We start from the raw sequence: 72,089 nt of genomic DNA, 5'->3' as shown, positions 1-72,089 counted from the left end.
TGGTTATTGACCGGAGACGTGTCTCGGTCATGTCTACATAGTTCTCGAACCCGTAGGGTCCGCACACTTAACGTTACGATGACAGTTTTATTGAGTTTTGATGTATCGAAGGAGTTTGGAGTCCCGGATGAGATCGGGGATATGACGAGGAGTCTCGAAATGGTCGAGACGTAAAGATCGATATATTGGATGACTATATTCAGACTTCGGAAAGGTTCCGAGTGATTCGGGTATTTTTCGGAGTACCGGAGAGTTACGGGAATACGTATTGGGCCTTATTGGGCCATACGGGAAAGAAGAAAAAGGGCCTCAAGGGTGGCCGCACCCCTCCCCTTGATCAGGTCCGAATTGGACTAGGGAAGGGGGGCGCACCCTTCCTTCTTTCTCCTTCCCCCTTCCCTTCTCCTACTCCCACAAGGAAAGGAGGAGTCCTACTCCCGGTGGGAGTAGGGCTCCCCCCTATGGCGCGCCTCTCCCCTTGGCCGGCTGCCTTCCCCTTGCTCCTTTATATACGGGGGCAAGGGGGCACCCCAGAGACACAACAATTGATCCTTGAGATCTCTTAGCCGTGTGCGGTGCCCCTCTCCACCATATTACACCTCGATAATACCGTTGCGGAGCTTAGGCGAAGCCCTGCGTCGGTGGAACATCATCATCGTCACCACGCCGTCGTGCTGACGAAACTCTCCCTCAACACTCGGCTGGATCGGAGTTCGAGGGACGTCATCGAGCTGAACGTGTGTAGACCTCGAAGGTGCCGTATGTTCGGTACTTGATCGGTCGGATCGTGAAGACGTACGACTACATCAACCGCGTTGTGATAACGCTTCCGCTATCGGTCTATGAGGGTACGTGGACAACACTCTCCCCTCTCGTTGCTATGCATCACCATGATCTTGCGTGTGCGTAGGAATTTTTTTGAAATTACTACGTTCCCCAACAGTGGCATCAGAGCCTGGTTTTATGCGTTGATGCTATGCACGAGTAGAACACAAGTGAGTTGTGGGCGATATAAGTCATACTGCTTACCAGCATGTCATACTTTGGTTCGGCGGTATTGTGAGATGAAGCGGCCCGGACTGACATTACGCGTACGCTTACGCGAGACTGGTTTCACCGTTGCGAGCACTCGTTGCTTAAAGGTGACTGGCGGGTGTCTGTCTCTCTCACTTTAGTTGAACCGAGTGTGGCTACGCCCGGTCCTTGCGAAGGTTAAAACAGCACCAACTTGACAAACTATCGTTATGGTTTTGATGCGTAGGTAAGAACGGTTCTTGCTAAAGCCCGTAGCAGCCACGTAAAACTTGCAACAACAAAGTAGAGGATGTCTAACTTGTTTTTGCAGGGCATGTTGTGATGTGATATGGTCAAGACATGATGTGGTATAATTTGTTGTATGAGATGATCATGTTTTGTAACCGAGTTATCGGCAACTGGCAGGAGCCATATGGTTGTCGTTTTATTGTATGCAATGCAATCGCCATGTAATGCTTTACTTTATCACTAAGCGGTAGCGATAGTCATAGAAGCATAAGATTGACGAGACGACAACGATGCTACGATGGAGATCAAGGTGTCGCGCCGGTGACGATGGTGATCATGACGGTGCTTCGGAGATGGAGATCACAAGCACGGTGCTTCGGAGATGGAGATCACAAGCACAAAGATGATGATGGCCATATCATATCACTTATATTGATTGCATGTGATGTTAATCCTTGATGCATCTTATCTTGCTTTGTTTGACGGTAGCATTATAAGATGATCCTTCACTAAATTATCAAAGTATAAGTGTTCTCCCTGAGTATGCACCGTTGCGAAAGTTCTTCGTGCTGAGACACCACGTGATGATCGGGTGTGATAGGCTCTACGTTCAAATACAACGGGTGCAAAACAGTTGCACACGCGGAATACTCAGGTTAAACTTGATGAGCGTAGCATATAACAGATATGGCCTCGGAACACGGAGACCGAAAGGTCGAGCGTGAATCATATAGTAGATATGATCAACATAGTGATGCTCACCATTGAAACTACTCCATCTCACGTGATGCTCGGACATGGTTTAGTTGATATGGATCACGTGATCACTTAGAGGATTAGAGGGATGTCTATCTAAGTGGGAGTTCTTAAGTAATATGATTAATTGAACTTGAATTTATCATGAACTTAGTACCTGATAGTATTTTGCTTGTCTATGTTAATTGTAGATAGATGGCCCGTGCTGTTGTTCCGTTGAATTTTAATGCGTTTCTTGAGAAAGCAAAGTTGAAAGATGATGGTAGCAATTACATGGACTGGGTCTGTAACTTGAGGATTATCCTCATTGCTGCACAGAAGAATTACGTCCTGGAAGCACCGCTGGGTGCCAGGCCTGCTGCAGGAGCAACACCAGATGTTATGAACGTCTGGCAGAGCAAAGCTGATGACTACTCGATAGTTCAGTGTGCCATGCTTTACGGCTTAGAACCGGGTCTTCAACGACGTTTTGAACGTCATGGAGCATATGAGATGTTCCAGGAGTTGAAGTTAATATTTCAAGCAAATGCCCGAATTGAGAGATATGAAGTCTCCAATAAGTTCTTCAGCTGCAAGATGGAAGAGAATAGTTCTGTCAGTGAGCATATACTCAAAATGTCTGGGTATAACAATCACTTGATTCAACTGGGAGTTAATCTTCCGGATGATAGAGTTATTGACAGAATTCTTCAATCACTGCCACCAAGCTACAAGAGCTTCGTGATGAACTATAATATGCAAGGAATGAGTAAGACAATTCCCGAGCTCTTCGCAATGCTAAAGGCTGCGGAGGTAGAAATCAAAAAGGAGCATCAAGTGTTGATGGTCAATAAGACCACCAGTTTCAAGAAAAAGGGTAAAGGGAAGAAGAAAGGGAACTTCAAGAAGAACAGCAAACAAGTTGCTGCTCAGGAGAAGAAACCCAAGTCTGGACCTAAGCCTGAAACTGAGTGCTTCTACTGCAAGCAAACTGGTCACTGGAAGCGGAACTGCCCAAAGTATTTGGCGGATAAGAAGGATGGCAAGGTGAACAAAGGTATATGTGATATACATGTTATTGATGTGTACCTTACTAATGCTCGCAGTAGCACCTGGGTATTTGATACTGGTTCTGTTGCTAATATTTGCAACTTGAAACAGGGGCTACGGATTAAGCGAAGATTGGCTAAGGACGAGGTGACGATGCGCGTGGCAAATGGTTCCAAAGTCGATGTGATCGCGGTCGGCACGCTACCTCTACATCTACCTTCGGGATTAGTTTTAGACCTAAATAATTGTTATTTGGTGCCAGCGTTGAGCATGAACATTATATCTGGATCTTGTTTGATGCGAGACGGTTATTCATTTAAATCAGAGAATAATGGTTGTTCTATTTATATGAGTAATATCTTTTATGGTCATGCACCCTTGAAGAGTGGTCTATTTTTGTTGAATCTCGATAGTAGTGATACACATATTCATAATATTGAAACCAAAAGATGCAGAGTTGATAATGATAGTGCAACTTATTTGTGGCACTTCCGTTTAGGTCATATCGGTGTAAAGCGCATGAAGAAACTCCATAATGATGGACTTTTGGAACCACTTGATTATGAATCACTTGGTACTTGCGAACCGTGCCTCATGGGCAAGATGACTAAAACACCGTTCTCCGGAACTATGGAGAGAGCAACAGATTTGTTGGAAATCATACATATAGATGTATGTGGTCCGATGAATGTTGAGGCTCGTGGCGGATATCGTTATTTTCTCACCTTCACAGATGATTTAAGCAGATATGTGTATATCTACTTAATGAAACATAAGTCTGAAACATTTGAAAAGTTCAAAGAATTTCAGAGTGAAGTTGAAAATCATCGTAACAAGAAAATAAAGTTTCTACGATCAGATCGTGGAGGAGAGTATTTGAGTTACGAGTTTGGTCTACATTTGAAACAATGCGGAATAGTTTCGCAACTCACGCCACCCGGAACACCACAGCATAATGGTGTGTCCGAACGTCGTAATCGCACTTTACTAGATATGGTGCGATCTATGATGTCTCTTACTGATTTACCGCTATCGTTTTGGGGTTATGCTTTAGAGACGGCTGCATTCACGTTAAATAGGGCACCATCAAAATCCGCTGAGACGAGGCCTTATGAACTGTGGTTTGGCAAGAAACCAAAGTTGTCGTTTCTTAAAGTTTGGGGCTGCGATGCTTATGTGAAGAAACTTCAACCTGATAAGCTCGAACCCAAATCAGAGAAATGTGTCTTCATAGGATACCCAAAGGAGACTGTTGGGTATACCTTCTATCACAGATCCGAAGGCAAAACTTTTGTTGCTAAATTCGGAAATTTTCTAGAGAAGGAGTTTCTATCGAAAGAAGTGAGTGGGAGGAAAGTAGAACTTGATGAGGTAACTATACCTGCTCCCTTATTGGAAAGTAGTTCATCACAAAAACCAGTTTCTGAGACACCTACACCAATTAGTGAGGAAGTTAATGACGATGATCATGAAACTTCAGATCAAGTTATTACTGAACCTCGTAGATCAACCAGAGTAAGATCTGCACCAGAGTGGTACGGTAATCCTGTTCTGGAAGTTATGTTACTAGACCATGACGAACCTACGAACTATGAAGAAGCGATGGTGAGCCCAGATTCCTCAAAATGGCTTGAGGCCATGAAATCTGAGATGGGATCCATGTATGAGAACAAAGTATGGACTTTGGTTGACTTGCCCAATGATCGGCAAACCATTGAAAATAAATGGATTTTCAAGAAGAAGACTGACGCTGATGGTAATGTTACTGTCTATAAAGCTCGACTTGTTGCAAAAGGTTTTCGACAAGTTCAAGGGATTGACTACGATGAGACCTTCTCACCCGTTGCGATGCTTAAGTCTGTCCGAATCATGTTAGCAATTGCCGCATTTTATGATTATGAAATTTGGCAAATGGATATCAAAACTGCATTCCTGAATGGATTTCTGGAAGAAGAGTTGTATATGATGCAACCAGAAGGTTTTGTCGATCCAAAGGGAGCTAACAAAGTGTGCAAGCTCCAGCGATCCATTTATGGACTGGTGCAAGCCTCTCGGAGTTGGAATAAACGCTTTGATAGTGTGATCAAAGCATTTGGTTTTATACAGACTTTTGGAGAAGCCTGTATTTACAAGAAAGTGAGTGGGAGCTCTGTAGCATTTCTGATATTATATGTGGATGACATATTACTGATTGGAAATGATATATAATTTCTGGATAGCATAAACGGATACTTGAATAAGAGTTTTTCAATGAAAGACCTCGGTGAAGCTGCGTATATATTGGGCATCAAGATCTATAGAGATAGATCAAGACGCTTAATTGGACTTTCACAAAGCACATACCTTGACAAAGTTTTGAAGAAGTTCAAAATGGATCAAGCAAAGAAAGGATTCTTGCCTGTATTGCAAGGTGTGAAGTTGAGTAAGACTCAATGCCCGACCACTGCAGAAGATAGAGAGAAGATGAAAGATGTCCCCCATGCTTCAGCCATAGGCTCTATCATGTATGCAATGTTGTGTACCAGACCTGATGTATGCCTTGCTATAAGTCTAGCAGGAAGGTACCAAAGTAATCCAGGAGTGGATCACTGGACAGCGGTCAAGAACATCCTGAAATACCTGAAAAGGACTAAGGATATGTTTCTCGTATATGGAGGTGACAAAGAGCTCATCGTAAATGGTTACGTTGATGCAAGCTTTGACACTGATCCGGACGATTCTAAATCGCAAACCGGATACGTATTTACATTGAACGGTGGAGCTGTCAGTTGGTGCAGTTCTAAACAAAGCGTCGTGGCGGGATCTACATGTGAAGCGGAGTACATAGCTGCTTTGGAAGCAGCAAATGAAGGAGTCTGGATGAAGGAGTTCATATCCGATCTAGGTGTCATACCTAGTGCATCGGGTCCTATGAAAATCTTTTGTGACAATACTGGTGCAATTTCCTTGGCAAAGGAATCCATATTTCACAAGAGAACCAAGCACATCAAAAGACACTTCAATTCCATCCGGGATTTAGTCCAGGTGGCAGACATAGAAATTTGCAAGATACATACGGATCTGAATGTTGCAGACCCGTTGACTAAGCCTCTTCCACGAGCAAAACATGATCAGCACCAAGGCTCCATGGGTGTAAGAATCATTACTGTGTAATCTAGATTATTGACTCTAGTGCAAGTGGGAGACTGAAGGAAATATGCCCTAGAGGCAATAATAAAGTATTATTTATTTCCTTGTATCATCATAAATGTTTATTATTCATGCTAGAATTGTATTAACCGGAAACATAATACATGTGTGAATATATAGACAAACAGAGTGTCACTAGTATGCCTCTACTTGACTAGCTCGTTAATCAAAGATGGTTATGTTTCCTAGCCATAGACATAAGTTGTCATTTGATTAACGAGATCACCTCATTAGGAGAATGACGTGATTGACTTGACCCATTCCGTTAGCTTAGCACTCGATCGTTTAGTATGTTGCTATTGCTTTCTTCATAACTTATACATGTTCCTATGACAATGAGATTATGCAACTCCCGTTTACCGGAGGAACACTTTGTGTGCTACCAAACGTCACAACGTAAATGGGTGATTATAAAGGTGCTCTACAGGTGTCTCCAAAGGTACTTGTTGGGTTGGCGTATTTCGAGATTAGGATTTGTCACTCCAATTGTCGGAGAGGTATCTCTGGGCCCACTCGGTAATGCACATCACTATAAGCCTTGCAAGCATTGTGCCTAATGAGTTAGTTGCGGGATGATGTGTTACGGACCGAGTAAAGAGACTTGCCGGTAACGAGATTGAACTAGGTATCGAGATACCGATGATCAAATCTCGGGCAAGTAACATACCGGTGACAAAGGGAACAACGTATGTTGTTATGCGGTCTGACCGATAAAGATCTTCGTAGAATATGTGGGAGCCAATATGGGCATCCAGGTACCGCTATTGGTTATTGACCAGAGACGTGTCTCGGTCATGTCTACATAGTTCTCGAACCCGTAGGGTCCGCACGCTTAACGTTACGATGACAGTTTTATTGAGTTTTGATGTACCGAAGGAGTTCGGAGTCCCGGATGAGATTGGGGATATGACGAGGAGTCTCGAAATGGTCGAGACGTAAAGATCGATATATTGGACGACTATATTCGGACTTCGGAAAGGTTCCGAGTGATTCGGGTATTTTTCGGAGTACCGGAGAGTTACGGGAATACGTATTGGGCCTTATTGGGCCATACGGGAAAGAAGAAAAAGGGCCTCAAGGGTGGCCGCACCCCTCCCCTTGATCAGGTCCGAATTGGACTAGGGAAGGGGGGCGCACCCTTCCTTCTTTCTCCTTCCCCCTTCCCTTCTCCTACTCCCACAAGGAAAGGAGGAGTCCTACTCCCGGTGGGAGTAGGACTCCCCCCTATGGCGCGCCTCTCCCCTTGGCCGGCTGCCTTCCCCTTGCTCCTTTATATACGGGGGCAAGGGGGCACCCCAGAGACACAACAATTGATCCTTGAGATCTCTTAGCCGTGTGCGGTGCCCCTCTCCACCATATTACACCTCGATAATACCGTTGCGGAGCTTAGGCGAAGCCCTGCGTCGGTGGAACATCATCATCGTCACCACGCCGTCGTGCTGACGAAACTCTCCCTCAACACTCGGCTGGATCGGAGTTCGAGGGACGTCATTGAGCTGAACGTGTGTAGAACTCGGAGGTGCCGTACGTTCGGTACTTGATCGGTCGGATCGTGAAGACGTACGACTACATCAACCGCGTTGTGATAACGCTTCCGCTATCGGTCTACGAGGGTACATGGACAACACTCTCCCCTCTCGTTGCTATGCGTCACCATGATCTTGCGTGTGCGTAGGAAATTTTTTGAAATTACTACGTTCCCCAACAGGTGGAGCCCTCCGTGGACTTGTGCAGCCGTTACCCTCCATGGGTTGAAGTCCCCATCAATGTGGACGTACGATAGAACCACCTATCAAAATCACGCCAAAAATCATCGTGTCTTCATTGTGTTTGATCTTCCCGTCTCTACCCTGTTACTTTCCGCACAATTGCATCTTGTATTATTTCCACTACTCTATCTCTATATATGCATGTGTAGGAAGTATTGGTTGTATCTTAACTAGTGCGAACATCTGCCTAAACTTAAAAAAACTCCATCTTTGGTTTGTTAAGTGTCTATTTACCCACTCTCTAGATCCTACAATTGGGCTTAAAGCATTTGTAGGTGGCTTTTCAAGCCCACCGTCAAATCCTAGGGCTCAACCTTGGACATGCCTCTATGCCCAGGACACAAGAATATCGAACCATGAACCCATTATCAGATCTCCAAAACGGGAAACAAGAACAATAATTAAAAGTGTGTGCCAACGGGAATCTCCCTAGTATGTTGAGCTGAACTGAAGTGAAGCTGCGAGCGATGATGGACTAATCCCATAATATTTCGGGCGCCTGAAAACGGTGGCTCATACGGTGATGAGTTCGATGTCCCATCGCCGCTCCCGCCCCGGTGCTGCCCGGACACTGGAGCTGGCCCCTCCGGGCCCGTGTGTAGCTCTGTGAGGTCTGCGCAGTCCGCGCCATCCCCTTCCCCCACTGGTCGCTGAAAGGGCAGCGATGGGTGCTAGTGCCCGCTCTGCCGGCCCGGACGCGCACAAAGGAATAGGAGGTGCTCGCCGCCCGCCGCGAGAGGCAGCGGGCAAGGGAGAAGGACACGACGGAGAAATCTGTGCGCTACCATCGCAGGTTGCTAGCGGAGCCCAACGAGGACGAGCGGCTCCTTGATAACCCGCAAGTATAGGGGATCGCAATAGTCTGAATGGTGTTTGCTACTTCTTGAGCTTGCGTTGATTTTTTTCCTTGAAGAGGAAAGGGTGATGCAGCAAAGTAAAGACAAGTATTTCTCCCAGTTAAGAACCAAGGTATATCAATCCAGTAGGAGGCACAAGCAAGTCCCCAATATATGCACCTGCACAAACTAACAAACGCTTGCACACAACGCGAGAAAGGGGTTGTCAATCCCTTCACGGTCACTTGCAAGAGTGAGGTTTAATAGAGATAGGTATAAAAGATAAGTAGAAAGCAAAATAAAGTAAACACAAATAAATTATAGCAAGGTATTTTTGGGTTTTCGATTTTATAGATCTGAAAATAATATGATGGAGAATAGACCCGAGGGCCATATATAGGTTCCACTAGAGTCTTCTCTCTCGAATAAAGCATACGGTGGGTAAACAAATTACTGTTGAGCAATTGATAGAAAAGCGCAAAGTTATGACGATATCTAAGGCAATGATCACAAATATAGGCATCACGTACATGGCAAGAGACCGAAACGATTCTGCATCTACTACTATTACTCCATACATCGACCGACTCCTGCCTGCATCTAGAGTATTAAGTTCATAAGAATAGAGTAACGCCTTAAGCAAGATGACATGATGTAGAGGGATAAACTCAAGCAATATGATATAAACCCCATCTTTTTATCCTTAAAGGCAATAATACAATACGTGCTTCGCTGCCCCTTCTGTCAGTGGGAGAGGACACCGCAAGATTGAACCCATCACAAAACACTTCTCCCATTGCAAGAAAAACTAATCTAGTAGGCCAAACCATATCGATAGATCAAAGAGAATTAATAAGCTATCTCAATCATGCATAAAAGAGTTCAGAGAAGACTCAAAAAATATTCATAGATAATCTAATCATAAATCCACAATTCATCGGATCTCAACAAACGCACCGCAAAAGAAGATTACATCGAATAGATCTCCAAGAACATTGTATTGAAGATCAAAGAGAGAGAAGAAGCCATCTAGCTACTAGCTATGGACCCTTAGGTCCGTGGTAAACTACTCATGCTTCATCGGAATGGCAGCAAGGTTGGTGTTGAGGCCCTCCGTGATTGAAGCCCCCTCCGGCGGAGTACCGGAAAAGGCCCCAAGATGGGATCTCACGGGAACAGAAGCTTGCAACGGGGAAAAAGTATTTTGGTGTGCCCTCTGGCATAGGGGAATATTTGAGGATTTATAGTGCTAGACACTACAAAAAAATACACTTCCGTGATGATACGTGTTAGTCACAGTAGGTCGCGTTTTTTGTCATGCATGTACATCCATGACAAATTTATGACAGAATCAAGATAGTCATACCTGTGCTGTCGTAAAAGTGTTCCATGACATTACCAAAATTATCATCACGGAAGTGTCCACTTCCATGACGATAAATCGCGTGTCACAGAAGTGCTTTCGTCAAGGGTGACCGACACGTGGCATCCACCGTAACGGAACGCCGTTAAGCTATCGGGTCGGGTTTTGGATCCGATAACCCGTTAACAGCCCCGACCAATGGGGATTTTCCACGTGTAAAATCATCATTGGCTAGGGGAAACACGTGTCGGCTCATCGTTGGGACAGATGTCATCCACTCACTGGACAGAAGGCGCCTATGATACGTCGACACGTGGCACGGCCCAATAGTGGCCCATTCCTGTGAAAAGGCCGGCCCGTTTGACTTGGTCAAAAGCTGGCGGGCCGGCCCATGGAAAGCCTGTTAACGGCCTGTTCGCATATAGCCCATTTACAGCCCGCTAACCCAAGGCCCGTTACGCCCTATCCGAATTAGGCCCAGTAGCGTCATCTGGGCCATCCAATATGATTCTAGCCCGTTTTCACTTGTGGCCCATGTATAGCCCATGACGTCTTTCGGCCCATATGAGGCCCTTTGTAACTCTTGGCCCATTAGCGGCCCATGCTGAAACTGGCCCGTAATGAACAGTGTATTACTTTACACCCATTAACGCCCGTGGCGAAACTGGCCCGTAATGAACAGTGTATCACTTTATACCCATTAATGGCCCGTTATTCTGTTGGGCCGTTTCCAGCCCAAGTTAACTTTCGGCCTTCTGAGGGCCCATTTATTTTTGGGCTCATTTGCAGCATTCGGTTACTTACGGCCCGTTACTGTCATTTTCTGCTTGTGGGCCAAATTCAGCCCGTCGTTACAGTCGGCCCGTTTGTGGACCGTTAGTCTGTTGGGCCATTTTCATAGCATCACCAAATACGGCCTATTTACGATGGCCCGTTATGGTCGTCCCATGAACGGACGATTCCAACTCTAGCCCGTTTACGGCCATAATGCGGTCTGTTTGGCCCATGCTTGGCCAATCGATCATACGACCCGTATAAGGCCCATTGATGATACGGCCCGCAGAAGGCCCATTGTTTCTACGGCCCATAGAAGGCCCATTGTTTCTATGGCCCGTAGAAGGCCCACTGTTTCTACGGCCAGTAGGAGGCCCAGTGTCACTACAGTAAATATTAGCCCATGGTTATTGTGGCCTAGTTTTAAAAAATAGGTTATTGCAGCCACTAGCTAACCGCGGAAAAAGAACTGCAATGACTACAAGCAAACAAATAAACAAGACAACAAGGAAACAAATAAGCAAGCAACTAACGCTAGGCTATCACGGCTATTACACATATTACATCCACCGGGCATCAAAGTTCGTCACCAGTGCAAATATGGGGAACAAAGCAGCATATCATATACACTGGTTGTCAAAGTTGGCGACCAGCGCAAATAAACGCCGCAGCAAAACAAATCGAGAACTGAAACCACTTCAGAAGATCTCAAGAAACAATATCCTGGGTACCCATAATGCTGGCAAGATGCTTAGCAAGCTTATTAACTTTCTCTTGTTTGGCGCTTAAATCCTCCAGCGCTTGCTGTTGTACTAGAAAATATGCATCTGAATTCTGCAGGGACTTCCTCAGTCCTTCAGCTTCCTATCGCAGCACATCTGATCAATGTCTTTCAACTTGAAGTTGAGACTCAAGAAGACGAACTGATTCAGGCAGCGAGTTCGAAGAGCTTGTGCCAGCAGTAGTGGCCAGTAACTCAAACACTACATCAAGACAGGACTTTTGGGTTCCCTCACTGTCGTCAAGATAGTTTTTATCAGCTTTCTTGGAGACCAACAGGGATGTCTCACTATCTTGAACCTTATCTGCATTACTTCCTTTACCATTGGATAACGGGGTACTGTTCTCCAATATTTTGTCCGCATTCTAAAAGAGAAACAAGCAGACACATCACATGTTTACCATGTTGTATATGAAACTCATTTTGGTAAATGAGTTCAGTAGTAAAGTGGACAGGATAACAACATGAAACAAACATATTTCTATGTACCATGGTCACTTTATGGTCTATATCATTCTAGTTTTTGTTGCCAAATCAAGATAGAGACACAGTTCAAATAATATTTGTTCAAGACAAAGCAGAATAGACAGAATATAAGTGTGGGTAACTATAGAGCAATAACAACACTTGTAATGTGCATGACATGAGAACATATCTGTTTATTCAATTGAAACTGAAATCAACATAGAGCAGGTTACAACAGCAAACCAGTTAAAGAAACAGGTTTAAAACATACCTGTTGCGCCATTGGAGTTTCAATTCCATCCTTCAAATTTGAAAATAGTTGGTATGAGTAAATACAGTAATTCAAGAGCAAAGGAGTATGAACCATAGCTACATAACCTGACCTGAGAAAAAATCTTCTTCTCCTGTAAGCGTTGAGTTGGGATTCGGAGTGGTGGTCCTCGTGCTTTGGGCACTGCAGTTCCCTTACTAACTGCTCGTGTTTGGGTGCTCTGTGGTGGAGACGGTGCTGTGTCAACTGGAACTGGGTTACTATCTGCCGGGGTTGGGGTTAGAAGGGGTGTAGCTGGTTCTCTGTCCAACTGGGTAGGGGTACAATCTGCGAGAGTCTGGGTTATGTGTGGTGGATCTAGTCCTTGGGCAAGTACAACCGTGGTTCTATCTGCATCAACTGGTAGCACTATCTTTTCTGAAGACCGTGTTGTTACTCCCTTAGATACTGCCATCACGCTCTCCAATTCAAATGGCTGATAAACAAGAAAAGTAATTGAAAGTATAGACATTGTATGATAGACAGGTGCAATGGATAGTGGGGAATAAAAGAGGGCATGAAATAATTCATATTTATGTTGTCTAACCAAACAGGATAGCATGACACAATTTCACATATATGATGGCTAACTAAACAGGATAACATGACACAATTTCACATTATGATGGCTAACTAAAAAAGATGGAAAGACATAGTTCAAAATATGAGACTATGTAAACAGGATGACATGACATAACTATATAATGTGTTTATTAAATAGGTTGGCATGCCATAATTCACATACATTCACGGATAGAATGCCATAATTCAAAATATGATGACTGTAAACACTAAACAGGATGAGATGATATAACTATATGATGTCTTTATTAAATGGGTTGTCATGCCATAATTCAGATAGATGATGTGTATGTACTATGTAAACATGATGGCATGATATAATTCAAATATATGATTTATATAGTAAGCAAGTAAGCATATGGCAATCCATATATGATGTAAAAACTAAGCAATGCAAGACAACATGCATGACATGGGTAATATAACCCTGCCAAGTTTGATCATAGACCTCAGGGGGGAAATAGGACTGGTCATCAGTCTCTAAATCCTCCTCTGAGGAGCTCTCTGTAACCAGCAAGATGTCTGCTTCAGCAGGTAGCATTGTCTGCTCTGAATACCTTGTTTTCACTCCAGATACTTCCATCACCGCTTCAAATGGCTGGTGCATAGGAAGAGTAGTTGAATATACAAACGTTGTCGACAAATGGAACACGTAATAAAAAAATGATAGCATGATATAATTCACATACATGATGATTGGCTAAACAGCATGGCATTGCATAATTCACATATATAATGCCTTTGCAACAAGATAGCATTGTATAATTCACATATATAATGTCTTGCAACAAGATGGCAATGCATAATTCACATATATGGTAATTAGACACTGAACAAGTGGCATTCACACAAAGCATGTCTAAACTAATCAAATGACATAGCAATGCGAGACACCATACGCACGATATGAGCAACATAACCCTGCCAAGTTAGAGCATACACCTCGGGGGGGGGGAATAGGACTGGTCATCTATCTCTGAATCCTCCTCTGAGGAGCTATCCGTAACCAGCGAGATATGCGCTTCGTCAGATAGCATAGTCTGCTCTGAAGACCTTGTTTTCACTCCAGAATTTGCCATCACCGTGTCAAATGGCTGATGCACACGAAGAGCAGTTGAATGTACTAACATTGTTGACAAATGTAATATGTAACGAAAAAAAAGGATGGCCTGATATAATTTACATATAAGATGACTGGTTAAGCAGGATGGCATTGCAAAATTCACATATATGATGCCTGGCTAAACAAGATGGCGTTGCATAATTCACATAAACGATGAATAAACTAAACAGTTGGCATTCGCACAAAGGATGTCTAAACTAAGCAGATGACATATTTGATGTATAAAGTAAGCAATGCAAGACACCATATGCATGATATAACCAACATCAGCATGCCAAGTTAGAGCGAAGACCTCAGGGGGTAAATAGGAGTTGTCTTCTCCTTCTGAATCCCCCTCAGAACAGATATCTTCCTCTCGATTACAATCCGAAATGTGTGGAGGGGGGCTGCCTTTGCGCCTACCATGGAGTGACGTCTGCATGAAATTTTATTGCCACGCAAGGCTCGTCTCTTTTGCTCTACATGTTCAGTTCCATTGTTTACAATAACTGTCATTCATAGGAATAAAACATAGTGAGATTATGTAAGGAGTGCATGCAGAAATCCAGAGTGATGGTAGCAACCTGTGGATAGACCCAAAACCAATAATAGCAGGCAGATAATGGCTTCAGTTAAAAAATACAGATAATGGCTTCTTTACTATTTGTTTCCCACCCAACATGAAACTCATAGTAGACACCGGAGATTAACCAGATAGTAGATAGATACTATTGATAGCGGCCCCGATATGTACCCCACAACCATTTAAAAACTCAAGTTTGACCATTAGTTTGGAGCTGACTCAGAGTCTAATCGGTGAACAGGACGATAAAGTAGCATGTAATATTAAGCGATGCATAACATAAGCAGACACGAAAGAGTGCGACCTCTCTTGCGGACCCGTGTAGTCCTCGAGGTCATCTGCTTGATTAATGATGGTAATGCAGTTTTCATGGCTGCCAGCGGCGGGGAAGAAGATCTGAGGCGGCGAAAGATAGTCTGGAGGCCGGATCCCTGCTGTGCTGGACCCTTCTGTCGTTGGAGCAGCTGAGCTTGGGTGGACGACGGCGCAACAGGAGCGGGACAAACCACGCAAGGTTTTCTTTGACAACTATCTGTAAGAGAAGTAATTCTGTAAGGGCTCGTTTGAATTGGAGGATTCCAACAATGCAGGGATAGGAAATAGACAGGAATAGGATAGGAACGCACGTGCAAAACAGAGAATTTAAAAACACAGGATTTCTGCCAATCTGGGTGTTTGATTCACAACAATTGGAAGATCACAGGATGCAAAGAAGCATGGTGAGATTAAGTCAAACCACAAGAAAATGTACAGTTATAATGCTATTATGCTACTATCTCTTAGTCTTGTGCTTCATGAATAGCAATTTGAAAAGGAGGACACGTGAAAATTAAAATTCCTACGTTTTTTCTTTCAAGGAGACACTAAAGGAACAAATCCGTGTGCTCAGTGGACAATATATATAACATGTAGAGTAAAAAAGAGATGCAACAAGTGTACAACCTCTTTGGCAAAGCCATGTCGATATCATCATGATTGGGTTGGCCGGTGAGGATGCTCCGGCTGACTTTGCTGTCGGAGGAGGGGAAGAAGATCTTAGGCGTCTGGAGATGGAGCCCGAGGTACTGCTCCGCTGTGATGGAGGGTTTCGTCGTTGGAGTAGCTCCGGTGAGTTGTACGACGTCGAGGCTGAAGCAGGACAAGAGAGACAAAGAACAACGTTAACCTGAGTGGAATTCTAATAGCATCTCCAATACATGACGTAAAATACATAACCACAAAGTGCTAGATGTAAAATACATCAGCCGCTCATCTCTGAACTTAACTGTCGAAACTGAACTTAACTGTCGAAACTGAACTTAACTGTTGAAACTGAACTTAACTGTCGAAACTGAATTTTGCTGTCGAAACTGAATTTTGCTGTCGAAACTAAACGCACTAGCAAGGTGAGGCTACACGTCGGTCGACTGACTTTTTCATCTCTAGCAGTCGATTTTGCAGCCGTTGGATACGAAATCAAGGGCCTGCGGTTCATCTTCAACCTCCACCCCCCCTGAGCCGCCAGCCACCACCGGCCAAACAGCAGCCCCCCGCCACCCGCGGCCGGCGGTACGCTGCCCCGCCCGCCCCGAAAACACTCCCCACCGCCAGTCCGCCGCCGCCCCGGCCATCCCTCTAGGCCCCCCCCCGTGCCGAGCTTTTTCTTCGGCGACCCCCACGCCACCGCCCCGCCAACGCCCCGCCACCGCCGGCGACCACCGCCCTCATCCTGAACCCTAAGATAGATAGTGTGGTACCTCTCCAGCGAGCCCCCCTCCCCGCTGCGGCTGGTTCTTCCGTCACCCCGGCGAGCACCCCCACCCCCTGGAAATCAACTGACCCAAAAGTCGATTCAGTCGACTAAAGTGTAGCTAAATCGGAGCAGCATCGCAAGCAAGAGCAAGAGCGAGAGCAGCGACGCGAGCAAGAGCAATAGCAAGAGCAGACCAGGCAGGGGACCGAGAGCAAGAGCAGAGCAGGAGCGCGAGCGAGAGCTAAAGCAGCAGCAGCTCCTACTGATGTGGACGTCGCCGCCGAGGGAGCGACGCCGTGGAGGAAGTGGCCGGCGACGCCGCCGTGGATGGAGCCGCGCCATGTCGGCTCGGGACCGAGCACCGGCAGCACCGTGAGATCGAATCAAGAAGAAAATGCGGCGATTAGTGTACAACCTCTTTGGTGGCGCCGATTAGGCCGCAGCTTCATCCGAGGAAACGGTGATGATGATGCTCTTCCAGTGGTGCAGGTGAAGACGGCGGTGTGGGAATGGAGGTGGCACGAAAGACGAGGGGAACGTCCGGGCAGCTCCTTGGAGGTGGAGGACGGGGTGGCTGAACTGGCGGGACAATGAGATCGTCGACGGATCCTCATCCGGTACGGTGGATGAGGGACGTCGAGGTGTTGCTGTGGACGACGTCGTTGGGGAAGAGGCTCCGGCTGGGTGGCAGACGGAGCAGGGTGTGGGGTTTTGTCGCGGGTTTTCGCGGCCTCGGTGTACGAATGGGTGGGCGGATGGGATGGCAGTGGGGAACCATGGCTTAGAGACGCGCTTGTCTGAAATGTGGGGTAAGTTATGAAAGTACCCCCACCGATTTGAGTCGGTTCTTTCGGTTCAGGGGTACCACGGGCATTTCGCGTGTCGGGATTTCACAGGAGGTGGGAGTTTTCGCGCGCGTTGTAATTTCGGAATAGCAAGGCGCGGGTTGAGATGGAGGGAGTTGTCAGAGCTCAACGAGACAAAGATATATCTTAAATATTTCGGGCTAACAAGGCGCGGGTTGAAATTTCCGGACAAGCCTAACATGTACTGTACCAAATCAATGCGCACTACAAATGTCATTCAGAACTTTGAATTCATGTTATGTTCAATTAAAATATTTCGCTACATGTATAATGCATGCAACCTACTACTCAAATGAACGTTTTAGTGCATTCCAAACGTATATACTACCGCTTCAATATGAACTAAATTTGAATTCGTTTCTCTATTTGAATAAGATCTACAGTAATGATTGTTGTGAAGTCAAAGCATTTGAATTCGTTTCTCTGTTTTAATAAGATCTACAATCATCATTATTGTCAAGTTAAACCATCGTTTGTGTATTATCTTCACAACAGACCACATGATTAGTCTCGAGTTACATATGAACTATGTGTACTATATGAACTCGAACTAGATTTTTTGAATCCACTTTATTTTGATTTCAAATCACATTACATTTCTAGCTCCAGCTAGATTTTCATAATCTACACCATGTCTCATATGTATAATGTGTTTATCACATTATGTATGGTGCCCTGCCCCCTACGCCTACAAGTATTTAGATGTGAGTTGCAAACACCACACGTTACCACAAATTCAAATAAAATGTGAGAATGTTCGATATATAGTATTGTTTAGATTGTTCGATATTTAGTTGTAAGCTGCAAACGCCACACATTATCACAAATTCAAATAAAATGTGAGATTGTTTGATGTATAGTATGGTTTAGATTGTTCGGCATTAGCTGTGAGTTGCAAACGCCATGCTTTATCACATTATGGTATAACATGTGCACAACATGTGTATCACCGCTATATTCATGCATGCAATGTTTAAAACACTATGATCTCCTATTCAAATATATGAATCCGCTTTCATATCAAATTATGATCTTTGTTAGTCTCTTACACCCACACAATCCTCTAACCTTTGTAGCTACCACTAACTTTCTCTCATGCATGCACACGCCCTCCTCGCCCCCCTCCCTCGGCATTCTATCCACTGGGCATATTCATTTTTTTCTTTAGGTCGTTCTCCCAGAGTCTCCACAACTCCTTTCCGACACACACCGATCGATAAACCTCTCCAGCGATGCCTGCCTACAACATACACACACACCTTCAATCTCCTCCTTTATGTGTCCTTGCCTCGTGTCTCTCATACGGTCAGACACACGTGTAAATTCTCGCCCCTCTTTTCATCGATCTCACAACCGCACACTCCTCCCCCTATCTAGCTAGTAGTTGGGCCTCTCGCACCACCTCCTAGCTCCATTCTCTCTGTCTATCCATCTTGCTGGGCCTTATTTGCCTCTAACAAATGGACGTACACCGACCGATCCCCCGCTATACATATAGCTAGCTAGGTCCTTATAACTCGTTTTTACCCACACGTCAATCGATCTACCTCATTAGTTGTGTCTCTCCCTTCCTCCGAGAAACAACAATTGATCTACCGATCTAGTTAGGTTTGCTTACCAAACACATGGTTCCCCTTCATCATCCATGGATGCGTCCCGACAGATCTATCACGCACAGGCACACACAGAAACACATCCCCACTCTTATTGATAACATTGCAGTTCCACCCTCAGTTTGTCTAGTAGGCCTCTCCCACCATCTTCGAGAAGCAACTCCATCACCCATCCAGCACTCTACCCCTCTCCCTCCCTCTCCCTCCCTCTCTCTCTCCTCTCTCTCTCTATCCCATCATATTTCCGTCCTTCAGTTATGTATGGATGTCGACCGATCTCCCTCAAGACATAGCTGGGTCTCTCCTTCTCAACACATATACCAGTCGTTCTACCTCTATAGTTAGGCCTCTGCCTACCCCTCCCCCCACTCCCTCCCCCCCACACACACCGATACATCGAGCGCTCTAGTCATGTCTCCCTGCCACACACAAACTTGACATGTGCCCTCTAACGTTCCGGTAGGCCAGTCGCCCTATATCTTTGACTTGCACACACACACAATTTCGATGGCTCTCTTCATCGATCTCGCACCCACCCACTTGATCCTCTCTTTAACTCTATCGATAGCTATGACCGCTCCCTCTCTTCTCGTGGATTGTCCGACCCTTTATGTATGATATGGATAGGCCTCCATTTCACACACATTGCATGCAAAAAAATTTTTGAGATGTCATCGACACATATTCCCACAAATAATTCACGAAATCAACCCCCCACCCACCCCCACCCCAAAACAAAAAACACTCACGAACGCGGTTTGTATCACTCACACACACCCATGTAGGTGGGGGACGTGCACGAAGAGAAGAGGTGCATGCACGACGCACGTACTCCCGTCTCTTTCCCAACCACACCCGCGCGGGTACACGGTGGAGCTCATTTCTGTATGAAAAAGGCAGCCCACGTGGTAATTTGGCACGTGTACTAGTTGTCCACTTGGTGGAGGGAGGATCGTCTACCACGGGTGAACAAACAAATTGCGACTTGACGTGTTATCTTAAAAAAAAGAGGCAAACCATGTGGGGCCTACCTTAGAGGCAAGGCTCTATACACTGGAGTACTTTTGATGTGTCCCGTCAACTCGCAGAACGAGGAGAAGCTTGCTTAGTACGCCGTCTCCCCCGCCCATGGGCGCGGTGGCTCGCAGGATGAGGTGAAGCTTGCTCCGCCTTACGCCCGCTCCCTCACCCATGCGCGCGGTGGCTCGCAGGACGAGGAGAAAAATTTACTACTCCCTCCGTTTACTCCTCGTCCCTACTACCTTGGTTATAGAGATTATACCATATTGTTTGGAATATATATGTCCTTTAGTAGATTTAAATATGAACTACTAGTACATACTCCAAACACTGATGTATATAGACGTATTTTAGAGTGTAGATTCACTCATTTTGCTCCGTATGTAGCACTCTCCCTCGCCCCTCGACCCTCGCCCACGTGGTGGACGTGCAGCAATTCATTCGGTCTCATATAGCCAGAACGATATATACTGCACTACCATTATTGCTCGACTTCCCGAAGAGGCGAAGAGCCAATCGCAAGGTTAATATTTTGGAGATGCCAAGCGCAAGGTTATAGGAGAACAAGTAGTAGGTGCCGCGTCATTTATAAATAGAGTTTTTTTTCTTCAGTGGCATGTACGCAATATGATAGGTTCATATGGAGAGAAAAGGAAACCGCTCCACTATATACATAGTCAGGAGGGGCCAGCCTACCACACGGTTGCTTGCTGGGGTTGCTCTCTTCACACTCTCTCACACAAAACGACTATGGCCACATCTCTAACATCCCGGCGGATCACGTTCGCTTGGGGAAGGGGTGGATGCTTAGTGTAGATGCGGTGGCCGTCGCCGACGGCGAAAACCCACTGTCGGCACGCCCCGATCAGGGGTCCCCGCCATTCTCTCTCACAAAGCCGGTGAGGTTGCCTTCGTCCCTTGCTCACTGCCGCGACGTGGGCAGTTGCCACCTCCCGCCGCCCTCCTCAAGGTTGAGCTACGTCCAGGTACAACTCCCTTTACAGCTGGCTTGCACCACTGCTCCAGCTGCCCACATCACTCCCTGTGGATATTTCTCTACTTCTTTGCCCCGCACATACCTCTACTGGCTTCTACGTACTGTATTTGTGATGAGTTTATGTCTCATCAACTAGTCCCAGTAATCTTATTCTAATCATGCTTCTTCAATTTCTTTGCCACAGGGATGCTCATCTCGATTTTAGTGAAACTGCACAAAATGATCCGATGGTCAAAAGGTTGCAAACTTCATTTATTAGGAAGCTCGAACGTTGCCAGCAAATTGAAGCCTGGTCAGGGTTCATGGTTCAAGGGCTAGGGACTGCATGGATCATTTTTTTCTTTAGCTGCCTCTGTTCCCAAATAAGTGTCAACTTTAGTAGTAGTACAACTTTGTACTAATGTTTGCACAAAGTTGAGACACTTATTTTGGAACGGAGGAAGTACATATTTGCTATGATCTGTCAATCATTGAGATGCAAAAGCATGCATGTTAGTCTCCTTTGTATTTGATGAAATGTTGCAATGGGCAACCTTGGACGCAAGATACATGTAACAGAAGCTGGAAGCTTCATAGCATTGTACAAATTTATCTCGCCGATAAATTACAGTACGTACTATACTGGTACTTCCTCCGTTCCTAAATATAAGTCTTTGTAGAGATTTCACCATGAACCACATGCGGATGTATATAGATGCATTTTAAGTGTAGATTCATTCATTTTGTTCCGTATGTAGTGGAATCTCTACAAGGACTTATCTACTAGTAATAGCTAGCCCCCACTACTAGGAATTCTCTATCCTCTCCTTGAGCCACATCATCAAAATTGATGTAGCCGTTAGATGAAGTAAATCAGTCCATAATAGCCGTCTGATCTAGATGTTGAGAGGCTCCACACTAAGCCACATGCAAGCATGCAGAAATACCGTGGCACATGCATGTGAGTGGGTTTTAAATCACATCAACATGTCTGCATGCAAGCATGCACCGGTAGCATGCATGTAAGTGAGCTTTTAAGTCCCATTAACATGTCAAAAAGAAAAATATAATCCCATTATGCAGTAGGAGTTGGCTGATCTTTTTTCCTTACATGGGATGATCTAAATGATGATGGGAGTTTATTTAGTTTGGCTACCACATTTGTCATGCGGATATAGAGTTTTTTTTAGTTCTATGAAATCGATAATTTTGCGCAAAGAGATATACCGCTGTTCCGCGGCAACGCGCGGGGACTCATCTAGTAATATTTAGGAACAGAGGGAGTACTATGTAAAGAGTTAGGTGTCGCACGGTGATAGTGTGAGGTGGGCCATGTAATCACTGAGCCTGCGTGTTTTCACTGCTCTTGCATGCCTCCGCTGTAAGAATGGAGAAAATTGTAATCTAGTAGTAGTACCTCCTTTCGCCGAAAGCGTGGGACATCCAGCAGTCCTACCACCTCAGTAATAAAGACCAATGAGCCGTCAAATCACATAGACCCAGCAGTAAGTTGGACGGACGAAGCAACCATCACTCTTGCGCCAGTGAGAGGTCGCGTCCGCTCTGCCCGGGCATGAATGCGGCACCGATTCTTTGGAGCGGCGCTGACCGTTTCGGGCGGGAAGCGCGCGCTGGCGATGGATGGGCTTTGGGTGGGCCAGGCTGGTCAGGAGCGGGCGTGGCAGCTGTCCGCATGTCCCTACCAGACACTCCCGGAAACGAGAGGATGCACCGACTCTCGCGGCTAAAATCATACACTGCACAACATCTCTCTGTAGGAGTAGGTCGATCTGTCGCTCTCTCTAACACACACATGTTGTTACACACACACACACACACACGCACGCACACGCACGCACCTTGGTCCCGTTGCACCTTCTAACGTGACTTATTACACCTAGACGGAGGGAGTAGTAAGTATACGAGATACGGTGGCACACTGACTTAAGTCGAATACAAGTGCCCAAAATTTGTGTGCATGTTATAATAAGGATTCACTTAAAATAGTACGTGAGCGAACAGAGGGATCAATTGGACAGTGTTCCCGAGCAGTAGCGAGATGTGTGAGGTAAGATACACCACTGGCGCTTTTAATTTTTCTTATTAATTTGTTTGTTTCACCCTCTGACTGGTGGGACCCAACGTACTACGTGGAGAGAGGTAAGGTGACTAAGGCTGCATTATTTCTGCACCACTGTGGATAGTCTTACCACCAAAGCCACATGACACGATTATGATTGAAATCCCAATGACTCCCCCACACACAAAAAAACACGGCATGCTTGTCACACGAATGCAGAAATGTATAAAAGGTTATTTCCCTCTCGTTGAACATAACGGGAGGGTTGTGTAGCTGGTTAGCCTGTTCGCTCATCACACTTGAAGTCTCGGGTTCGATAACTACATTTGAGCATAATTTGTGCCAGGAGGATTCTTTGACTGGTCAAAATGTTTTCTAGGCTTTGCACGCTTCACACTCTCTCTCCAGTATATATATACACGCTGGAGCCTCAGCGCTTGTAGTTGCTCTCTTCACACTCTCTCGCCCTCTCCCGCTGGAGCCTCAACGCTTGTAGTTGCTCTCTTCACACTCTCTCGCCCTTTCCAGATCTAAACAAGACTTCGTTGGCCTCTCTCTCCCCTCACTGCTGCTCAAAGAGTCGGCAGAATCCGTCCGCCGGGAAGGGAAGGAGGCTTAACGCTGTCGCCGTCGGCGAGGGACTACCGGCGCAGCTGTACACTTTCCACCCAGCGGCGGCGCGGGAGGGCCTCCGACCCCTTCTTCTTCGCAGCCGTCCCGTCGCCCACTGAACCACGCCCGAAGAACCTTAAGGTATAATTTACTTACTCCACATGCATTGCTCTAGCTGCATGTATACCATGAATCTAGGACGTGGTTCAAAGAGGAAAGGAGTGGGGAAAGTAGTGTGAAAAGTTGTATATAGCATGAATCTAGGACGTGGTTCAAAGAGGAAATGAAGGGGGAAACTTGTATAGCATGAATCTAGGACGTGGTTCAAAGAGGAAAGGAATGGGGGAAAGTTGTATCGCATAAATCTAGGACGTGGTTCAAAGAGGACAGGAAGGGGCAAAAGTACTAGTTCAAAAAGGAAAGGAAGGGACAAGGTTGTAGAGTTTGAGCAGGACTAGATTTGCTGCGCTCACATAGGGAAAGGTGTCTAAAGATAACAAAACTGGGACCAACACAAATATGCTCCTTGGTTGTTTGTTCTTTGTTGCAACAGACTGTGCATGACCACAGTACATCGGTAGATGCACAGGGTGCTGGTGCGTCCACTGTCCCGTGCAACTCATTAGCTGTTGTTAATCTAAGGCCCCGTTTGGTTAAAAACTCCCTAGTCCCTACCTGCTTGGTTCCAGGGACTAAACATGGACTAGAGGTTATTAAATGACATGCTAAAAGACCATGTTACCCCTAGTAATGAACTAATAGAGACAAGGTGCGATGCGTGGCAGGGGCAACTGTTGGAAAAAGTCCCAAAAAGACTCCCTCGGGGTCTTCTTTCTTTAGTCCCAAATGCCCACTTTTAGTCCCTAAAAGTCCCTCCTGTTTGGTTTAGATGGGACTAACACGGAGTTTTTTTAGTCCCTACACCAAAATGTCCCTGTAAACAAACACCCTCTAATAATGCTGCTGGAAAACTGATGCAATGCCACAGTTAAAAGCAAATTGCATGTTTAATGAATTTTATTGTTAATATAATCTCTATGTTAATATTAATCAATGCCACCGTTTGAGAAATGCTACTGTCTTGCTTTCTTTCCCATTTAGATAAGGTAGATGCTTCTTTTTGTTGGCCTCTGTGTCATCTACCATTATTGACCACTAATTGTTTCCTTTGCAGCTCTGTGTAAACAGGGTTATCTACTTCACCTCGTTGCCATTGTGACCTTTTGTTGCACTCCACAAAACACTTTTGTTTTAAGAGTGTTTTGTGCAGTTCAACCAAAATGTCACACCGACAATGTTGCTTGATTGCTTGATCTTAGTGGAACTGCACAAGAGGAGATCTTACTTCCTATCCGTTAAGGCGAATTTGGTTCAGATCTTCTTCTTGCGAGTTGTTTGAATTCCGCATCATGAGAGGTCAGTACTAGCCTTCTTTCACATGATTCTGCGGTGTGCTTTCATATGTTGTGCTACTTGTACGATAATGTTGCTTGATTTTAGTGAACTGCACAAATGGAGACAAGACTTCCAATCTGTATGTGCACCGTAATATCCCATTGAGGTAAGATAAGGATATTTCAACTGCTGGCCTGTATTTTGCCACTTTCATCAGAAAATTAAGTTTAGTACTATACTTGTGCTCCCTAATTGACATGCCAAATCTTACATTGAAGGCGAAGCTTGGCTGTTATTGAACCAAGTGATGAAGGGGAAGAACAAGCAGAAGAAAAACAAAAATCAACTCCCGGTGCTGTAATGAAGCACTGGAACTGTGATGACACAAGTAATGATATAGTTTTGCATCTTAATTTATTGCTATGGCTGGAACGAGCAATTGTTTTGCCACTGATTTGATGCCACTCTTAATGTAATATGTAATTATATCTACTTGTGCAAACAGGGATCTTCTTTGAAGATACCATATATTTTAGTGGAACTGCACAAGAATATGTTGGAAACATTAAACTAATCGAGGAGTATATAGTAAGCATGGCCACCACCGTAGATAGCAACAGATGGTTCCGGAGAAGTGCTTCATCTGTATGCTCTACACAATAAGCCTCCTGACAAAGGTTGGTACTCGCCCACTGATTTCATCCATATGATTGAGCTTTGTCATCTCTATTGGTGTTGTGCTACTGTTTAGATAATGTCATGAAAAAGTGGTATTGTCCTTGAGAAGTGCTTCATCTGTGCTATTTTAAATATTTCCTTTCCTTTTTTTCGAGCAAACAGGGATGCTAGCATTTAGTAGTCCTCTTGTCTTTGCACAACAGGATCATCTTCCTCTAAAGAAGAATATGGAGTACGTGAAGTGACTAGTTCCGATTATGCCAGGATGAAGAAGCCCTGTCTATCTTCACATCAGAAGGAGCAGTTGAAGGATGGTTACATTACTCCCCACAAGACCAAACTAACTTCAGCTCAGAAGGACTGACAAATCTCCATTTTTTTGCTGTGATGCGCGAGTACAATGTTGTTCTAGGATTCTTTCTGGTGAGTTCCATTTTTCTAAAAGTGTGCTCTACATGGACCATGTATGTGCCTGTTGAAATTGTCAATTCATAGTACAGTTTTCTTTATACTAATCACTTTTTTGTATTTGTGCAAACAGGGGTGCTCAGCTTGATTTCAATGGGAACTGCACAATATGTTCATGAATACATCGAATCATTCATTTCCACCACAAGAAAGGAGGTGCCAATAAGTTCAAGGCGTTGCAACATATATGGGCGAAATCATACAAGCTACGCGCCAATTTGGTTGATTTTGGTGGAACTGCACAAAAAGAATAGCTGGTTTATTTAGCACGAGATGCCATGTCAATGTCCGAACTGATGGCAAACCCTGCCCATTCCACAATTGTAGGCATTTGATATTTTGGAATGGGACAACCTTGTCAAATTTTGCTCATTGATTTTATCAAGACATGCGTTTGATATTTTCGAATGGGACGCCCTTTGCTGTCAGCAGCGTCGATCAATTTTTTCTTTATTCTTTAGTTGTGAAGTAAATATTGCCTCTGACATGTGAGCCGCTGAGATGCATAATCATCGATTGTTTTGAATGTTCTCTATGAATTGCCAGGCCTGTGTGTTTGATTGCAATGTACAGAAATGCTAAAAAGCTGCTCAAACTCTTTGTACTCCTTCTGTTCCTTTTTACTTCGCACATTGTGAAAGTGCATACTTTTTTGTATAAGATTGGTCAAAGTAGAGATACTTTGACTGCAGACAAAACTTGTATGCACGACTAGAAAGGACCGGACGGAGTACATGTGAAAGTGCTGCAAACGAGGTGATCACCATGGGAATAATGCTAGTACGTATTGTTTTGCATGTTCATCCAATGCCAGTGATACATGAATTCGAACTAATCGAAATAAATCCATTCATACACAGCCGGATTTCATATAAACATGCCGGATTTCATTACATTTCATACATTCTTCAACTAAAAGGGGTGCGCTGGAGGTATAATTAATTAACCGAAGCTACCCACCTGTGTCCCGCTGAGCCAAACAGAAGCTTCAGTGACTTAACTGCATGTGCAGTTGCGTAACTGACATGTGGCCTGTTGGGCACACGTGTCAGTCAGCCAACTGCACCAGCAGTTAAGTAGAAGCAGCGTTCTTCTCCAGCGCAGCTCTCCGTCTCCACGTCGCCGCCAAGAAGCTAACCGGCCCTCAATGGTCAACTCACCTAGCTTGGCTTCAACCGGAGAGTAGCAGCAGTGGCCTTACTTGGATCCGAGCGGCGGCGACCTACCGTGTTCTACTCTTCCTTGTTTTCTGTGTGGCGCGGCCTCGTTCGCAGCGGGGCGGGGCCTCGGCGGAGCCGGCGATGTCCTCTGTCTCGTTGCCGGCGGGCGGCGCCTCAGCGGAGCGGTGGAAATCCTCCCCCACGTTGCCGGCAGGGTGGGGCCTCGGCTGAGCCGGCGATGTCCTCTGCCTCGTTGTTGGCGGGGCGGGGCCTCGGCGGAGCCGGCGGTGTCCTCTGCCTCGTTGTTGGTGCCGCGGGGCCTCGGCGGAGCAGGGCCTCGTCGACGCCAGCGGAGCAGGGACTCGTCGGAGCCGCATTGTCCTCTGCCTCGTCCTCGGCCTCGCCAAACAGAGCCTCGCCCGCTTGATCGCCCTCTTTGCTAGCCTCTTTGTAGGCGGCCGCAGCCTCCGCCACCCGCATGCGGTACCGCCAGCGCTCGAGGCGGCCCTTGCGGGCGGAGCGGTACGAGTCGAGCATCGCCTCCTGCTCCACCCGCTCCGCGGCGATCTGCTCCTCCACCTGCAGGTGCTCCTGGAGGAGATGGTGGTTGTAGGCGGCGTCGGCCTGCGCCTCCCGGAACTGCTCCTCACGCATCTGCCTCACCCTGTCCATATATTGGGCATGGGCCTCGCCGATAGTCATGGTGCAATGCACCGGTGAGGATGGCGCGGAGGAGGGGGTTGGCGCCGGATCGTCGACTACCAAGTTCTCCATTGGGACGTCGTCGTCCTCCGGCTGCCTGCCGGCCAGCCTGTCGGCAGCAATGGCTGCCATCTCCTTGTGGTCCATCGTCCGCCCATCCCGAAGAGCGCTGGAGCGCGAGGAAGCCATGGTGAGCAGTAGTGGTGTGGACAGGAGAAAGGGAACGGATGCGGATGACTGTGGCTATGGCCGGCACAGCAGTTTATATAGCAATGGTGGGCGCGCGAAGGGACGGACGTGTGGCGTCGGAGTAGCCGCCTCGGCAACCGCGTATCATTAATGTGGGCGGCAGATGGACGGACGGACGGCACTTGTGTCGTTTGAAGGCGGAGCAATCGCCTGCACCGGGAAGCGGGGCGGGCGGCGCTGACTGTTTCGGGCGGAAAGCGCGCGCGGGCGAGGAGATGACTTTACTTGGAGAGGATGACAATGGGGACCCACCAGGTCCATAGCCTCACGTACACAAGTGCCTCCTTATTATATATATATAACTATAATTTATTTTGCTTCCTCCTGGTTTCCTGACATCACGGTCCCACACCATTGTCAACCTATGTAGTAGTCAATAAACGAGAGAATTGCACAAGAAGCGGCCGACAGCTGGGACCAAGCAGCTCGAGCAGTATTTGTGTTTTTGAGGTGTGAGCACTGCAGAGTTTTTCGATGTTTAGCCCAGATATTAATTTTTCTCCTCTGAACAACAACGAAAACATCGCTGCAGGTATTAACTGGGCGGGTTGTGGCCCGTCTAGCCCAGGCCAAATATCCAGCCCAGATATTAATTTTTTTCAAGCTGAAAATGGCTAGCCCAGCTATACTTTTTTTTAGGAATACCCAGGCAAGGTCAAGTTGCCATTCTCCGCCCCGCTGGGCTGCAAATCTTTCCTAGGAGGGATGCATTAGGCTTAACAAGAAAATGGGCTTTAAGAAATAATAAATGGGATGTAATTATAAAAACTGGGCAGTAACTATAAAAAAATGCACCAAACACATGATTACTTTATAAAATATTATTTTTGGATATTGAAAATTTTAATTTCATTAATTGTTGCGAGCGCAATGTTTCATTGGATTTTTACGTAACATAAATTTATATTGAAATTGTATTTAATCTAACTAGAAATTTTGGGATAAAAATATTTCGGATCCCATCAAAATGTGGGAAATTTTATTGAATTCTGTTTTGAACGGTTGGTTGAAATGGGCTGTACTTTTAACAAACTGTAAATGGGCTGTAGTAAATTCCATTAGAATTCAAAAATGGGCTACACATTCTTACAAATCTCAAATGGGCTATAAGTTCTCTGCCACACACTTCTGGCCTTACTAAGTTGACGCGTCCCCTAAAAAAACAGAGTTGACGCGTATGCAAGGCTTTGTCAACTTATAGTCAACACACGGTTCTAGCAGCAGTGGCTGTTGGATGTCCATCCAACGGATGCCGTGCTTCTTCTTCAATCTCAGATATTCTAGCTTCACCCGCCCAAACAATTATTCCTCCCCCTGACATCTGGGGCGCACCGTTTCGGAAGCTGACCTGTGGGCCTACTAAGTTGACGTACCAAGGGCTTTGTCAACTTAGTCAATATAAACGATTCTTGCTGCAGTGACCGTACGATGTCCATCCAACGGCCGTCGTGCTTCTTCAACCTCTGGTATTCTTGCTCCAGCCGCCCAAAGCAGCGCCGGTCGTGCCGCCTGCTCCTGCCTCCCATGGCCGGCTGTGCTGCCGCGGAGGCCTCACCGCCCCCTACTACTCCCACCGCTGGCCAGGCCATCCCTCCACTCACCCACACCCCCTGTTATTCTGCGATGACGGCAGCGCAGTCGAACCAGTGAACCCTCGTACTCCTCTCCGCATGTGCATCCACTGCCGCGTCTTCCCCGGCTCCACGTCGTCCCCTTCCTAGGCCTCGCCGTCGTCCACCGCCCTGGTGCTCTCAGCGCGGCGTGGTCAACGTGGTCAAGGAACGACTTCCACCGGACGTGGACTGTACGTGGAGAGGCTGACAGTTGGGTCCACGGCAGCCGCAAGGAAGTGCCTCCTTATTACGCGCAAAATAATTATTCCTCCACCTGACAGTGGGGACCCACCGGACGAGCCACCGTATTTCATGAAAAAATGATTCGCCCCCTGACTGCTGGGACCCACGAGCTACATCTTCGCATGCAAGGAAGTGCGTCCGAAAAAAATGATTCGCCCCCTGACTGCTGGGACCCACCAGCTACATCTTCGCACGCAAGGAAGTGCGTCCAAAAAAACGATTTGCCCCCCGACTGCTGGGACCCACCAGCTACACCTTCGCATGCAAGGAAGTGCGTCCGGGCAGAAAAAAAACAATTCACCCCCCTGACTGCTGGGACCCAGCAGCTACACCTTCGCACGCAAGGAAGTGCGTCCGGGCAAACAAAAACAAAACAATTTGCCCCCCTGACTGCTGGGACCCACCAACTACATCTTCGCAGGCAAGGAAGTGCCTGACAGTCGGGACCCACCTAGTCGAAGCGTACGTAGCGTTGTCATTCTGGTCGCGAACATGTACCTACATACTGGTCGATGTAGAGGCGCGCATGTGTCGTAGTAGAGGCGTGCACATGTCGTAGTAGAGGCGCGCACGTAGCATGTACACGTACATACAGCGGCCAGGGTGCAAGAAAGAAAATGCGGCCACGTATGTGTACATACAGGCAGGGTCTCGAACGCCTACTCGCGCATACGTACGGCCAGGGCTCGTGTACATGGCTGGGTCGGAACGGAGAAATAGCGTCGTCGTCGTGTTCATGGGGAGGCAACGGAATGCGTCGTGTTCATGGGGAGGCAACGGAATGCGTCGTGTTCATGGGGAGGCAACGGAATGCGTCGTGTTCATCGGGAGGCAACGGAATGCGTCGTGTTCATCGGGAGGCAACGGAACGCGTGGGAGCCAACCGGCTGGGTCGGAACGGAATGCGTGGTCGTGTTCATTGGGAGGGCTTGGACGGAACAGGCGATGGAAACGAGGCCTGGCGTACCGCAAAACGGAGGAAACGGACCTCCTACGTTCGGAACGGGGTCCTGTTGATCGGGAGGGGTGTGGCGTACCGCACAACGGAGGGAACGGACCTCCTACGGTCGAAACGGGGGTCCTGTTGATCGGGAGGGGTGTGGTGTACCGCAAAACGGACGAAACGGACCTCCTACGGTCGAAACGGGTGTCCTGTTGATCGGGAGGGGTGTGGCGTACCGCAAAACGGACGAAACGGACCTCCTACGGTCGAAACAGGGGTCCTATTGATCGGGAGGGGTGTGGCGTACCGCAAAACAGACGAAACGGACCTCCTACGGTCGAAACGGGGGTCCTGTTCATCGGGAGGGGTCTGGCGTACCGCAAAACGGGACTCCACAGGATACTGTTCATCTCCACCATCGACCTCCTCCAGCCTCCACGGGCTAACGTCGACCTCCTCCAGCCTCCACGGGCTCCTGTTCATCCAGCCTCCACCACGCGCTACTCCACCGGCTACTGTTCAACCACCCCTCCATCGTCTACTGTTCATCCAGCCCTGCACACCACGGGGTCCTGTTCAACCACCCCTCCGCGGGCACCCCTCCACCGTCTACTGTTCATCCAGCAATCCACCACACCACGGGGTCCTGTTCATCCAGAGGCAATGCCACCGCTCACTGTTCATCCAACCCCCCCGGCAACGCTCACTGTTCATCCAATCGATCGGCTTCAGTTAGCAGCAGTAGCGAAGGAATCGCTCTATCGGGTTCAGTTAACAGCCATCGATCGATCGCTCGGGTTCAGTAACACGTAGCCTGCAGTGCAATCGCTCGGGTTCAGTTAGAGCCCAATGCCTTGCTCGGGTTCAGTTAGAGCCAACGCCTCGCACACACGCGCGTACGTGTACGAGAGAAACACGCATCGCTCGGCCCCCGACCTCCCACCGTAACCGGGAACTCCCCGAAATTTTCCTCCCCCTCGCTTCTACCACGGTTTTTTCCGTCATGGACGGCCCAAAGAATGTCATGCAGCTGCGTCTCCGGCCCGCCCAGGACGAAAAGCCCATTTCTGTCATGATTTTTTGTCATAGAAGTAGGAGCCCACCACATCTATGATGATACCGGGTTTTGTCACAATTATCGTCATAGAAGTGTCATATGTATGACAGAAAAAAATTTGTTCGGCCCAAAATGTCACGGATGTGTCATTTTTTGTAGTGAGAGTTAGGGTTGGAAGGACTACGAGGGGCCCGCAAGCCCTGGGGCGGCCCCCCTGGGGCATGCCCCTACAGCTTGTGGCCACCTCATAGGTCTTCTGGGATCCTCTCCAAGTCTTGCGGGTTTCCTCTGGTCCAAGAAAAATCACCATGAAGTTTTATTCCGTTTGGACTCCGTTTGATATTCCTTTTCTATAAAAGGGAAAAACAAGGACAAAACGAAAACTGGCACTGGGCACCAGGTCAATAGGTAGTCCCAAAAATAATATAAAATATCATATTAATGCATATAAAACATCCAAAACAGATAATACAATAGCATGGAACAATTAAAAAATTATAGATATGTTGGAGACGTATCAAGCATCCCCAAACTTAATTCCTGCTCGTCCTCGAGTAGGTAAATGATTAAAACATAATTGTTGATGTGGAATTCTACCTAACATATTTATCCATGTAATTCTTCTTATTGTGGCATGAATATTCAGGTCCATAAGATTAAAAAGAAAAGTTTAATATTGACATAAAAGCAATAATACTTCAAGCATACTAATAAAGCAATCATGTCTTCTCAAAATATTATTGTCAAAGAAAGTTATCCCTACAAAATCATATAGTCTTGCTATGCTCCATCTTCATCACAGAAAGTATTTTATCATGCACAACCCCGATGACAAGCCAAGCAATTGTTTCATACTTTTGGTGTTCTCAAACTTTTTCAACTTTCGCGCAATACATGAGCGTGAGCCATGGATGTAGCACTATAGGTGGAATAGAATATGGTGGAGGTGGAGAAACAAAAGGACAAAGTCTCACATCAACTAGGCAAATTAATGGCCTATGGAGATGCCCATCAATTGATATCGATGCAAGTGAGTAGGGATTGCCATGCAACGGATGCACTAGAGCTATAAGTGTATGAGAGCTCAAAAGAAAACTAAGTGGGTGTGCATCTGACTTGCTTGCTCACGAAGACCTAGGGAAAATTGAGGAAGCCCATCATTGGAATATACAAGCCAAGTTCTATAATGAAAAATTCCCACTAGCATATGAAAGTGATAAAATAGGAGACTCTCTATCATGAAGAACATGCTGCTACTTTGAAGCACAAGTGTGGAAAAGGATAGTAACATTGTCCCTTCTCTCTTTTCTCTCATTTTTTTGGGGCTCTTTGGCCTCTTTTTTATTGGGCTCTTTGGCCTCTTTTATTTTATCAAAGTCCGGAGACTCATCCCAACTTGTGAGGGAATCATAGCTTCCATGATCCTTTCCTCACATGGGACAATGCTCTAATAATGATGATTGATAACCCACAAGTATAGGGGAATGTTTGTAGCCTTCTTCAATAAATAAGAGTGTCGAACCCAATGAGGAGCTAAAGGCAGAACAAATATTCCCTCAATTTCTATCGACCACTGATACAACTCTACGCACACTTGACGTCTGCTTTATCGAAAACAAGTATGAAACTAAAAGTACTTTGTAGGTGTGATAAGATAGGTTTGCAAGATAATAAAGAGCACGTAAATAAAATCTAGGGGCTGTTTAGATAAAGACACAACTAAGTTAGTTTTAGTAGAGAGATTTTGTCAACAAGAAAGTTATTTGTCCCTCGATAACAAGTACCGGTAATCATTCTTGTAATTTTATATGAGGGAGAGGCATGAGCTAACATACTTTCTCTACTTGGATCATATGCACTTATGATTGGACCCCTAGCAAGCATCCGCAACTACTAAAGATCATTAAGGTCGTGAAACCCAACCATAGCATTAAGTATCAAGTCCTCTTCACTCCCATACGCCATAACCCACTTATTCGTGTTTGGGCTGCTGTCATCCCCCGCAACACTGACAATAAGTAAACCATGAAAATATTTCAACACCCTACAGTGGGGGACCCTCACGTTTGCGCGAGACGGAGGGCACCGTAGGACAGCACCATAAATGAAATATACAATCACACCAACCAAGATCACGATTAACCCATAGGACAAAACGGATCTACTCAAACATCGTAGGATAACCATAGATCATCGGGAAATAATATATGGAGTTGAGCACCAAGTTTAAGTAGAGATTACAGCAGGGAGAAGGGGTGTTACACCGCTGCATAGAGGGGGAGAGAGTTGGTGTTGACGGTAGCAAGATTGTTGATCTGGATCGCCGTCCCGATCGTTGCCCTGGCGGCACTCCGGCGCCATCGGGAGAGAGGGGGAGAGAGCCCCCTTCCTTGTTCTTCTTCCTTGGCCTCCCCCTAGATGGGAGGAGAGTTCCCCCTCTGGTCCATGGCCTCCATGGCGTCGGAGAGGCGGGATCCCCTCCGAGATTGGATCTCCCTCTCTATTCTCTTCCGTTTCGCGCTCCCTAGATCTGGCCGAAAACCGTTTCTTATATTCCCGGAGATCCGTAACTCCGTGCGGCACCCCGGCTTAGAGAAACCGGAACGCCCCGTATTCCAGCCCGGAGATCAAGGAGAAGTCTTCTGGAATACGGCACTGCTTAGCATAGAACAAACCAGCTTTCTATTATTACAAGAATATGAATACAAGGTCTCCGATATTACAAGGAATAACATCGGCATGGCGACACTACGCCATCCTCAGTTGCTCTATGCAAGCAGCAAAACAACTCGAAGCAGCGGAAAAACTTCTAGCAGCGGAACAACGACGACGGTGATGAACTCCACTCCGCAGGGACTCTGGCTGGAATGCTTATCCTAGCTCGCACGAACGGAAACGACAAGCAAGCAATCAAATCCGGCATGACCTGCAAACTGGCATGACACGCCAGGTCAGTACATTGAATGTACTTGCAAGCTCACAATAACCAGAAGCATTCAAGACATACAACAGCATGGCAATAACAGGTTAAACACGGATTAACATTATATTATCCGAACAACATAGCCTGAACAACATGATACAACTAGAACAATATGAGCTTGGCATGGACATATAAACATGATGACACTATCATGCAACATGATGACATTATCAAGCACCAACTTACTCTGCTCGGGTTATCTCGTAACCAGCACATGCAGCACTTACCAACCTCGGACATCACACAATCATCTCAGGATCAAATCAAGCTTGGTATAAACAATACCGTAGTAATCATTAAATGACCACAAGGAGCTTGATCTTTACCCACGATTCTCGCACAACATCACGAATATCCAACAACTTAGTATCCTCGATACCACGGTGATCATTTACGGATCTCAAACGGAACCACTCTGGGCTCAACGGGTTACCTCATAATCAAACGGTGATCATTCACGGATCACATAACCAACTTATCTCATCATCGAACCGAGGTTGTTATTAATCAAGTTATTATTAATTACTGTTGACTCATAGTGTGACCAACTACGAACTGGGCCCTTATCCACGGGCACGGCTATCGATAGATTTAATACACACTCTGCAGAAGTTAGTACGCTGTACCCACACCACGGAACCCATGGCCTCGCACTCCCATTCGGGTGGACCAACGGCGTTCCGACAAAACCGATCTACTGCCATGACACTCTCCCGGCCACTCCGACCAACTCCCCTTTGGGCTAAGTCTTGGGTGGCCCCGTGCCTACCAAAGGCACCAACGGCCACCGTCATGGCAAAACATAAACGGTCCCAAACGGGGACAACCCGGGTACAACAACAACAACGGGCACACAAGGCTTATGTCCGCCTACCTGATCAGGGTAGCGCGGGCCCATAACCTTCCCTCGTTGGAGGCACCAGTGAGAGGCATGACAATAGGCCCAGTTAGGACCTTCCCAGAAAGGCAAGCGTGGTTTCACTGGTCAGGTCGATATGGTAGCACCATGACTCAGCCAACAGTTGTTCAAGTTCGATTTAATCCGGTTAAACTTGAATGCAAATATGCTGAGCCATGATAAAATAACATGATGCACTTATAATGCATGAGCATGATACCAACATAAGCATGAGGGTACAATATAACTATCAACCATATCATCAATGAATCATATCCAACTGAGCATGGCATAATGATGAGCATGAATAACACAAGTACAACACTACTCATAGCATAACATAACCATTAACATCAACAATAAATACCATGCGAGAACACATCAATAACATTACCGAGTAAACACTTAACCAACTAACAACAAGGAACAATACATATTAATGGTACTCGATAACCGACGTCAGTCATGCATCGAAGAACATGACGAACCCCAACATGTTCTGCTATCAAGCATGACCAATATGAAAGTAATACTAGCAGGTAGAACATGATAACAGAGTGCAAGAAAACATAGCATGACGGTAATCACCGATCCACAAGCATAACCGAAATAACGACAGTAGTAGCAAAACAAACATACAGTTATTAAAGATTCAAGTTGAAAACCAATGCTACTGCATGGCTATCATGCAAATGGTGGTTGTGGCTTGCCTGGGGTGGAAGAAATCACCGGGGAGAAGGTGCGAGAGGCTCGCGGAATGAATCGCCGGAAAACATTCTCTCTCGGAGGGGGCTGATTAACCATAAGGGCAAAATGGTCATTTTCTGAATGTTAACACATGGTGAAAATGATACCAACGGAACGGGCTCGACGAAACGAAGAAGTGGGCTTTGGAATCACCTCATTTGGAGTTGTGGTTGAAAAGTTATGATTGTTTTTTTCTGCCAGGGACCTATCTGTAATGAAAATATTTTCAAACAGGGCCTGGACAGAAAAACAGAAAGCGTATTAGAAGGGAATACGTTTCCTGGAAGTGAAAACGCATTCTGGGCCGAACTAGAAGAGGAATACGCTTTTGATAAGAGAAGACGTAATCTAGTGGACTACGCCTCCACTTATCCAGCGTGGCAAAGGCGGGGCCGGCTTACCGAGCCACTGACGCGTGGGGTCGTAGGGAGAAGAGGGCCCGCCAGGCCCATGTCTTCTTCTTCCTCGCCCTACTCCCGCACGGGACAGAGGAGGCAGGGGAGGGCGCGGCACCGGCGACGGGCCGGCCGGCTCCGGCCGTCTCCGGCGAGGGCGAAGCCACCGGTGGGCTCGGGAGGCCACAGCGCTTCCATTCAGAGAGGAGACGGGTGCCGGGGAGAGCTGGGCTGCCGGGGCTGGAGGCAACAGAGAGCACAGCCGTCGGCGGACGTTCTAGGGAGGCGCGGCCACAGGGCCTCCGTCGACGAACTGAGGGGTGGGGGAGACTCGTGGGGCAGAGGGGAGTCGTCTGGTTGTGGAGAAAAGGAGAGGTGGCTTAGTTCGAGCTAATTTAGTCGGATGGCCGCGGCGGCCATGGCGGTCAACAAAAGCGAGGAGAGCTTCTTGAGCTCGTGAGAGAGGTCGGGGAGGTTGCTGGGGTGGTGTGAGGCTGGTGGTGAGCTCGGACAAGGCCGGGGATGACTATTTATAGCCGGGCGAGGGAGGCCGAGCTCGGATGTCGCCGCGGGGATCCGGCCAACGCTCTGGCGACGGCAGCGTTCACGGGGAGATGCGGGAAGGCGACGAGGGAGGTGCGGACAAGCTACAGTGGTGCATAGTGACGAGCAGAGCTCGGGGACAAGAGGAGGAAGAAGCGACGGTGTGAACAGAGCCAGTCGGCTACAGCTCGCCCATGGGCGCGCTGCAACGAGCGCTGACGGAGGGGCTTACGGAGGGGGAGATGGCTCCAGGAGGACGGCGACGACGCGGTGAAGCTGTTGGACATGCCCACGAGCGCGAAGCAATGAGAGGAGGAGGGGCCCGAGCAAGAAACCATCCTGGACGCGGCCATGGCATGCCAGAGAGGTGGTGACCACGTGAGCTGGCAAAGAGAAGGTGCCAAAGGTTGGCAAACGTTGTCTAGTGGTAAGTTCTTCCTCGGGAGGTTTCAACTGCGGTGGTATATCCATGAAAACTGCTCTGGTTAAATGGTAAGCAACCTTTGAAGTTTATTGCAGTAAACTTGGTCGTGTACTGCTGATCAACAGGGAAGTGATTGGGAGCAATGGAGTTGTCTGCGAGGTTTAGGTTAAGAAGGACTTTCATCCTAGTAACTTTGAGAAGATTTGGACCAAGATTTAATATATTTGCTTTGCAACTGCCAAATCTGGTCCAGAAATGAGATTTGTATGATGCACTCACATGGTTATGCCACTTGAGCTCAAATTTGGCAAGGCTTACTGATTTGGTCATACAATGATGCTGTAAAAATTTCATACCAATTGGATTCACCAAAATGGTACTTCCTTCACAGCTATCTTCACTGACCAGAATCTTGGAATAATTTTGGTGAACAAATGACTCAATGAAATGATGCCAAATTTGGTGGAGAGATGTGTTATAGGTAGGAGCACGATCTGGTAATTTATCGGGATTTTTGAAGCAATATAAAATGCACTTGCTTCACAACCTGAAAATTTTGCTAGAAGCAAAGATTTGATCCTGTGCTCACATAGATGATTGGATGGGGCTGAAATTTGTAGGAGTGAGATAATATGAGCACACGAAGAGGCATGCAAAATTTCAACTCATTTGGATTCTCCTATCTAGTACTTCCTTCACAGTGACTTCTGTTTAACAGAAACTTTAAAAAATCACTGAGGAAGATTGGCTAGGCAAATAAATTTGAATTTTTTGCATGTGGCAATTATTTGGACATAAAAGAATGCCCAACAATTTTGGGAGCAAACAAGATAAGATAAGTGACACTTCCTTCACAAAGTGCCACTCTGGACAGAAAGGAAGAATAATTATTGGGGAATTATTCTTGGGCCAGGACAGGAAAGTTTGGGCATATTTGAGCAACATATGACCCAAAGGAATTATGAGAATTATTTGGGAATTTTTGGATGGACAGAAATATAGGTTGCTTCACAACCTAGGGCAGACATGGTTATTCCTTTAATAGAAAAATGAATATTCCCTAGAAAAAGATTTTAGGGTTTGGTCAAGGAGTGAAGTGACATGATCTTGGCAAGGTTTTGAGAATCATGAGTCACTTGGGAGAGGAAATGAAGATGATTTCCGAGGTGACAAGGCCACAGAACCACTCCAAAAAGAAAAACAAAGCAAAAACCAATTAAATTAAAAGAAAAAGACAAGGGCCAAAAACCAGGCTGTTACAAACCTTCCCCCCTTAAAGAAATCTCGTCCTCGAGATTTGGTTGCTCAGGGAACAAGTATGACTTTAGGACACCGTTTCCAACTCGGGTATCCTTTTTCCTTTATTTATTGTTCCTCCAAGAATTTCACATGATTAACTTACCTTGCTCTGGGGTGGCTTGCTTCACCTTTCCCCAAATTCTGACGGGTCTTTGCTCATATACCAATTCCTTTTTACTGGCGTTGATTCTCCATACCTGGGGTGATATCCAATGGATCTGAGCATAAATTTTCTTTTGGTCATGAAAACCTTTTTTACTCTTGTCATGGGGTTGCTTCAAACAAATGCAGGCCTTCTGGTTTCAATAAATGCTGAGAATTAATCATGGCCATCTTCTGACGGGATCTGACTGCTCATAAGTGGTACTGATTTATTTGTTTGGCTCGATCATGGGATATCTACCAAAGATTTGACTACCTTCTGTCGTGAGAAATATAACAGGGTATAGACTTATAACTGTAGCATACCTCAAATATTAACATCTTGAAACTGTCCTGACAGGTATGCTGGTGGGAAGATACTTTTCATGACAGGTTGTCCGGGTACTAGGTTACACAAGTGGATATACCTGGTCTGAGCTGATTGTTCGATTTTTCATTTCCCCATGTTGTCGGTATACCCAGATGTGGTAATAAGTTGTGCGATGCTTTATACTGTCGCTGAAGTCAAACTGCTGAGGTTGCAAAAGAATCTTGGACTTGACAGAATAAATTTGGATATTCTTCACTAACCATTTTTTTTTCTTTAAGCGGGTCAGCGGGATATAAATTCACTGTAGAGCAGAGTAATCCACTGAAGGTATGCCTTTGTGGCTCCATATGTATTCTGGCCACTAACTGACTTGGGTATCCGGACCCTAATGGTCATGCAAAAATCATCATACCATTGCTAGCAGTCTCATCCTTTTGATGGTCATGATTTTCTTTGTCAGGATATCTTACTAAAATAGGTTGGCCACATATATCCTTGATTCTTCGTATGATCATGGTCGTGGCTAGTGCAATATTTTTGTCATTATCCCTGGTGCTTGGGTTCCGCACTTATATGACATATTCTTGGGGCTTGTAGCTGTACAGAGCTCATTGATGAGGCGGACCATACAAGAGGGTGACAAGAGTTCATGAGATCTCCTTGTCGGTGCGGGAATATTGGCCTTGGTGGCCACTGTCAAGACTGTTGATTTTGTGATGTCTTATCCAGATCTTGTAGACCCTTGTATTACATAAGATGTGTATCTCTGCTTATCTTCATTTGCATGATTCATGAGACTGTGGATCCGTACTTTCCTTAGGTATATCTGTTGGATCCTTGCCGTACCTCGTATGAGTGACTGATATGATTGGGGATGCATGATCACCATATGTGTAAGAATCATATGCAACCGAACACTTGATTCTTGAGGTAGGCATATGTTTTGACTAATTTGTGCTCTTGACAAAAATTATTGCAAATCTGATCCTTGAAATGCACTGCCATATACTGCCAACTCACCGCATAATCTCTGAGGATGGTGCAATACTGTGGTATTGATGTGGACTGAGTGGCTTACGAGAGAAGCCATCTGAGTAGCTTGCTGAGGAAGACTCGTTAGCTTCTGCTTGATGCTTTAGTCTGGGTAGCGTGCAGAAGAAGGCTCAATAGCTAACACGAGAAGCTTGACCTAATTATTATGCTGGAGAAGCCTGAGTTCCGTACTTGAGAAGCTTCTCCTCGGGTTTGCTTGTTGAGAAAAATTCATTTCCGTCTATCAGAAGCTTTTACCGAGCTATCTTGCCGAGAAAGACCAGGTATCTTGGACCGGAAATTGTGCACATATCAGGCTGACGAAAATCAAGGAGCCTTGCATCATAAATTTCTTCCGATAGCGTGTGAAAGAATATTGAGTTTCTTACATCCAAAGCTTCATACTATGATATGCAGACTGTAATCCACACACACACACACACACCCATAATATTCGGTGGCTGATTATTTGCATGAGAAAATTTGTTTGACTATCTTCCTTGAGCATATCACCTTCTGACTTTATTTCGGATGATAATATATCTCAAGCATCATGCATTGCTGAGCCTTGTATATTATCCATACCTTTGACTGAAAATATAGTATTGCTCTTGTACCTGACTTGTCTTGCTGCTGACTTGATCATTACTGCTGTGAGGGTTTTGTACTAATATAAACTTGAGTTATCCGTACTGTTGTGAGGAGTGCACACTAATGCAAAATTGATTATCAGCCTCAAGATCAGATATTTCCCATTTTACTGCAGACGATTGAGAATTCCATTCTGTTTAGCTGAGTTTCCAAATATTTAAACTCCTTGTTGCTTCTTTGAGTCCGGTGTTGGTTGATGAGCAACTCTTTATAGGGGAAAAATAATGTAACACCGGGTCCCAAAAGAAAGAAGCAAAAGAAAACTCAACTAAACAAAAGCACACAACAACAATCAATTCACACACAATCAATGTCACATATTACTATTAGTCACACAATATGCTTGCCTACTTAAGCACACAAATCTCGCGGGATCTCCGGTTCTACGATCTAGCATGTTGTGACGGTGTGCACGAGGACGAATAAATGTGTGCAAGAATTTGTGTAAACAATGCTACACCAAGTGCTAGCTTAGCCAGGCGGCAACCTGGATTAGCTCGGAGGCGAGGATGCACTCGATAAACCTGTGGTGGGACACGAAGGTCGCAACCACATTATTATCAAGCGCACGGAAAAAGATCCGTACTCGTCCAAGGAATAGGATAGCGGGGGGAAACTGAGGCTGCTGAAATTGCCCTTTCTTGATAACTAAGAACATTAAGGGTTGCCAACATGATAAAATGAAAGAGAGATTTGGGATAGAAGCATGTCCATCACCGAAACGATAGGCGGGGCTGAAAGGAGGATATCGGCGAGATACCTGACCACCATTTTTGCAAACGGTGTCGGGATCACTTGGCATCACTCTGCTGGGACAGAAATGACACCAAACACCAAAGAACGAGCGGGAAAAGAAAACTGGAGAAATGCAAAGGCTGAGCTGTAGTGGATCTGAACCGATGCCAGCTACACTCACCAGATAAACCGTTAGCAACAAATACTAAGGCTATATGCATGCTATGCAACAAACAAATGCAGCAACCAAATGCAATAACCAGGCCAGACTTTAAACTACCGGTTTCTACTGCTCACGCTGACTAGGGCATCCTACAGCCAGACCTGCTCTGATACCAAGCGTTGTGGCACCCCGGCTTAGAGAAACCGGAACGCCCCGTATTCCAGCCCAGAGATCGAGGAGAAGTCTTCTGGAATACGTCACTACTTAGCATAGAACAAACCAGCTTTCTATCATTACACAAATATGAATACAAGGTCTCTGATATTACAAGGAATAACATCGGCACGACGACACTACGCCATCCTCAGTTGCTCTATGCAAGCAGTAGAACAACTCGAAGCAGCGGAAAAACTTCTAGTAGCGGAACAGCGACGACGGTGATGAACTCCACTCCACAGGGACTCTGGCTGGAATGCTTATCTTAGCTCGCACGAACGGAAACCATGACAAGCAAGCAATCAAATCCGGCATGACCTGCAAACTGGCATGACACGCCAGGTCAGTACATTGAATGTACTTGCAAGCTCACAATAACCAGAAGCATTCAAGACATACAACCGCATGGCAATTACAGGTTAAACACGGATTAACATTATATTATCCGAACAACATAGCCTGAACAACATGATACAACTAGAACAATATGAGCATGGCATGGACATATAAACATGATGACACTATCATGCAACATGATGACATTATCAAGCACCAACTTACTCTGCTCGGGTTATCTCGTAACCAGCACATGCAGCACTTACCAACCTCGGACATCACACGGTCATCTCAGGATCAAATCAAGGTTGGTATAAACAATACCGTAGTAATCATTAAATGACCACAAGGAGCTTGATCTTTACGCACGATTCTCGCACAACATCACGAATATCCAACAACTCGGTATCCTCGATACCACGGTGATCATTCACGTATCACAAACGGAACCACTCGGGTTACCTCGTAACCAAACGGTGATCATTCACGGATCACATAACCAACTTATCTCATCATCGAACCGGGGTTGTTATTAATCAAGTTATTATTAATTACTGTTGACTCACAGTGTGACCAACTACGAACTGGGCCCTTATCCGCGGGCGCGGCTATCGATAGATTTAATATACACTCTGTAGAGGTTAGTACACTGTACCCACACCACGGAACCCATGGCCTCGCACTCCCATTCGGGTGGATCAACGGCATTCCGACAAAACCGATCTACTACCATGACACTCTCCCGGCCACTCCGACCAACTACCCTTTGGGCTAAGTCCTGGGTGGCCCTGTGCCTACCAAAGGCACCAACGACCACCGTCGTGGCAAAACGTAAACGGTCCCAAACGGGGACAACCCGGGTACAACAACAAAAATGGGCACACAAGGCTTATGTCCGCCTACCTGATCAGGGTAGCACGCGCCCATAACCTTCCCTCGTTGGAGGCACCAGTGAGAGGCATGACAATAGACCCAGTTAGGACCTTCCCATAAAGGCAAGCGTGGTTGCACTGGTCAGCTCGATATGGTGGCACCATGACCCAGCCAATAGTTGTTCAAGTTCGATTTAATCCGGTTAAACTTGAATGCAAATATGCTGAGGCATGATAAAATAACATGATGCACTTACAATGCATGAGCATGATATCAACATAAGCATGAGGGTACAATATAACTATCAACCATATCATCAATGAATCATATCCAACTGAGCATGGCATAATGTTGAGCATGAATATCACAAGTACAACACTACTCATAGTATAACATAACCATTAACATCAACAATAAATACCATGCGAGAACACATCAATAACATTACCGAGTAAACACTTAACCAACTAACAACAAGGAACAATACATATTAACGGTACTCGATAACCGACGTCAGTCATGCACCGAAGAACATGACCAACCCCAACATGTACTACTATCAAGCATGACCAATATGAAAGTAATACTAGCAGGTAGAACATGATAACAGAGGGCAAGAAAACATAGCATGACGGTAATCACCGATCCACAAGCATAACCGAAATAACGACAGTAGTAGCAAAACAAACATACAGTTATTAAAGATTCAAGTTGAAAACCAATGCTACTGCATGGATATCATGCAAATGGTGGTTGTGGCTTGCTTGGGGTGGAAGAAATCACCGGGGAGAAGGTGCGAGAAGCTCGCGGAATGAATCGCCGGAAAACGTTCTCTCTCGGAGGGGGCTGATTAAGCATAAGGATAAAATGGTCATTTTCAGAATGTTAACACATGGTGAAATGATACCAATGGAACGGGCTCGACGAAACGAAGAAGTGGGCTTTGGAATCACCTCATTTCGAGTTGTGGTTGAAAAGTTATGATTGTTTTTTTTCTGCCAGGGACCTATCTGTAATGAAAATATTTTCAAACAGGGCCTGGACAGAAAAAAACAGAAATCGTATTAGAAGGGAATACGTTTCCTGGAAGTGAAAACGCATACTGGGCCGAACTAGAAGAGGAATACGCTTTCGATAAGAGAAGACGTAATCCAGTGGTCTACGCCTACACTTATCCAGCGTGGCAAAGGCGGGGCCGGCTTACCGAGCCACTGACACATGGGGTCGCAGGGAGAAGAGGGCCCGCCTGGCCCCTGTCTTCTTCTTCCTCACCCTGCTCCCGCACGGGACAGAGGAGGCACGGGAGGGCGCGGCACCGGCGATGGGCCGGCCGGCTCCGGCCGTCTCCGGCGAGGGTGAAGCCACCGGTGGGCTCGGGAGGCCACGCCGCTTCCATTCAGAGAGGAGATGGGCGCCGGGGAGAGCTAGGGCTGCCGTGACTGGAGGCAACAGAGAGCACAGCCGTCGGCGACCGTTCTAGGGAGGCGCGGCCACAGGGCCTCCAGCGATGAACTGAGGGGTGGGGAGACTCGCGGGGCAGAGGGGAGTCGCCTGGTTGTGTAGAAAAGGAGAGGGGGCTTGGTTCGAGCTAATTTAGGCGGATGGCCGCGGCGGCCATGGCGGTCAACAGAGGCGAGGAGAGCTTCTCGAGCTCGTGGGAGAGGTTGGGGAGGTTGCTGGGGGTAGTGTGAGGCTGGTGGTGAGCTCGGACGAGGCCGGGGATGGCTATTTATAGCCAGGCGAGGGAGGCCGAGCTCGGATGTCGCCGCGGGCAGCGATCACGGGGAGACGCGGGAAGGCGACGGCCAACACTCTGGCGACGGCAGCGATCACGGGGAGACGCGGGAAGGCGACGAGGGAGGTGCAGATGAGCTACAGAGGTGCATAGTGACGAGCAGAGCTCGGGGACAAGAGGAGGAAGAAGCCACAGCGCGAACAGAGCCGGTTGGCTACAGCTCGCCCGTGGGCGCGCGGTGATGAGCGCTGGCGGATTGGCTTACGGAGGGGGAGATGGCTCCAGGAGGACGGCGACGACGCGGTGAAGCTGTTGGACATGCGCACAAGCGCGAAGATGACAAGAGGAGGAGGGGCCCGAGCAAGAAACCATCCTGGACGCGGCCATGGCATGCCAGAGAGGTGGTGACCGCGTGAGCTGGCGAGGAGAAGGTGCCAAAGGTTGGCAGTGTTGTCTAGTGGTAAGTTCTTCCAGGGGAGGTTTCAACTGTGGTGGTATATCGATGAAAACTGCTCTGGTTAAATGGCAAGCAACATCTGAAGTTTACTGCAGTACACTTGGTCGTGTACTTCTGATCAACAGGGAAGTGATTGGGAGCAATGGAGTTGTCTGCGAGGTTTAGGTTAAGAAGGACTTTCATCCTGGTAACTTTGAGAAGATTTGGACCAAGATTTAGTATAGTTGCTTTGCAACTGCCAAATCTGGTCCAGAAATGAGATTTGGATGATGCACTCACATGGTGATGCCACTTGAGCTCAAATTTGGCAAGGCTTAGTGATTTGGTCATACAATGATGTTGTAAAAATTTCATACCAATTGGATTCACCAAAATGGTACTTCCTTCACAGCTATCTTCACTGACCAGAATCTTGGAATAATTTTTGTGAACAAATGACTCAATGAAATGATGCCAAATTGGGTGGAGAGATGTTCTATAGGTAGGAGCATGATCTGGTAATTTATCAGGATTTTTGAAGGAATATAAAATGCACTTTCTTCACAACCTGAAAATTTTGCCAGAAGCAAAGATTTGATCCTGTGCTCACATAGATGATTGGATGGGGCTGAAATTTGTAGGAGTGAGATAATATGAGCACACGAAGAGGCATGCAAAATTTCAACTCATTTGGATTCTCCTAGCTAGTACTTCCTTCAAAGTGGCTTCTGTTTAACAAAAACTTTGAAAAATCACTGAGGAAGATTGGCTAGGCAAATAAAGTTGAATTTTGGCATGTGGCAATTATTTGGACATAAAAGAATGCCCAACAAGTTTGGGAGCAAACAAAATAAGATAAGTGACACTTCCTTCACAAAGTGCCACTGTGGAGAGAAAGGAAGAATAATTATTGGGGAATTATTCTTGGGCTAGGACAGGAAAGTTTGGGCATATTTGAGCAACATATGACCCAAAGGAATTATGAGAATTATTTGGGAATTTTCGGATGGACAGAAATATAGGTTGCTTCACAACCTAGGGCAGACAGGGTTATTCCTTTAATAGAAAAAGGAATATTCCCTAGAAAAAGATTTTAGGGTTTGGTCAAGGAGTGAAGTAACATGATCTTGGAAAGGTTTTGAGAATCATGAGTCACTTGGGAGAGGAAATGAAGATGATTTCCCACGTGACAAGGCCACAGAACCACTCCAAAAGAAAAACAGAGCAAAAACCAATTAAATTAAAAGAAAAAGAAAAGGGCCAAAAACCAGGCTGTTACACTCCGATTGCGCTGAGATTTGAACATGATTTTTTTCCGGGTATAAGCTTCCTTGCGCCCGAAGTAGAGCTCCAACCGACGTACGAGGTGGGCACAACCCACCACGGCACGGCTGGCTCCGGGACCGCGCCCTGGTGGGTTGTGCCCACCACGGGCCTCCGTTTGCGGTGATTCCAACTCCCATAAATCTCATATATTCCAAAATAATTCTCTGTGAAATTTTACTGCATTTGGAATTCGTTTGATATGGATATTCTGCGATACAAAAAACATGCAGAAAACATGAATTGGCACTGGATCAATAAGTTAATACAATAAATCATGTAAAAAGTTGCCAAAAGTACGTAAAAGTTGTATAATATTGGCATGAAACAATCAAAAATTATAGATACAAGAGAGACGTATCAGCATCCCCAAGCTTAATTCCCGCTCGTCCTCGAGCAGATAAATGATAAAAAAGATAATTTTTGACGTGGAATGCTACCTAGCATAAACTTGATCATATATCTAGTCATGGCATGAATATTAAGACATAAGTGATTCAAAGCAATAGTCTATAATTTGACATAAAGACATCAATACTCAGGCATCCCAACAAACAATCATGTCTTTCAGAATATCAACGCTAAAGTAAGCTATCCCTACAAAATCATATAGTCTTGTCATGCTCTGTCTTCTTAACACAAAGTATTTATCATGCACAACCCTGATGACAAGCCGAGCAATTGGTTCATACTTTTTAACACGCTTCAGCTTTTTCAACCCTCATTCAATACATGAGCGTAGCCATGGATATAGCACTACGGGTGGAATAGAGTATGATGATAGGGGTAAATATAAAGAAGACAAAAGGTAGAAAGTCTCACAACGATGCGGCTAACCAACGGGCTATGGAGATGCCCATCAATTGATATCAATGCGAGGAGTAGGGATTGCCATGCAACGGATGCACTAAGAGCTATAAGTGTATGAAAGCTCAATATGAAAACTAAGTGGGTGTGCATCTAATCCTATAATGAAAAATTCCCACTAGTATATGAAAGTGACAACATAGGAGACTCTCCAAATGAAAAACATGGTGCTACTTTGAAGCACAAGTGTGGTAAAGGATACTAACAATGCCCCTTCTCTCTTTGTTTATTTTTTTTCTTTTTTTCTTTCTTTTTGTTTTTGTTTTTCTTTTTCTTTTTCTTTTTCCTTTTCCTTTTTTCTCTTTTTTCTTTTTTTCTCTCATTGTCCGGAGTCTCATCCTGACTTGTGGGGGAATCATAGTCTCCATCATCCTTTCCTCACTGGGGCACTGCTCTAAAAATGAATAATGATGATCATCACACTTCTATTTACTTATAACTCAAAAGAAATAAAAATTACAACTCGATACCTATGACAAAATATGACTCTATATGAATGCCTCTGGCATGTACCAGGATGTGCAATAATCTAGCGTAACATGTATGAAAAATGATGAACGGTGGCTGAGCCACAACTACTATGTCAGCTATATGATCATGCAAAGCAATATGACAATGAATGCTCAAGTCATCAAACGGAAGCGGTGGAAGTTGCATGGCAATATATCTCGGAATGGCCATGGAAAAGCCATAATAGGTAGGTATGGTGGCTCTTTTGAGGAAGATATAATAAGGCTTATGTGTGATAGAGCGTATCATATCACGGGGTTTGGATGCACCTGCAAAGTTTGCACCACGTCTCAATGTGAGAAAGGGCAATGCACGGTACCGTAGAGGCTAGCAAATTGCGGAAAGGTAAGAGTGCATATAATCCATAGACTCACATTAGTCATAAAGAACTCATATACTTATTGCAAAAGTTTATTAGCCCTCGAAGCAAAGTACTACTACGCATGCCCCTAGGGGGATAGATTGGTAGGAAAAGACCATCGCTCATCCCCGACCGCCACTCATCAGGAAGACAATCAATAATAAATCATGCTCCAACATCGTAGAATAACGAGAGACTATGCGTGCATGCTTCGGGAATCACAAACCTTAACACCAATATTCTTACTAAACACAACCATTTACTAGTACCTCCCACATATTCCATCTCTATATCGCAAAACTATTGCAAGGAATCAAGCATATCATATTCAGTGATCCGTAAGTTTTATGTAGGATTTTATGACTAACCATGCAGTTGACCAATTCCTTTTGACTCTCTAAATAGATCTAAGTGAAGCATGAGAGTTTAATTCTTTCTACAAAAGATCATGCTCTAATAAATATAAGTGAAGCAAAAGAGCATTCTTCAAACAACGGTTTTCTATGTGAAGAGAAACAGGCAATCCAAACTTCAAATGATATAAGTGAAGCACATGAAGCATTCTACAAGGCCATACTCAGACGATTTAAGTGAAGTGCAATGAGCATTCTATAAATCAACCATGGACTATCTCATACCAGCATGGTGCATAAAAGAAAAATGAAAATTAAAAGCAAAAGACGCTCCAAGATTTGCACATATCACATGAACGAAACGAAACCGAAAACATACTGATACTTGTTGAAGAAAGATGGGATGCCTTCCGGGGCATCCCCAAGCTTAGACGCTTGAGTCTCCTTAAATATTTACTTGGGGTGCCTTAGGCATCCCCAAGCTTGAGCTCTTTCCTCTCCTCCTTCTCCTCATATCGAGACCTCCTCGATCTTTGATCACTTCATCCACACAAAACTCAACAGAAAGTTTGGTAAGATTCGTTATTATAATAAAGCAAATCACTACTATAAGTACTATTGCAAACCAATTCATATTTTGTTTTTGCATTGTAGCTACTGTAATATAACTTTTCCATGGCTTAATCCATTGATACAAATCGATAGTTTCATCAAAACAAGCAAACAATGCATCAAAACAGAATATGTCTTAAACAGGACAGTCTTTAGTAATCTGAACATTAACCATACTTCTCGTACTCCAAAAATTCTGAAAAAATTATGACAAATTAAAAAATATGTATAGAAAGACAGTGCAAAAATTTTCAGAACCGTTTAACGTTCTAGTAAAAATGTAAAATCGCGCACTACAGCCGAAGTTTCTGTTTTGCACCGCACAAACCAACAAACAATCTACTCATCATAAAGGCAAATCTTGGCACATTATTTTTATAATACAATGGAATTGTACAAGGGGATAATTATTTTTGTTTAAAAGTTTCTGTAATTAAGATTCACAAAGTTTCCAAGGGCATGAACAAAGTTCAAGGCTAGCTCCCGCTTCCACGGTCCTCGTCTATCTCACTTTCACTTTTATGTTTGTGAAGTTTTAAGTTCCCCTCTATATTTTTTGTTTTTAAACTATAAAAAAAGCACTCAACAGAAATAAATGACTCTCTAAAACTTCCGGGTTGTCTCCCTGGCAGCGCTTTCTTTAAAGCCATTAAGTTAGGCATAAATTGCTCAAGTAATGAATCCACCCGGATCCCAAGGTATATCAAAGCCAATTTTAATTAACAATGATTTGGCATTTAGTAGTGAGCACAAAGCAACATATATCATGCAATGATGAAGTCTAACTCTCTTTTTATGTATCTGCATGTCATACAAGAACAATTCATGCACATCAAGTAAAGGCCAATACATAGTATAAGAAGTTTCTTGCAATTTTATCGTGTTGGAAACATAGAGAGGTGGAGATATAGTTCCTCTCTCATAATAATTGCAAGTAGGATCAGAAAGCACATGCATATTATAGTCACCAAAATCATCATGTGTAGTGGTAGAACGCAACCCATCAATGTAATCCTTAGTAAGAGCAAACTTCTCCGATATAGTGTAGTTGGGAGAATCCAAAAAGATAATAGGACTATCATATGTGGGTGCAATAGCAACAATTTCACTCTTAACATAAGGAACAATAGCAAGTTCATCTCCATAAGCATCATTCATATTGGCATCATGGCCACAAGAAAAGCAAGCATCATCAAAAAGGGATATTTCAAACGAATCAACGGGATCATAGTAACTATCATAGCATTCATCCTTCGGCAAGCATGAAGGGAAATTAAACAATGTATGAGTTGAAGAGTTACTCTCATTAGAAGGTGGGCACGGGTAGCTAATCCGTTCTTCCTCCTTTTGTTCTTCGCTCTCCTCATCATCTTTTTCATCCAATGAGCTCACAGTTTCATCAATTTCTTCTTCCATAGACTCCTGCAAAATATTAGTCTCTTCTTGGACAACGGAGACTTTCTCAATAAATTCATCAATATCGGAATTGTATTTATAATTATCATAACAATATTTAAGGATGGCAAAATTTTCAGGCCTATAAACATCATCATCAAAAGCTTCATACTTTTCAAACAAAGATTCAATTTCATAAGCACCCTTAAAAGCAACAAATTCTTCTATTCGTTCCACATCATAATAATCATATATACCATTAGAATAAGAAGCTAAGGTTTCATTATCATTAAATTCACATGAAAAGGGAAGATTTGGAGCATTCATCATAGAGCAACAAGTATAATCATATCTCTGGCATAAATTCCAAGCATACCAATGCAACATATGAATTTGATCCCATAAAATTTTCCCTTTTTCTGTCAAGCGATAATCCCTAAAGTATTCACGTTGATCCAACGTTACTCCCATTACAAAGTTGAATGGGGTTTTGTCAGGATTATCAAAGTAGTACATAATATTTTTTACATAACGAGCATCGAGGGTTTTAGGATGTTCCCCATCTCCATGAGTAGCAAGTACCACTAATTTTTTTGGTGTTTCGTGTTCCACATCCATAACTAAAGATAGAGAACAACTTAGAACAGGAAATAAAAACTACTTAGTGATAAAGCAAACAAGAACACACGAGAATATTCACCCACGCTATTGCTCCCCGGCAACGGCGCCAGAAAAAGGTCTTGATAACCCACAAGTATAGGGGGTCGTTTGTAGCTTTCTTCGATAAATAAGAGTGTCGAACCCAACGAGAAGCTAAAGGTAGAACAAATATTCCCTCAATTTCTATCAACCACCGATATAACTCTAAGCACACTTGATGTCTGCTTTACCGAACACAAGTATGAAACTAGAAGTACTTTGTAGGTGTGATAAGATAGGTTTGCAAGATAATAAAGAGCACGTAAATAAAATCTAGGGGCTGTTTAGATAAAGACACAACTAAGTTAGTTTTAGTAGAGAGCTTTTTTCAACAAGAAAGTTATTTGTCCCTAGGCAATCGATAACAAGTACCGGTAATCATTCTTGTAATTTTATATGAGGGAGAGGCATGAGCTAACATACTTTCTCTACTTGGATCATATGCACTTATGATTGGACCCCTAGCAAGCATCTGCAACTACTAAAGATCATTAAGGTCGTGAAACCCAACCATAGCATTAAGTATCAAGTCCTCTTTACTCCCATACTCCATAACCCACTTATTCGTGTTTGGGCTGCTGTCATCCCCCGCAACACTGACAATAAGTAAACCATGAACATATTGCAACACCCTACAGTGGGGGCCCCTCACGTTTGTGCGAGATAGAGGGCACCATAGGACAGCACTATAAATAAAATATACAATCACACCAACCAAGATCACGATTAACCCATAGGACAAAACGGATCTACTCAAACATTATAGGATAACCATAGATCATTGGGAAATAATATATGGAGTTGAGCACCATGTTTAAGTAGAGATTACAGCAGGGAGAAGGGGTGTTACACCACTGCATAGAGGGGCAGAGAGTTGGTGTTGACGGTAGCAAGATTGTTGATTTGGATCGCCGTCCCGATCGTTGCCCTGGCGGCACTCCGGCGCCATCGGGAGAGAGGGGGAGAGAGCCCCCCTCCTTCTTCTTCTTCCTTGGCCTCCCCCCTAGATGGGAGGAGAGTCCCCCCTCTGGTCCATGGCCTCCATGGCGTCGGAGGGGCGGGATCCCCTCCGAGATTGGATCCCCCTCTCTCTTCCGTTTCGCGCTCCCTAGATCTGGCCGAAAACCGTTTCTTATATTACCGGAGATCCGTAACTCCGTGCGGCACCCCGGCTTAGAGAAACCGGAACGCCCCGTATTCCAGCCCGGAGATCGAGGAGAAGTCTTCTGGAATACGGCACTGCTTAGCATAGAACAAACCAGCTTTCTATTATTACACGAATATGAATACAAGCTCTCCGATATTACAAGGAATAACATCGGCATGGCGACACTACGCCATCCTCAGTTGCTCTATGCAAGCAGCAAAACAACTCGAAGCAGCGGAAAAACTTCTAGCAGCGGAACAACGACGACGGTGATGAACTCCACTCCGCAGGGGCTCTGGCTGGAATGCTTATCCTAGCTCGCACGAACGGAAACCATGACAAGCAAGCAATCAAATCCGGCATGACCTGCAAACTGGCATGACACGCCAGGTCAGTACATTGACTGTACTTGCAAGCTCACAATAACCAGAAGCATTCAAGACATACAACAGCATGGCAATAACAGGTTAAACACGGATTAACATTATATTATCCGAACAACATAGCCTAAACAACAGGATACAACTAGAACAATATGAGCATGGCATGGACATATAAACATGATGACACTATCATGCAACATGATGACATTATCAAGCACCAACTTACTCTGCTCGGGTTATCTCGTAACCAGCACATGCAGCACTTACCAACCTCGGACATCACACGATCATCTCAGGATCAAATCAAGCTTGGTATAAACAATACCGTAGTAATCATTAAATGATCACAAGGAGCTTGATCTTTACCCACGATTCTCGCACAAAATCACGAATATCCAACAACTTGGTATCCTCGATACCACGATGATCATTCACGGATCACAAATGGAACCACTCTCGGCTCAACGGGTTACCTCGTAACCAAACGGTGATCATTCACGGATCACATAACCAACTTATCTCATCATAGAACTGGGGTTGTTATTAATCGAGTTATTATTAATTACTGTTGACTCACAGTGTGACCAACTACGAACTGGGCCCTTATCCGCGGGCACGGCTATCGATAGATTTAATATACACTCTACAGAGGTTAGTACACTGTACCCACACCACGGAACCCATGGCCTCGCACTCCCATTCGGGTGGACCAACGGCGTTCCGACAAAACCGATCTACTGCCATGACACTCTCCCGGCCACTCCGACCAACTCCCCTCACGTTTGTGCGAGACAGAGGGCACCGTAGGACAGCACCATAAATAAAATATACAATCATACCAACCAAGATCATGATTAACCCATAAGACAAAACAGATCTAGTCAAACATCATAGGATAACCATAGATCATTGGGAAATAATATATGGAGTTGAGAACCATGTTTTAGTAGAGATTACAGCGGGTAGAAGGGGTGTTACACCGGTGCATAGAGGGGGAGAGAGTTGGTTTTGACGGTAGCAAGATTGTTGATGTAGATCACCGTCCCGATCGTTGCCCCCGCGGCACTCCGGCGCCATCGGGAGAGAGGGGGGAGAGCCCCCTCCTCCTTCTTCTTCCTTGGCCTCCCCCTAGATGGGAGGAGAGTTCCCCCTCTGGTCCATGGCCTCCATGGCACCGGAGGGGCGGGAGCCCCTCCGAGATTGGATCTCCCTCTCTGTTCTCTTTTGTTTCACGCTCCCCAGATCTGGCCGAAAACCGTTTCTTATATTCCCGAAGATCCTTAACTCCGATTGCGCTGAGATTTGAACATGACTTTTTTCCGGATATAAGCTTCTTTGCGCCCCAAGTAGAGCTCCAACCGATGTACGAGGTGGGCGCAACCCAGCACGGCACGCCTGGCTCTGGGACTGCGCCCTGGTGGGTTGTGCCCACCACAGGCCTCCGTTTGCGGTGATTCTAACTCCCAAAAATCACATATATTCCAAAATAATTCTCCGTGAAATTTTATTGCATTTGGACTTCGTTTGATATGGATACTCTGCGATACAAAAAACATGCAGAAAACAGGAACTGGCACTGGTCACTAGATCAATAAGTTAGTCCAATAAATCATATAAAAATATACCAAAAGTATGTAAAAGTTGTATAATATTGGCATGAAACAATCAAAAATTATAGATACGACGGAGACGTATCAATGATCATCACACCTTTATTTACTTACAACTCAAAAATTACAACTCGATACTAGAACAAAGATATGACTCTATATGAATGCCTCCGGCAGTGTACCGGGATGTGCAATGATCTAGCGTAGCAACGATATCAATAAACGTACAAGCCATGAAAACATCATGCTAGCTATCCTACAATCATGCAAAGCAATATGACAATGATGGTGCATGTCATAATAAATGGAATGGTGGAAGTTGCATGGCAATATATCTCGGAATGGCTATGGAAATGCCATAATAGGTAGGTATGGTGGTTGTTCACCATACGTGCATGCTTCGGGAATCACAAACTTTAACACAAGTATCTTTACCAATCCACAATTACTCACTAGCATGACTCTAATATCACCATCTTCATATCTCAAAACAAATGCAAGGAATCAAACTTCTCATATATTCAATGCTCTTATATGAAAGTTTTTATTATATCCCTCTTGGATGCCCATCATATGAGGACCAAATTCATAACCTAAGCAAATTACCATGCTATTTTAAGACTCTCAAATTAATATAAGTGAAGCATGACAGTTCATCAACTTCCATAAAATAAAACCACCGCCGCTGGGACACAGTCTAGCTCGCACGAACGAAATCCTTGACAAGCAATCAATCATGGCATCACCTGCAAACTGGCATGACACGCCAGGTGAGTACTTTGAATGTACTCGCAAGCTCACACCAACCAAATACATCAAGGAAAGACGATACCATAGCATTAAAAGGTTAAGTTATTAACTACTAGGATGCAAAAGCGATTATTAAGCATGATATGGTACTACTAAAATTTATGCTGAACCATCATCTCAAGAACCACCTCAATCTTGGCTATCCGGCCAAGCAATAAACCACCTCGATCACCTTGTGATCAATACCTCCTCGTGATCACCACGTGATCACATCACAACTGAATGATCATCCTCAAGATCATCCCAACATCATCATCGACATCCCACAAACTATTACTGCTCATAAATATAAAAGTCATCTAAGAAGTCATTCCTTCATGTGAGTGTTGATTGAACGGTGTGACCTAGTACGAACTGTGTCCATGACCGAGGACGCGGCCATCGATAGGTTGTACACTCTGCAAAGATCAGTACACTGTACCCACACCACGGAACTCATGGCCTCATGCTCCCATTCGGGTGGACCAATGACATTCCGACAAAACCAATCTACTGCATGACACTCTCCCGGCCACTCCGACAAGCTCCCCTTTGGGCTAAGTCATGGGTGGCCCTGGATGCCACTCTAGACATCAACATGGCAAAAACAAAAAAAGTTCCCAAACAGGGACAACCCGGGTACAACACAACTTGGTCACACAAGATTATTACTGCCTACCAGGCCAGGGCAGCGCGCGCAAATAACCTTCCCTAGTTGGAGGCACCGGCGAGAGGTATGACAATAGACTGTATTAGGGCCTTCTGTGACGCCCCGATTCAATCGTACACTAATCATACACACAAACGTGTACGATCAAGATCAGGGACTCACGAGAAGATATCACAACACAACTCTAAAATAAAATAAGTCATACAAGCATCATATTAGAAGCCAAGGGCCTCGAGGGCTCGAATACAAGAGCTCGATCATAGACGAGTCAGCGGAAGCAACAATATCTGAGTACATACATAAGTTAAACAAGTTGCCATAAGATGGCTAGCACAAACTGGGATACAGATCGAAAGAGGCACAGGCCTCCTGCCTGGATCCTCCTAAACTACTCCTGGTCATCGGCGGCGGCCTTCACGTAGTAGTAGGCACCTCCGGTGTAGTAGGAGTCATCGTCGGTGGCATCTGGCTCCTGGGCTCGAACATCTGGTCGCAACAACCAGATATAGAAAGGGGAAAAAGGAGGAGCAAAGCAACCATGAGTACTCATCCAAAGTACTCGCAAGCAAGGATCTACACTACATATGCATTGGTATCAATGAAATGGGTAGTATCTGTGGACTGGACTGCAGAATGCCAGAATAAGAGGGGGATAGCTAGTCCTATCGAAGACTACGCTTCTGGCAGCCTCCATCTTGAAGCATATAGAAGAGAGTAGATGGTAAGTTATACGTGCATTTTGCATCATGTTTTCTTACTGTTATTTATAGTGTTTTTATCCATAATAATGCTTTTTGGAGTAATTCTAATGCCTTTTCTCTCATAATATGCAAGGTATACACAAAGAGGGAGCATTCCGACAGCTGGAAATCTGGACCTGAAAAAGCTACGTCAGGCTACCTATTATGCACAACTCCAAATGAGCTGAAACTTCACGAGGTTTTTTTATGGAATATTTAAGAATTATTGGAGCAAATAACTACCAGAGGGGGCCCACTAGGTGGGCACAACCCACCTGGGCGCGTGAGGGAGCCTAGGCACGCCCTGGTGGGTTGTGCTCACCCAGGCCCACCTCCGGTGCCCATCTTCTGGTATATAAGTCATTTTGACCTAGAAAAAATAAGGAGAGGACTTTCAGGACGGAGCGCCGGCGCCTCGAGGCGGAACTTGGGCAGGAGCACTTTTGCCCTCCGGCGGAGCAATTCCGCCGGGGGAACTTGCCTCCCGGAGGGGGAAATCATCATCATCACCAACAACTCTCCCATCTCGGGGAGGGAAATCTCCATCAACATCTTCAACAGCACCATCTCATCTCAAACCCTAGTTCATCTCTTGTGTTCAATCTTGTTACCGTAACTATAGGTTGGTGCCTCTGGGTGACTAGTAGTGTTGATTACATCTTGTAGTTGATTACTATATGGTTTATTTGGTGGAAGATTATATGTTCAAATACAATATGCTATTTAATACTGCTCTGATCATGAGCATGTTTATCATTTGTGACTAGTTACTTTTGTTCTTGAGGTCACGGGAGAAGTCATGTTGCAAGTAATCATGTGAATTTGATATGTGTTCGATATTTTGATAGTATGTATGTTGTGATTCCCTTAGTGGTGTCATGTGAATGTCGAATACATGACACTCACCATATTTGGGCCTAAGGGAATGCATTGTGGAGTAGCAATTAGATGACGAGTTGCGAGAGTGACAGAAGCTTAAACCCCAGTTTATGCGCTATTCCGTAAGGGACCTATTGGATCCAAAAGTTTAATGCTATGGTTAGAATTTATTCTTAATACTTTTCTCGTAGTTGCGGATGCTTGCGGGAGGGTTAATCATAATTAGGAGGTTTGTTCAAGTAAGAACAGCACCTAAGCACCGGTCCACCCACATATCAAATTATCAAAGTAGCGAACACAAATCGAACCAACATGATGAAAGTGACTACATAACATTCCCGTGTACCCTCAAGAACACTTTGCTTGTCATAAGAGACCGTTTTGGCCTGTCCTTTGCCTCAAAAGGATTGGGCTACCTTGCTGCACTTTTGTTACTACTATTGGGGTAAAGTCTACTTTAAACCCTGAACTCGTACGCGTCGTCGTTTTTAAACCCCAACCTCCAAATCCCGGAAATCAGCACCCTCAACTCTCTAATCCCGGTCTTTTTTGTCCTTGCAGGCGTATCCAAATGGAGGAAGGCTGGGATCGCTGAGTCAGCTATCATTGTGGGTCCCGCTCGGTCGCTGGAAACGCTAAATGGTCGAGCCAGGCCAGCTCGCACCGCTCCTCGCTCACTTCGCCCCCTCGCCCCTTCCCCTTCTCTCCCCTGACGCGCCAGCTTCCTCTCCGTGGCGGCAATGGCGACGGCACACGGATGATCGCAGCAAGCTCCGACATCCACGCCGGCGGCAAAGGAACAGGTGAGTCACCCTCAGCATCTATGATTGATCGGCCGTCTTCATTTCCTCCTGCGTGTAGTTAGGTTTAGGGTTCTACAGTGGCAGAATGTGTGGTTTTTTGGTGATTTTGTGGCTTGTTGAATGAAAGGATTTGGGGCCAAATACATATTAATGGACCGATGCCTTAGATGGATTGTAGGTTTAATCTTTTTTGTAGTCAGTTTTGTAACTGTGATTACTGAAGGTGTCGAATATTGTCTAAAATTAAATGTTGCACTGTAGATTACTGAATGCAGGTGAACCTGATTGCATATATGTGTTTCCGTAGGTTTTTTTAGTCAGTTCATGGATCCAGCAGAGGTTCTCAATGTCAGGTTTCACTATGGAGGGGAGTTCATTCGTATTGGGCCATCTCTTGATTATGTTGGGGAAGATACTGCATTGTCAGAGATACAAAGGGATAAGTTGTCACTACCAGAGCTCAGAGGATTTTTTAGGAGACCATTTGACAGTTAAAGAGAGCACGAAGCTGTATTTTCTTATGCCAGGGAGAAAGATGGTTAATGGACTAGTGTTTCTATACACCGATGAAGGTTGCCTGCAGATGTCAGAGTACATAACAGATGGAGGGGTTGCTGATGTTTTTGTGGAGTACAATGGTGAGCAAGATGAACCAGAGAGAGAAGATAGTGGCTCTGATTTTGAAGAAGATGAGCTGAATGACATGGTAAACATGCTAGTGAGGAAGAACCAAATGCAGTTATCACTACACAAGAAGAAGATCATGTTCAGACAAATGTTCAGACAATTGTTCAGCAAGTTAATGTAGTAGCAAGGGCAGATATATTGGAACATATCTTAGTTCCTAATAAGGGTGGTGTTGTTACTGAAGTGATACACAACCCTGTGAAGAACAATTTCAGAGTTGATGATCTGTCCCAAGTTTCTCAAATAATCAATCCCTCTCAGCCAGTTGTTGCTAGCCAAACTGTAGCTCCAATTGCAGAAGCTACAGAGCATGGTTCAGATTCTGAAGATTCAGATGATCCTGATTATGTGGCACATACTGGTGAAAGTGGAGAGGAATATGAGGTAGTAGAGCTGAGAAAACATGCAAGGAAATTTAAGAAGAAGATGAAAGCTTCAGAAATTTGGTTCTCCACGGAGTCAACAGGTCCAGTTCCCGTAGAGATAGTTGCTAATGTGGAAGAAGTTGTACACGACATAGAGTTTGAGTCCTCTAATGAGGATTACAGTTATGATGAAGATGAAGATGGTCACATGGTAAGGAGGAAGAGTCAGTATGTTAGGTTCAATCCAGAGACAGAAATTCCACATTTTAGTTTGGGAATGGTGTTTAGAAGCAAGAACCAATTAGTTAAAGCACTCAAGAGGTATGGGCTAGCTACTAAGAGGAGCATTTCATTTGTAAAATCTGAGGAGCAGAGGGTGAGGGCAAAATGTGACTGGCCTGGTTGCCCCTGGATGTTGTATGGTGCCAAGACAAGTAGATGTTCTAGGTTTCAGGTAATTACCTATGAAGATGAGCACCAGTGTGCACAGAACAGGGAGAACAAGCTTGTTAGTGCTAAGGTGATTGCAAATAGATATGAACACATTATCCTAGCAAATCCAATGTGGAAAATTGACAGCATTAAAGCCACAGTGCTCAAATATATGTTTGCTGATGTGTCAGTTTCCAAATGCAAGGCAGCAAAGAAAATAGTACTTGACAAACTCATGTGTGGCATGAAAAGTGAGTACACAAAAGTGTTTCACTACCAACTAGAACTGCTGAGGAGCAACCCTGGCAGTACTGTGGCCATTACATTAGATCCCACAGAGCTGCAGAAGAACATTTTTCAATAGTTTTATGTCTGTTTTGATGCTATGAAGAAAGGTTTTAAAGCAGGGTGCAGGAAAGTCATAGGACTGGATGGCTGCTTTTTCAAGGGAGCTTGTCAAGGTGAATTGTTGGTTGCAATTGCAAGGGATGCAAATAATCAGATGTACCCAGTGGCTTGGGCTGTGGTGGAGAAAGAAACCAATGATAGCTGGATATTAATGACCAAGGAGCAGGTTGGGTCTTCATTTCTGATCAGCAGAAGGTAATTCTTTACTTACTTGCTTTACTTGCTTTACTGAAATGGATATCTTATTTAGCAAATATGTAGTTCCTATTTGAAATCTTACTTGCTTTACTTTAATGGAAATCTTACTTGCTTTACTTTAAACTAAATCTTACTTTCTTTACTTACTGAAGTAATTAAATATGTAGTGTCTAGCAAACTAAATAAGTCATGTATCACTTTAACAGGGCTTGATTAACAGCATGAGTGACTATTTGCCCAAGGCAGACCACAGAATGTGTGCCAGGCATATCTATGCCAACTGGAGGAAGAAATACAAGGACCATGAGTACCAAAAGAGATTTTGGGCAATTGCTAAAGCTGCAAACAAAGAAGATTTTAACTACAACAAGGCAAGGCTAGCTCAGCTAACTCCTGATGGTGCAAAGGATATCATGAGGACAGAACCAGTTCATTGGGCTAGGGCATTTTTTCCTACAGGAGCTAACTGTGAATCTGTGGACAATAATCTTTGTGAATCCTTTAACAATGCCATCATAGAATCAAGGTTCTACCCAATTATTTCACAGCAAGAGATGATAAGAAAGAAGATGCTTGTTAGGGTGCAATAGCAGAGAGCCAAATCAGCAACATGGAACGGCAAAATTTGCCCAAATGTTTTCAAGAAGCAAAAGGTGAGTATTAGATTGACACAATACATTGAGGTACTCTGGAATGGCAAGGAGGGATTTGAGGTGCAGCAAACAAAGGGGAGAAAGAAGAAGTACACAGTAAATCTTGAAAAGAGGGTATGCACTTCTGGATACTTTCAGCTGGCAGGCCTCCCTTGCTGTCATGCTATTGCAACTATTTACAAGAGTGGTAGAAAGGTAGATGACTACATAGGCAAGTGCTACTGGATTGAGACATTCAATAAGATTTATGAGCATTGTCTCCAGCCTGTTCTAGGAGAAGAAAACTGGCATGTGTCTCAAAACCCTAGGCCAGTTGCACCTGGATACATTGCCATGCCAGGAGCAAGGAAGAAGAACAATGACAGAAGAAGAGAAGTGGGTGAAGCTCCAAAGGGAAAGAAAATGAGCAAGCATGGCATACAAATCACTTGTGATCTTGTGGGCATAAGGGACACAATAAAAGTGGTTGTAAGAAGAATGCAGATAGAACCCAGAAAACTAAATCATATCTTGGAAAAAGAGGGAGAAAGCAAAGGTAACCAGAGGTACTAACCTGATCATTGCTATGTTTTTCTTACTTTTGAACTATGCAAATACATAATTAGTTAGCTCTGATCATTCATCTCCTTTGTTTGCCGCAAGCTCAGACTGATGGATCAAAATCATCAGCTCCAACTAGGTCTAAAGCTCCAAGAACTAGAGCGCCAGCAACAAGCTTTCAACCTCCTAGAACTAAAGCACCAAGCTCTCAACCTGGCACATCAGCATCTCAAGCTCCAAGAACTACAGTGCCTACTAGCTCTAATCATGGTGGAAGCACTACTGTTGGGAGAGGAGCAGGCAGAGGAGCAGGGAGAGGATCTGGGAGAGGATCAGGCAGAGGACCACCAACAACGGGCTTGGGAAGCTACTTTTATGCTAGTGGCAATGTCTGAAGATGTTTTCCAGCTTATGGATTAGATCTTCAGTAATTTTGCTTTGGATGTAATATTTAGTATTGTTTTCCAACTTATGAACTTGTGGTTTGGATGTCACTTTTGAACTATGTAGTACTGTCAATGGCTATTGAACCATGTGATGTTGTCACTCCTTTTGAACCATGTAATGTTGGCATTCTGAACTGCTTGTCAACCAAGATATATGCTGTCAAAATTTATGGTGATGTGTCTGAGTAAATGTTCTCTCAATTCCATTTGCATTTAACCATTCCATATGATCTGTCATCGAGCATTTGGTACTCATCGACTAGTCATCGACCATTTGGTACTCATCGACTAGTCATCGACCATTTGGTACTCATCGACTAGTCTTCGACCCATTGGTACTCATCGACTAGTCATCGACCATTTGGTACTCATCGACTAGTCTTCGACCCATAACGACTCGTCGACTCGAAAACCTTGGGATGCCATTATATATATTATATATACACACATGGTGCCAAAAACACTATATATATGCTGCCAAAAGCCCATTCACAGTAACACTCACAATTTTAATTCACACCATATGTTGCCAAAAGCCCAAAATATCTCTTTCATATTCATTTCAGCCATCACCATATCCAGTACACCATTGAACTACATCACCACAAACCTCTAACTCTACTTAGACATGAGGAAACCTGCAACTAAACCAGCAACAAACATAAATAAACCATAAAACAGACACTTGTACATCTGCATCTCATCTCTGCTAGCACATCTAGCTCTAGTTTCTGCTACCAATGCATTTTTCTTCTCCAATTCCTCTTTCAAAACTGCAACCTCTCCTTCCCTTGACTGGCTAGCAAGCCATCCTCCAGCCTCCACACTTTATCCCGTAGGTCTCCTAGCAATTGACGAAGAAATGGAGTCGTAGGGGTGTCATGCCAGTCGATAAAGCCATGCTGTGCAGTTCATGACACAGAAAATTCAGAGTTTGACACAAGAAAAAACAGAGAAAAAGAGGACAGGTGAGGAATCAAGCATACCAGAGAATCTACGCAGGAATAATATCTCCTACCAGGGTTCGCCGCACTCCAGGATATCCATCGCGGCGCCTTCCTGCCGCACCGAGCGCAAATCACCGGCGGCTCGTAAGCCATTGGCTGCTCCCGATAGGGCACCGGAGACCTTGCTGCTGCTGCGCCTCTCCTTCGGAGCCCACCGCCTCGAGAAGCCGATGAATCACCGGAGGAGCAAGACATCGTGTTTGTTCGCCGGGGCGGTGGCGGCGGCACCCTCTCTCTGTCGCTCACGAACCCTCGAACGTCGTTCCCCACTAAGAAAGAGAGAGCTGGGAGAGGGGAGGGGGTAATTAAGTCGAAAACCCGGCGGCCCGTAGTGCCACGTCACCTAATCCTCCTCTCAGATGCATTAAGGACGAAAACGACCGGGATTAGAGAGTTGAGAGTGCCGATTTCTGGGATTTGGAGGTTGGGGTTTAAAAACAATGACGCGTACGAGTTCAGGGTTTAAAACAGACTTTACCCCTACTATTGTTACTTGCTCGTTACAAATGATCTTGCTATCAAACTACTCCGCTACTTACAATTTCAGCACTTGCAGACATTACCTTGCTGAAAACCACTTGTCATTTCCTTCTGCTCCCCGTTGGGTTCGACACTCTTACTTATCGAAAAGAGATACAATTGATCCCCTATACTTGTGGGTCATCAAGGCTATTTTCTGGCACCATTGTCGGGGAGTGAAGCACCTTTGGTAAGTGGAATTTGGTAAGGAAACATTTATATAGTGTGCTGAAATTTATTGTCACTTGTTACTATGGAAAAAATCCTTTGAGGGGTTTGTTCGGGGTATCTTCACCTCATCCGGAACCACAATTAGCTACCCCTCAACCTACTGCACCTACTGAAAATATTGAATATGAAATTCCTTCGGGTATGATAGAACAACTGCTAGCTAATCCTTATGCAGGAGATGGAACCGAACATCCTGATATGCACTTGATATGTGTAGAACAAATTTGTGGATTGTTTAAGCTTGTAGGTTTACCCAGGGATGAAGTTATGAAAAAGGTTTTCCCTTTATCTTTGAAGCGAAAAGCATTGGCATGGTATAGGCTATGCGATGATATTGGATCTTGGAATTGGAATGGTTTGAAATTGGAGTTCCACCAAAAAAATTATCCTATGCATCTAGTTTATCGTGAAGGAGAATGTATCGCTCTAGCTTGGGGAGGCTTAAGTCAATGTTATGTTCATTCCCCAATCATGAGCTCTCAAGAGAAATTATTATCCAGAACTTTTATGCCCGGCTTTCTCGTAATGATCAAGCCATGCTTGATACTTCTTGTGCTGGTTCTTTTATGAAGAAGACTACTGAATTCCAGTGGGATCTTTTTGAAAGAATTAAACGCAACTTTGAAGATTGGGAACTCGACGAAGGTAAAGAGTCCGGTATTAAACTTAAGTATGATTGTGTTAAATCTTTTATGGATACCAATGCTTTTCAAAAGTTTAGCACTAAATATGGACTTGACTCTGAGATAGTAGCCTCCTTTTGTGAATCATTTGCTACTCATGTTGATCTCCCTAAAGAGAAGTGGTTTAAATATCACCCACCTATTAAAGAAGAAATCAAAGAATAGGTACTAGTTAAAGAAGAAACTATACTTTATAATGTTGATCCAGGTGTTCCTTCTTCTTATATTGAGAAACCACCTTTCCCTGTTAGGATAAAGGAACACGCTAAAGTTTCAATTGTGGTTAACAAAAGCTATATTAAAACAACTAAACCTGATGAACAAATTAAAGTTGAACCTAGTATTGCTATGGTTAAAGATCTCTTGGAAGAAGATATGGATGGGCATGTTATTTACTTCTGTGAAGAAGCTGCTAGAATTGCCAAGACTAATAAAAAGGATAAACATAGACCTGTTGTTGGCATGCCCGTCATCTCAGTTAAGCTAGGAGATCACTGTTATCATGGTTTATGTGACATAGGTGCTAGTGTGAGTGCTATTCCTTACACTTTATATCAAGAAATTATGAAAGACATAGCACCCGCAGAGATAGAAGACATAGATGTTACTATTAAACTTGCTAATAGAGACACTATATCACCAATTGGGATTGTTAGAGATGTTGAAGTCTTGTGTGGGAAAATAAAATACCCTACTAATTTTCTTGTTCTTGGTTCCCCACAAGATGACTTTTGTCCCATTATCTCTGGAAGACCTTTCTTGAACACCGTTAATGCTAAGATATATTGCAAGAAACAAACTGTCGGTGTTAGTTTTGGTGATGAGTCTCATGAGTTTAATTTTTCCAAGTTTAGTAGAAAGCTTCATGAAAAAGAATTTCCTAGTAAGGATGAATTAATTAGTCTTGCTTCTATTGCTGTACCACCTACTGATCCTTTAGAGCAATATTTGCTAGACCATGAAAATGATTTACATATGCATGAAAGAAATGTAATAGATAAGATTTTCTTTGAACAACGTCCTCTACTTAAACACAATTTGCCATTGAAACTCTAGGAGGTCCTCCTCCACCTAAAGGTGATCCTGTGTTTGAATTAAAACAATTGCCAGACACTTTGAAATATGCATATCTTGATGAAAATAAGATATATCCTGTTATTATCAGTGCTAACCTTTCAGAACATGAAGAACAAAGATTATTGAAAGTTCTAAGGAAACACCGAGCTGCTATTGGATATACTCTTGATGATTTAAAGGGCATTAGTCCCACTCTATGTCAGCACAAAATTAATATGGAACCTGATGCTAAACCCGTTGTTGATCACCAACGTCGGTTAAATCCAAAAATGAAGGAAGTGGTAAGAACGGAAATCTTAAAGCTTCTGGAAGCAGGTATAATCTATCCTATAGCTGAGAGTAGATGGGTAAGTCTTGTTCATTGTATCCCTAAGAAAGGAGGTATAACTGTTGTTCCTAATGATAAGAATGAACTTATTCCACAAAGAATTATTACAGGCTATAGAATGGTAATTGATTTTAGAAAATTAAACAAAGCAACTAGAAAATATCATTACCCCCTGCCTTTTATTGATCAAATGCTTGAAAGATTATCTAAGCACACACACTTTTGCTTCCTTGATGGATATTCTGGTTTCTCGCAAATACCTGTTTCTCAACCTAATCAAGAAAAGACCACTTTTACTTGTCCCTTTGGAACCTATGCTTATAGATGTATGCCTTTCAGTTTATGTAATGCACCTGCTACCTTTCAAGGATGTATGACTGTTATATTCTCTGATTTTTGTGAAAAGATTGTTGAGGTTTTCATGGATGACTTTCCTATTTATGGGAAGTCTTTTGATGATTGTTTAAGCAATCTTGAGCGAGTTTTGCAGAGATGTGCACAAACAAATCTTGCGAATTGGGAGAAGTGCCACTTTATGGTTAATGAAGGCATTGCCTTGGGTCATAAAATTTCTGAAAGAGGTATTGAAGTGGACCAAGCTAAGGTTGATGCAATTGAGAAAATGCCATATCCTAAAGATATAAAAGGTATTCGTAGTTTCTTAGGTCATGCTGGTTTCTATAGGAGATTTATCAAAGACTTTTCTAAAATTTCTAGGCCTCTTAGGAATCTTTTGCAAAAGGATATTCCTTTTGTTTTTTATGATGATTGTTCAGAAGCCTTTGAAACACTCAAGAGAGCCTTAATTTCTGCACCTATTGTTCAACCACCTGATTGGAACTTGCCTTTTGAAATTATGTGTGATGCTAGTGATTATGCTTTTGGTGTTGTTCTAGGACAAAGAGTTGATAAGAAATAGAATGTTATTCATTATGCTAGTAAAACTCTAGACAGTGCTCAAAGAAATTATGCTACTACTGAAAAGGAATTCTTAGCAATTGTGTTTTCTTGTGATAAATTTAGACATTATATTGTTGATTCCAAAGTAACTGTTCACACGGACCATGCTGCAATTAAATATCTTATGAGAAAGAAAGATGCTAAACTTAGACTTATTCGATGGGTTCTCTTGTTACAAGAATTTGATTTACATATCATTGATAGAAAACGAGCTGAGAACCCAGTAGCTGATAATTTGTCTAGGCTTGAAAATTTGTCTGATGACCCACTACCTATTGATGATAGTTTTCCTGATGAGCAGTAGCTGCAATAAATGTTGCTCATAATACTCCTTGGTATGCTGATTATGCTAATTACATTGTTGCTAAATATTTACCACCTAGTTTTACATATCAACAAAAGAAAAAATTCTTCTATGATTTAAGACATTACTTTTGGGATGACCAACATATTTATAAAGAAGGATTCGATGGTATTATTAGACGTTGTGTAGCTGAGCATGAACAGGGACAAATCCTACGAAAATGTCACTCCGAAGCTTATGGAGGACATCATGCTGGAGATAGAACTCTTCACAAGGTATTGCAATCTGGATTTTATTGGCTTACTCTCTTCAAGGATGCCCATAAGTTCGTCTTATCTTGTGATGAATGTCAAAGAATAGGTAATATTGGTAAGCGTCAAGAAATGCCTATGAATTACTCACTTGCTGTTGAACCACTTGATGTTTGGGGATTTGATTACATGGGACCTTTTCCTTCCTCTAATGGGTATACGCATATTTTGGTTGCTGTTGATTATGGTACTAAATGGGTAGAAGCTATTCCAACCAGTAGTGCTGATCACAACGCCTCTATTAAAATGCTTAAGGAAGTTATTTTCCAAGGTTTGGAGTCCCTGGATATTTAATGACTGATGGTGGTTCACACTTTATTCATGGTGCTTTCCATAAAATGCCTGCCAAGTATGATGTTAACCATAGAATTGCATCACCCTATCATCCTCAGTCTAGTGGTCAAGTTGAACTTAGCAATAGAGAAGTAAAATTAATTTTGCAAAAGAGTGTTAATAGGTCCAGGAAGAATTGGTCTAAGAAATTAGATGATGCACTTTGGGCTTATAGAACAGCATATAAAAATCATATGTGTATGTCACCATATAAAATGGTTTATGGAAGAACTTGTCATTTGCCTCTTGAGTTAGAACATAAGGCATATTGGGTCGTCAAAGAGCTCAATTATGATTTCAAACTTGCTAGTGAAAAGAGGTTATTTGATGTCAGCTCTTTAGATGAATGGAGAACCCAAGCTTATGTAAATGCAAAATTATTCAAAGAAAAAGTAAAAAGATGGCATGACAAAAGAATCCAAACGCGTGAGTTTAAAGTCGGAGAATATGTTCTTTTGTACAACTATAGTTTCAGATTCTTTGCAGGAAAACTCCTCTCAAAATGGGAAGGCCCCTATGTTATCGAGGAGGTTTACCGATCTCGAGCCATCAAAATAAATAATTTCGAAGGTACTAACCCGAAGGTTGTCAATGGGCAACGAATAAAGCATTATATCTCAGGTACGCCCATTAATGTTGAAAGTAATGTTATCCAAACTTTGACACCGGAAGAACACATAAAAGAGTTCTTCCGGAACACTACATAATCATGAAAATAAGGAGGTACGTGATACGGTAAGTAAACGGACTCCAAAAAATCCGCAAAAATATTTTTTATCAGTTTTGGAATATTTAAAAATTTTGGAAATAAAGAAACTTCCAGGAAGCGTACCCTGGTGGGCACAAGACCCCAGGGCACGCCAGGCAAGCCTGGCGCGCCCAGGTATGTTTTGCCTACCTGTGACACCTTCCGGACTCCGTTTTTCTTCCGTATGCTTGTCCCCCAGGGTAAAAAATCTATATATACTTCCCGAACCTGTTAATCACCGTATCGCGAAGAAATCCTTTGTTCTCTTTTCTTGCTGTTTTCTGACAGATTCAACTAGACCAACGTCATGTCTTCCTCACCCTTCAACAATGGAGAAGGAGACATAAGGTTGGTTCAGGAAGATCTAAGGGAGGATGAAGCTGAAGAGGTTGCTATGGAGGAAGAAGAGGAAAGACCCTTTGAGATTCACCCTCCGACCTCCGAGAGGGGTACACTAGCTGGCATCTATACTCACCCTAATCCTCATCAAGCCATGGGATCATCAAACAATCAAGTGAGCCTGTAAGTGCAAGAGGAGCTCCCACCGAGGAGGCCCTTACACAGGTTACATCGTAACAATTTTCATAATTTGATTCACAATTATGGTTTCGAGAACACTCCTCGTAGGCACATACCATCCAACTGGGACATATCCCGGCCAAGAGAAAATAGTGCAGGGACAAAACCGTGGTTCCCTGAGAAGAAACACATAATGGCTGAGGTGAAGAAAAACAATGAATTAATTCATCAAGCCCTTCGGGAGATTCAAGGTTTGAAGGATCTACTCATGGTTATATTGGCGAATACTTCTTCTTCATCACCAACATCATCTTCTTCACCACCAAAAGAGAACTGAGTATCGGGTATGGGCACTCCCCTTGGCTTCCCCCAAGCTTGGGGGAGATGCCCCGGTATCGTATCATCCCACTATCCTTTTGCATTTACTTATTTTAGTTTGATCCTTTGCTTTAGATGAATAAAAATTTAGTTCGATCCTTTCTTCTTTGAGAGTTTGCTTAGTGATCTACCCTTGTAATCGTGTGCAAGTTATATAATAAAGTTTAGTTTGAGTTTTTGCTTTCTTTCTTTCATGTTGCAAATAAAATAAAAGAAAGAAAGAAAGAAAGAAAGAAAGAAAAAGAGAAAGGAAATAAATAAATAAAAGAAAGGAAATAAATAAAGAAAAGATCATATACTAATCCTATGGTAGGTGATGACACCACATAAGGAAAAGTATAAGTAGAAAATTTTATTAGAGATTGACAAACATAGCATTAGTCAATGATGCAACTCATGAAAGAATTAATAAGGGAAGAGAAGATTCACATATAAATATACTATCCTAGAAATCTTTTGTGATTGTGAGCCCTCATCAAAATATTATATGCCAAAAAATTTGACGTTGGACAAGGAAGATAACTTAATGGTTTATGTTTGTTTATATTCACATAGAAGTCATATTGTCATATATCCTTCAACATGTTGTGCTTGCCCCCTATCTTTGCTAGCCAAAAATTCCGCACTAAGTAGAGATACTACTTGTGCATCCAAAAACCCTTAAACCCAAATTTTATCTTCAAGTGTCCACCATACCTACCTAGGGATTGAGCAAGATCCCTCAAGTAAGTTCTCATCGGTGCAAAAAGGCAATAAAAATTGCTTCTAAAAGAGTGAGATCAATTAGTGTAAGAGAAAATTGAGCATTGCACGAACTTGTGATGGTGAAGTATAAAAGCGACAGACTGCATAATAAAGGTCGCTATCACAAGGGGCAATGCAACGTGACGTTCTTTTGCATAAGGGGGTTGAGCATACAAACAAATAAGCACATGGCAACCTCTGCTTCCCTCTGCGAATGGACCTATCTTTTACTTTTATGTATTTACTTTTATGCAAAGAGTCAAAGTTTTCCTTCTATTCCTTTTTATTGTTCTCCTTTGGCAAGCATCATGTGGTGAGGAAAGATCTAGGCACATATGTCCAGTCGAATATAGATAGCATAAGTTATTATTGTTGACATCACCCTTGAGGTGAATACGTTGGGAGGCGAAACTATAAGCCCCTATCTTTCTATGTGTCCGGTTGAAACATTTTGCTCATGTGTACGCGGTGAGTGTTAGCAATAATAGAAGACTATATGATGGTTGAGTATGTGGACTTGCCTAAAGGCTCCGATACGTGCCCCTTCCTGAAAAGATGATGAATTGTAGTTGCAAACTTGACTGAGAACATAGTTTGTCGGTTTTTAATAGAGTTTTTGCTTCATACTTCGATTGTGTGATGAATTGTTACTTATTCATGAGAAGTATATGATAAAAGTCTTATGTTTAATTTTGCTACTGTTATAATAATCAACATGATGCTTCTATGTCCGTATTTTGTTTTTATCGACACCTCTCTCTCAATGCATGTGGACATGTTCTTCGATTTTGGTTTTCGCTTGAGGACAAGCGAGGTCTAAGCTTGGGGGAGTTGATACGTCCATTTTGCATTATGTTTTCTTACTGTTATTTACAATGTTTTTATCCATAATAATGCTTTTTGGAGTAATTCTAATGCCTTTTCTCTCAT

Source organism: Aegilops tauschii, chromosome 7 (assembly GCF_002575655.3).
Source record: "Aegilops tauschii subsp. strangulata cultivar AL8/78 chromosome 7, Aet v6.0, whole genome shotgun sequence".
Taxonomy (NCBI): domain Eukaryota; kingdom Viridiplantae; phylum Streptophyta; class Magnoliopsida; order Poales; family Poaceae; genus Aegilops; species Aegilops tauschii.
Note: the sequence above shows the minus strand (reverse complement) of the source record.